The sequence below is a fragment of the Manacus candei genome, unplaced genomic scaffold, assembly GCF_025592945.1.
Source record: "Manacus candei isolate 608988 ecotype Guabito, Panama unplaced genomic scaffold, ASM2559294v1 h1tg000072l, whole genome shotgun sequence".
Taxonomy (NCBI): Eukaryota; Metazoa; Chordata; class Aves; order Passeriformes; family Pipridae; genus Manacus; species Manacus candei.
In genome coordinates this window covers 2,381,807-2,453,895 of record NW_026138120.1, presented here as the reverse complement: position 1 = coordinate 2,453,895, position 72,089 = coordinate 2,381,807, and the positions used below count along the sequence as shown (strand labels likewise).

General features: G+C 37.3%; 3 protein-coding genes across 4 annotated transcripts; 1 reads left to right on the top strand and 2 right to left on the bottom strand.

Moving 5' to 3' along the window:
- Nucleotides 1-23,324: 23,324 nt before the first annotated feature.
- EFHB (EF-hand domain family member B) lies at nucleotides 23,325-40,013 on the bottom strand. 2 transcript variants are annotated; one of them, XM_051808378.1, is made up of 13 exons: nucleotides 39,270-40,013; nucleotides 38,980-39,042; nucleotides 37,949-38,092; nucleotides 36,470-36,650; nucleotides 35,759-35,869; nucleotides 33,858-33,984; nucleotides 33,407-33,490; nucleotides 31,795-31,862; nucleotides 30,276-30,430; nucleotides 29,255-29,462; nucleotides 28,669-28,863; nucleotides 27,974-28,155; nucleotides 23,325-25,173 (listed from the first exon to the last, which is right to left on the bottom strand). In XM_051808378.1, the coding sequence occupies exons 1-13, from the start codon at nucleotides 39,447-39,449 to the stop codon at nucleotides 25,027-25,029; spliced, it is 1,845 nt and encodes a 614-aa protein (XP_051664338.1). In that variant the 5' UTR covers nucleotides 39,450-40,013; the 3' UTR covers nucleotides 23,325-25,026. The 2 variants fall into 2 exon arrangements, with proteins under 2 accessions (XP_051664338.1, XP_051664337.1); XM_051808377.1 differs by having other exon boundaries at nucleotides 23,326-25,173; nucleotides 28,669-28,875.
- A 6,356-nt stretch (nucleotides 40,014-46,369) lies between these two features.
- Nucleotides 46,370-62,389, top strand: RAB5A (RAB5A, member RAS oncogene family). The gene is made up of 6 exons (XM_051808432.1): nucleotides 46,370-46,501; nucleotides 52,302-52,554; nucleotides 55,836-55,987; nucleotides 56,965-57,087; nucleotides 58,962-59,055; nucleotides 61,511-62,389. The coding sequence occupies exons 2-6, from the start codon at nucleotides 52,392-52,394 to the stop codon at nucleotides 61,624-61,626; spliced, it is 648 nt and encodes a 215-aa protein (XP_051664392.1). The 5' UTR covers nucleotides 46,370-46,501; nucleotides 52,302-52,391; the 3' UTR covers nucleotides 61,627-62,389.
- A 571-nt stretch (nucleotides 62,390-62,960) lies between these two features.
- PP2D1 (protein phosphatase 2C like domain containing 1) lies at nucleotides 62,961-68,527 on the bottom strand (the record flags this gene model as incomplete). Its single annotated transcript, XM_051808446.1, is given in 5 exon segments — nucleotides 62,961-63,463; nucleotides 64,079-64,489; nucleotides 64,492-64,583; nucleotides 67,822-68,416; nucleotides 68,419-68,527. Coding segments are annotated over 5 exon segments (1,434 nt in total), but the record flags the coding sequence as incomplete, so codon positions are not given.
- Nucleotides 68,528-72,089: the final 3,562 nt, after the last annotated feature.

Here is a 72,089-nt window from a genome sequence, read left to right as displayed (position 1 = left end):
GACCATTCTCAGCCACTAGAAAAGCATGGTTTAAGCTAGGAACATATGTAATTCCAACACAGAAGGAGTTTAGTTTGAGAATATGAAATTTCACCAATCCTTTCCTTTACAAGTTCCAGAGCCTTTACCCCCAGGAGGACATTACTGAGTTAATATTGTGCAAAAGTGATAGATTTAAAGGTTACCTCTCTTTTTACGGATATGTGAAGCACACACATAATGTCACACAAAATCCTGAGCAAATGGATGTTTAAAGCCATTATAATGAAAGAAAATAAAAATAAATGTCAGCCAACAGAAAATATCTATTTTGCCTTTTAGGTGCACTTGATGCTTTGCTTCATCCTCTGCATGAATTCTGAACAAGCCATCAAAAGGCAAGGATTATTTTCTTTAATCACCAGATCTTTCCTGTTGGCAGCTGTTCCAATCTACAGGATTTCAGAGAATTTCTTTTATGTAGGCATGGATTTTCTGAGTAATGTGATAGATCTGGCCCTTTCCCTCACCTCTATTCATTGGTGCTGCTTGGTGCTTTGCGTGGATGCTTCTGTGTCACAGTCAAACTACAGCAATCCCCTCACCTGCCTCATTTCATCGAAAATCAAAAGTCATGCACCTTTCATAGAATGACTAACACTCTCCACTTGGGGATAACTGAGGGAAACAGAGCCTTATCTTTTAGTTAAATCCATCCTGGACATTAGAAGTGATAACTTAACCGATTGCCACAGAGCTCTCATATTTATCCTTACAACATGTTTGACCTCTGCTATTTGTTTAAGACCTGAGCTGCAAGAACTCCTAAAAGTATTGAATCTGCCTCAGTGTCATTTAGGTATGAATCACCTCCTCCGTGTCCCCCCAACTCCTTATGCCCTCTGGAAAAAAAAAAAAAGAAAACAAAATAAAATTGCAAAAGAAAATAAAAGCTTTGTACGAAATGTTAAGGTTATTTAGAGAGTGTTTTTGGAAAGGCAGCTGATGTTCTGGGGATTTTTCTCAATGAAACATCTAATACTTCACTGACCATGAGAAGACATGGTCCTGTTCACCAGTTTCTATGAAAGTTTCTAATTCAGTTTACTACCACATTTCTGATGTTGTAAAACATAATTTAAGTTTACAGTTAACTTTAGTTCAGGAAAAAGGAGAACAGTGGTTTGATGAAATTGGGCACTTTACAAGGAACAGAAGAAGAAAATATAATTAATCTTGTTACAGCAGTTGAAAAAGGCAGAGATTTGCCTTTAAGTGAGGAATTTTTTTGTTCTGGAGTTTAATTTTGGAAAAGCGACATAGGTCAATTTTCTAGGAAGCTTCATATTAAGCCTGTCATCTGCTGCATCCTGCCTGCCAATTGTTCCTCCTGCCTTCCAGAACAGTTCCTCTCAAGCAACAGTTCCCATTTGGTCCATTGGTTGTTACTGTCACCTGTCATTTTGTCACAGCAGTAGCTGGCACTGGTATGGGCTATATTTTCTCTTACTGCAGGACTGGGTCAGAAGGGGTGTGGAAAGAGAGACAGTGACTGGTGCTGCATCTGCTCTTGCTACCATTTGATAGCCACAGCAGCTTTATAGGTGACAGACCCAGCAAATGAAGCACAGTCTTCCTCAAGGCAATGAAAGGCCTTGGGTTGTCTTCTTCAGCCATGTCAAGATTACCACTGCCTGTAGAAGACAAGCATTCAAGTGGTTTCAAGCTGCTTTGAACACTGGTGTCAGCAATTTTTTTCCACAGAATATGGTTTATAAAAATATTTCTGGAGATGCTAATTTTAACAGTAATCATAAATGACCAAAGATGTATTAAATCAACTATAATTAATACCAGTATTTTCTATATCAGCTTTACTGGGAAAAGATCTTGGAAGAAGCTTGCCTTTGTTTTCTGTAAAAATTAACTTTCTAATTTTTAAAGTTTGTCATCTTCACTTTATAACAAAATAAGTATTTTCAGTCCAGGTTAAATCATGCCTTGTGATGTTCACATTTTTTGCAAGTTGTCTATACTTTAAGCTGACTCTTGTGGCTCACTTGTATAGCCTGGCTCCACATCTCAGAAAAAAATAATTAAACTTCATTGATCCCCATGAAAGTTTAAAACATTGAAGATATTTATGGACATTATATACTGAATAAATTTGGATATGTAACATACTTACTATCCAAAAGTAACTCTTACTTCTCTGAAGTACAAAGTAAAACAGTCTTGTTCACCCTTTCTTGTTTTCAGAAAATAATTCCTATCTCCTTCACACCACTCTCCACAGGAAGATTGTCATATATAGTCATTTCCCTCACATAACGCATCCACATTAAAAAAAAAAAAAAAAAAAAAAAAAAGAGAGAAAGTACCAGAGTACAAATTCCACCATGTTCAGGGAAAAGATAAATACTATAACTTATTTTTTCTTACTCCAAGGACCTTTCCAGACAGTACCTACCCCAAAGACATTCTGAATTTTTTCCTGAGGACCATTTCTACAGCTCCTGTTTGACCATACATTTTGTGTTCTGTGGCTTCTCTGTGCTATTTTTCATCAAAACAAAGTCCACACAGGTCTGTTTCTGGCCAGGATTTCAGTCCCCTATGTTTGACAATATATTTAGAACAAAGGAAATGAAACCACTAAAAACATGTTTAATGTCTTCTGACAAGTCACAACACCATCCTTGGAGAGGTTTTATCCAGTCCACTCAGAATTGAGAAAGCTGCTCTTAAATGCAGCAGCTCCTATAGAGTTTAAAGAGATTTCTTTAAGGCAGTCCCATTTAGGATACTACCAATCTTTTCCACATGGCTTTTGATGGATTATCATTATTTGGTAGTCTGCAAGTAATAACCACTGAAAAACCAATTTTAAGACAAGATTGAGAATCTGGAACAAAATTTAAACACAAAAAAAACCTCAAAAAACAGAGTGGAAGGACTGACAGGTAATTTGTAATGGATATTTTCTCTCCAAGAATGAATCAACAGTTTCAGTAAGCACACAGCTTTTCTTTTTTCACAAAGGTATTTTTTGCTCATTCTCTGAAATGGAAAAGTGTTGTATCTACTATTGCTTCAATATATCTGGAAGTTTTTGCACCTTCTTGAATAAATGAAACTATATCAATTGGATCTCCAATTTCCCAGCAAAAAACATGAATTTTTATTGCTGTTTGATAAAAGTCACAAGAAAACTCCATGAAGGTAGTCTCTGACCATCTTCCACAGACTGACAAGCTCCAGAGACTGATAGTCCTGCTGAATCTGCAAGGACTGCCCCCAGAAAAAGAAAAAAAAAAAGCCACAAGGATACCTGTGTGCCTGCTGGAGCCAAGGACTCTGGAATCTGGCAGCCTTTGGGCATCGAGCTGGAGTCGACCCAGCAAGGGTACTATAAGACAAGGTGTGAGTGAGCTACATGAGCAGGCTTTATGCGAACAGTTAACTACTAATTACCATCTGAGAAACAAAGGCATTCTAAATAATGCTAGTGTTCTGTGACTTGCATGCATGCACACACACAGTGGAAAAAGAAATTCACATTGCATACAATTAGTAAGACATTGATACCTTTAAATTTGATCAGATATTTGCCACCGATGCTGTTACAAACACATTTATAGATGTATTTACCCAAAGTAAATACAGTTTAGCATATGTATTTAGTCTCCAAAACCACTCTCTTTATGGTTATTGCTAACACACTGCATCCTAAAACCTCACTGTTTTCAAGTCCATTTCACTGTACATTTCAAAAGCACACAGCGCTAGCTTTTGTCATTTTCTCCCTGCCTCCTTTAAGCCAGCCAAGTTGCTTCCACAACAAAATACCCACTAAAATTTAAAAAAAAAAAAAAAAAGGAAAAAGTCCTAATTGAATTCTCTGAGTTTGAAAAATATCCACGTAACTGGATGCTTCCACATCTACTGTTACTTTTATATGCATTGACATAATTCTAATTTGTTTCCTACCTGCTGTCAGCACATACATTACTTTAATAAAATTCACATTACATTCAAGCTCCATGTCCTACGTAAATGTAAGTGAAGACTGACTCACTCAGTACCTCCAATCTAACTCAATGGAAAGTACAACAGGCAACCTGCTTTCCATAGCACTGTGCTGATTGGCATTAGCTGTGCTAACATTACTGTCTGATTGCATCCCATATCAGTCTCAATCATCTCCTCTAGTGTTGGTGTCCAGGCAACCAGCCCAGCTACAGAGGTTATTTTGTCTATTTTGTTTAAGTGTTGATGAGACTTTAGCTTTTCTTTCCACTTTCTAGAATTTCTCCAACCTTAAAAGACTTTTATTTAAAAGACAAATACAACCAATATTAATTTTTGTAGCAGTTCTTAGTAGAATTTATCTGTGAACACTCAGAAAAGTTTTAATAATAGTGATTGAAAGGTTTCCACAGCCCTGACAAGATCTCAGTTTGATATACATTAACATGCATCTACCCTTACTCCTGAATAGTAGAAATATGAATATTATAGATGCAACAAACTGGTAAATATGGTTGTGGTAGCTTGTGTTACTGTCTGCAGCTGTTCTTCCCATACTTGGCTCCTTGCAGTTACTGTCCTCATAGCAGGAGTTTAAAAAAACAGAAATCAAACAAACAAAACACACCACCAAAAAAAAAAAAACAAACAGAAGCAGCACCCAGAGTACAGCTGTCACAGTTGACAGCATATTGCTTTAGCTGCAGACCCGTGGTCAACATCCATTTACACCAAAGTGCAACTTCGGAGTCACAGGTTCCTCTTCTTTCACTGGGGAGGGCATGGGAATTGCTCAAGGAACACACTTAAATACTACAGCTGCTTATTTTACCAGATATTTACAAGAGCTCTAAGTAGAGAAATAGTGCTTTGAATCTACTCCCTGCTAGAGGTGGTCAAAGAGGTTTTTGGCACCGTTTTGCTCCCTGGAAGTTGTTCTGTAAGTTGTTGCCTATTTAGAGTTGGATGTTTTGTTCTTTTAGGTTTGTTTTACAGGAAACGTTGTCAGTGAAACAATTATTTTCTATTATAAAATTTAAAATCTATTTTGACTTTAATGCAGCATCAAAATACTATGAAAGAATCTGGGTTGGGTTTTGTGGGTTGTTTTTGGTCCTATATTGGCTTAAGCAATTTAAACAGAAAAATTAAAAAGCCAAACTCTTACAAGAACACAAATAACTCCATTAACACTTAACAAGCTACTTGTATAAACCTTAGTTAGGATGGAGAAGAGTATGCTGAACTCATTTTGTATGTCTCCTCATTATAAAGTGCAATTACAAACAAATGTGCATTCCTTTCATTTAGAAGGGGCTGTTCAAGGAAGCAAAACCTCATGGCCAGTCTTCACGAACGAAGATTTGGGAAAGGTCATTACCCTTCGAGCCTGCGCAGTGGATTTTTTAGGTGAGACACAGTGTGCGCTGAACTGAGCCCACCCTTTAATCCTGAGGTTCACCTGCCGGGGCCGAGTGAGCTCGGACAGTGGCAGTGAGGTCCTCAGGACGTAGGTTTGTTTAGAGTGACCTTCTCTTAGATGGATGGCCTTACAGGGCTGACGAGCTCCATCTGCCCAGAGGTGTTCCCTGACCGGGAATCGAACCTGGCCGCAGCGGTGAGAGCGCCGCATCCTAACCACTAGACCACCAGGGGTCCTCAAGAAAGCAAAACCTATCACATGAAGAAATATATTGGCAGCACACTGAACCCAAAAAAAGAAACTAGAATTGCTGATTATTGCTGGTACACTCAAAGAGAAGAGGTAATTATAAGGACAGTAATTTTGTTTCCTTTTCTTACTCAAATCATTCAATACAAGTAAGAGATTGTGTAGTGCTATCACAGATCTAATTTTGCATGCAGAACTCCATATGAACAGGTCAATGGTGTATTAAAAACCCAAACATCATTCTTCTGCCTTAGAAAAGGGCATCACTAACAAATGTGAATTGCTTGCACACACGTTAGTTTCAGCTGCATTTTTTTTGTACAAAATTTGTGTCAGGTTGCTGAAAGCCCTGCCACGGATTACATTTGTTTTTGCTTGTAAAAGTTATTTCTCAGTAACAGATAACACTACACAAATGAGAGAAAAACTAATAAAATCTAGAGACAGACCATCACAGTGTCACTCTAATATTTTGTGATTTCTAGTGCCTGTATTCTCTTGGATGAGCAGTAGACTTGGTAGTGTTAATTTTCCAGTGGGACCTGATGATCTTAGAGGTCTTTTCCAGCCTAAATGATTTCATGCCTACTTCCGTCCCGAGGATGCTGCACAAAGCAAAAGACTTTTCAGAAATAACGTTAAAATTATATACCTGCTGACCTTCATCCTTACAGCACATTCACAATCCTCAAAGCACCGGTGGACAGGTACCAGTCCCCATCACTGACAAGAAGGCACTGCTGGCAGACCGTGGCCATCACTTACTTCCTGCAATACGCTGCAAGCTCTTCAAGGAAGCTCCCTCTTTCAACAATTTGTGTGCCATATAAATAAACAAAACATACTTTTGGAGCAGATAACCTTTCTAATATTTGTTTAAAGCATTTAAATTTGTCCGTAGAAGTGTCTAAGCAAAGCAGATTTTATAAAAAAAAATGCAAAATGCTACTCAAAATCCCTTTAACACTGCAGCACATTATTTGTTTCCCTTTCCTTTCCCCAAGAGTTAAGATTTAAACAGGTTTCGGCTAACATATTCTCATACTTCAAATTATGTACCATGGTGCATGAATCATAATTTAGTGGCTTAAATGTTGATCAAAGTAATATTCTATTGATTTTTAAACTTGTCAGGGGAGACAAGTCATGATTATTAGTTTCTCCTCATTTCCTCAATGGTAGTAGATTGAAGTTGCTCATTTCTTTGTTAGCAGCTTCAAAACACAGAAGCAATTTTGTAACTTGCATTGGATCACACTTTTACTCCACCAATTTTTACACAAAGAAAGGAAAATGGAGAAGATAAACACTTTCAGTTCCTTGAAGTATTGGTGACCAATTACCTGACTTTCTGAAAGCCCTACACAAAACTCAAAATTTTATTCAAGGTATATAATTCTCAGATAGCAGTATGATGCAGTATGGAACATGAATGCTTTTTCAGTATTTTTATAGTAGTGTTTTAATAGCTGCTGCAACAGTGCTGGTAAAGTTTCTAGGACCATTTCTACCTTTGAAACATCAGGCAGATTCTCTTTTTTGCATATGGATTTTAAAACACTGACCTTTATTTTTAGGATTTATATTTTCAGTATTCCTCTTTTACTACAGAAAGACAAACAGTTCAGCAACTTGGACTCTGAGCTGTAGTTCAGAAGACCCCAGAATGAACTCCCCAGGTTATCATCCGTTATTCAATGTGACCTTACACGGGTCCCTAGGGGAATGAAGGTCTAGGAAGATTTAGGAGACAGCACTTTTGACTCCAGACTACAAGGACAGGATAAATACCTCAAGGAATGTTAAAAGTTCAGTCAGTATTTTAGTGACCATTGAAATATCCAAGACATAGCTAATGAAAAAAAGCACACCTCACAGTTCTGTTTAAGCAGTGCATTAATCAACAACACTGCTTCCCATATGTATAACCTCTTCTATTTTAGAGGAGCGATCCTTTTGCTACCTTTTTATTCAGTAAACTTTGGTTAGTTTTATCAGAGCTAATTTTCTAAGAGACATAAGTACATGTAAGTGCTAGGGAAAAATAATGTACTCACAATGTTCTCTTCACAGCATCTTCATGCAGGAAATGTTTTTGAAACATAAGAGTCAGCTCCTACGCATTGAATTGAGTACAAAGACACAGTCCAGAGTTTCAGAGCCATTGTGCATAACTACCATCTGCAGAACCTGAAGGGAAGATACAGAGAACATTCCTTGATGGGCAAGGTGCAGCAGCCTTGCCCTTAGAGCAGATTGCTTTGCATGAAGTAATGCCTGCCTGTCTTTCCTGTGCACCTATGTGCAATGAAAGGGGAGTAACACTTTCATTCTATTCTCTTCTGCCTCATGGCACACAAAGGAAGAACTGTCAAATCACAAGTTTTATTGTAGCAGTATGACACCACATCCTCTGAAGCATTAGAAAAAACCACTGAAATAAAACATAGTAATAGCAAAAAAAATCCTAAACAAAACACCAGAATTCAACAAAAAATTACAAAACAGGTTTTCTAATCTTTTTCTTCTGAGTGAAAAAAACTAATAACAAAATGTGTATCTACAGTAGTTCATTTAGGAAGCTTGTTATAAGAACATGTACAACATTTCAGACACAGTCTGAAATTGAGAACCAATTACATTCTTTCCTCCCCTCATCCTTTACGGGAAGGAGGCACAAAAAATAACTCCTCTATAGGTTTTTTATTTAGAGAAGTCAATATTAATAATATTTTTTTTCCTTTAGACTGAGAGATGGAAAAATATTCCATACATGTTCATTTAAAACATAAGGCAGTTAGTGGCATTAGCCAAAACATTTATCCTTGGTGAGAAATGTCGAGTGCTACAGGACAAAATTAAAATAATTAAGGAACATTGCAGCTGGATTTCTGCAACCTCATCTACAGAATGCTCTGCATTCACCTTATTCATGTGTTTACTGATTTCTCATCATTACCAGCTAAAAGAAGTCTGAGTGCCTTCTGTTCGTTGTATATTTATTCATAACAGATTCACTGTTTTCCTCATATGAATGTTTTCAGCAGTTTATAAAAAGCCAACGTGACCATTCAGTTCAAGAATTTTAGTCCATTTTCTTAAGCTGAATAACCAGTGCTCAAATCTCCTAAACATGTGGGGACCAGACACTGAGTTCATAGGTACTAAATAATGAGTTGTCATGCATTCTCCATCTCCAAGGATAGCACTGAAACTCATAAACAACCATTGTTCTGTACAGCTGAATTGCTTATCCACTGAGGACAGCAGTACTGTCTGATTTTGCACCAAATCAAGCCATAATCAGTATTTGCACCACATCTTATCATGCTTTTGGTTTCAGCGATATTTAAAGATTACCCTTGCTTTCATCTTTTTGACAACTTCCTTAAATCCTTTAGCTTAAGATGGTTTACAACCTGTTTATAACCAGCATCACTGCAGGCAGGACCAAATTCTGAAGTGCAGAGGATTTGTAACCGAGCAGTTCTCACACACCTGAGGTAGGTCTCTGATAGATTACCACCAGCACTGGTTTTGCATATCAGAAAGGACAAGGCCAAAACATTCTAATTTGTTATTTGGCTCTGTCTTCCACCAACCTACACCAGTCTTTCCTAAAGAGAAAATCCAGTGCAGGGGGAAGTTGAAACTAAACCTCATTACCTGTACTGCACTTCACTGGCAAGTTATTCCTACTTCCCAATACCACCTGGAAAGGTATCTTGCTTCACTTTGAACTGAAAACAGGTACCTTTCAGGTACATATAGTAGGAATATCTACATAGGTAATTAAAGCATACCGGAAATCAATATAACCTTTGAGATCTGTATATAATAACTGTTTTGGATGAGATGGTTGTTTTTTGCATGGTTCTGAATATCATATAGTAATTCACATCCATGAAAATATAAAGAGAAGACTCTAAGAAATCCAGATGGCAGCATTTTGTAGTACCACTGAGGGTGTGAGGTTGAAGAGAATAGGTGGTGGAGAGCTTCAGAAACACAGAGAGTAAACAAAGACATTTTCTGAGGAGAATGGACAGAAATAAGTTTAGGTAAATTCTGTTTTGGTATTTGTTAAGGCAACTTCATGGGTCCCAGTGGGAAATGAGTGCCATAGTTTGAAAAAGGCTTTCCCCCTGGAGCTGGAAAGTGGCGATTCTATGTGGGAATTTGAAAAATTTCATGACATACGTTATAAAAACATCATTAATTAGTTCTAGGAAATTTACTATCTATATAGCATATTATACCGACTCTTTCAACTATTTCTTTAAGGCCCTAAGAACTAGAAAGGCTTTTGTTTAAAAAAAATGTCAGAAGTAAAATTTTCATTTATCTCTCCAACTATGGTTTGAACAAAAGCAAACAAACCAGATAGATACGACAAGAATTAAAAACAATAAAAAGATCATCACATACCTCTTTTCATTCCCTCTCAACATGAAACATTGCAGCATTAGCTGGAATCCCACCACAAAAATCATCAGACCAAGGGAAATAAGAAGCCTAGCTCTGCCCTATCACAGAGATCAGAAGTTCTCCACCTCGTTGCCACAAACAATACAAGGAGATATAAGCAACAACACCTGAATAAAATCCCAGCCTAATTGAGGAGAAACAAGGAGGGTGTAGAGAGAGAGAATCTTTTTTTCCTGTTTTCATCTTCTCATCTGAGTGTTTACAGTTCATACAAGCAGCTGTGACTCTTCCCATGTAAAAGACTTTCAGGCTTACGGCAGACTATTCAAACCCTAAAACACCATCTCAGTGCAATTAAAGCACACATACCTGGCAGAAATAATAAAACAGATTGCAGGGGAATATGGGGGGTTAGTGAAGAGTCAGTAAGATCAACATAAAACAGAAGTGTGTGATAATTTCTATTAATCAGGCTGATAGTTTCACAAAAAACTAGGCCATGTTTAAAAGTGACAAACTGCCAAAATATGCTAAACAAAGAGTTTTACTTTCCTTTTAGAGTTCTCATACAGCAAAGCTGGCCCAATGCTGCCCGTTCTTGGTCTCCATTTCACTGAAGATGAATGAGGAAGAGATACAGCTAAAATACTGTGTGTCCATTTCACCATTGCCTACACTCTGGCACTCATAATTTCTGTATGAAAGGGAGGAATGAAACAGTTTCTCTACTTCTGTATCAATGCTTTTCTCTTTCCCATTTTACTAATACATTTCCTATACATGTAATCTCTCCTTGTATTCATTATACAGTCATAAGTAACATAAGTAGGGTGGTCAGACTTTGGAATGGGTTGCCCAGGGAGGACGTGGGTCACCATCCCTGGAGGTGTTTAAAAGGCATCTGGATCTGGCACTGGGTGATGTGGTTTAGTGGTTTAGGGTTTACAGTGGCAGTGCTGGGTTGATGGTTGGACTGCATGATCCTAAAGGTCTCTTCCAACCTTGGTGATTCTATGATTCTATTCCGTGGTTTGAACACGATTTTCACTATGGAAAACACTTTCATGGGAAAAAATACAGAGTTCTACTAAATTTTCTTTTGAGTCTTGATAAATTTTATGTATTTATGAGTGTAAAGATATGTTCATCTTGATATAATAGAAACAAAGATCAGAGTCCTATTATAAAAGATTATTCTGAAAATTACTGATTTCTGTACATTGTTAATTTTTGTTCCAAAATTCCACATTTATGATATTTGAGTAACTGGAACATGAACCCAGTATACCTTCATATATTTGAAGTACTAAAAATTCTTCATTTACTTTTAAGGGGTTTTTTCACCTCTTAGACATGTGGACCAATAAACCTATTTTTCTTCTGTCTTTAAAATAATAGGATAAGTACAGAAAATATAGCTTTGTTTCTCATTTAAAATTACAAAGATATATAAGAATAACACGTCTTTTCTTTAAGAATACAAAAATCATACTTACATGACTTACTGACAATTTTACCTTATCTAACAATTAAGTGAATGAGTAATTCAAGTATGAAAACATGTTATATTTGAATTAAAGCAGGTCATTCTGAAGAATGGTGAAAGTAAATAAGGACAGTACCATAAAAACAGAGGTGGCTAGAGACAGCATTAAGTATTGCACCTAGCCCATAAGTTTATTTAACTATGGATTTCCAAAAGAAAATTAGAAAAAGTTGTTTGGAAAATAACAGGCAAAGAAGCATCACAGCAGACACGTGTAAAACAAAATTAGTATTGAAGAAATTAAAAGAGAAATAGCTTCATAAGTTTTTCTCAGGAACAACATTTACATCTGCAAATTAATACTAATCTAAGTCCACTGCATCTGTGGATGCTGCTTGCTGTGTCTGCATAGTTAAAACCTAAAGGAAGTGACATGCAGAGATCTCAACAGCAGATGTTGCTTAAAAGCATTTCAATGGAGGTGAAACAAAAAACCAAAAAAATCCAGCAGTGTTCACTGGGTTTCTGAGGTTTTTCTTTATGTTTTTTCCTTTGGGGAAATTAACCACAAATCATTTTGAAAAATAATCATTTTTCCCCCCATTTTGGGGGCCTAGATGTCTGGCTTATTCACTTTTTATTGTCTGTCAAATCACATACAAAATAAACATTAGACAAAGTAGACCCATTCTTCACAAAGTAAAATCAACGAGGATCTCATATATTCTATAGTTTGACCATCCCCAAGATGGAGAATCATCAGTCACTCCAGCAGTCTCTACATAAGCATGAGCTCAACTACTTCATTACTTCATTATTTCAATAACCCATTTAAGCACAAAATTTCAACATATTTTATTCAATTTCATCATTGTGTTTTGTCCAAAAGCCACAGTAAGTAGTGAAAGAGAGGCTTTAGAATACTTTCAGAGGATGATATAAAGGACTCATGCAAGATAGACTCAACAAAAGAAGAAAAGTCTTAAGTAAGATGGTAAGTTTGTGGTTTCAGGAGAGAAGGCAAAGTGAAAGTACAAGAGCATTTGAGAGGGAAGACTTGTAAAGAGAAGCCTTCATCATGCAATTATAGTAGGAGCTTTGGGATAGATGTCGGGAATTAGGAGTTTACAGAAAAAGGGAAGAACTAAAATTCAGCATTAATATGGAGTTCTAAGATTACAGTCTGGGATGAAAGCTTTGGCAGCGAATACTCAACAGCCCAAATTAGTGAAAAGCATCATTTTGCTAGTTCCAAGAAAATAATTTCCACTTAACCTAATCAGTTATACTTAGGAAAACATCTGAAATAATTTTCAACAACCCTAAGAAAAGAGTGGGTAGATAAATAGCCCCTAACTAAATAACTTCACTTCCACATACAAGCCCACACATTGAACAAAGGACAAAACATGGCTCAAGTGACTTGCACAATGGTCTGACCATGAACCATTTGTTCACAGACTAATAGGCAGTGTCAGCTTGTCAGCAACTTCTGTGTCACTATCATCATTTTCTGCAGCACTGCCAGTGGCAAGAGCTCCTGCTAACATGGACACTTCTTTGCAAGGGCTGCAATGTTTTGCTATTGGATGGCACTGGAGAGGATATGCTTTTGCAAGCAAACCATGATTCTTATTCAACCCCAAGGGTAGATTCAAACTGAGTCAAAACACTCTTACAGTTGTATTTGCTCTTTCAGCTGAAATTTTAGAATTTTTACCAACCTTTAAGAAAATGTTAAGAAAATTAAAACATCAGGCAACCTGTCATCAGGACTAGGACTTGATTTTCCCCTATATTAATCAGAAAAAATAACATGCAAGTGGAGAATTGAGATGCTGACTCAATTTCTCTGTTATTAGACAAAAGTGTCATAACCAATTCACTTCCTTAAAAGGAGAAGTTAAATTCAGGATCCCTGTAACAATGTTAGAGTATGAATCACTGGAAGGCTATGGATAAAGTAATATAAAGACATACTGCTTACTTATAATGTCTCCTGCCTGTGAGCGGCCATATTTCTAGTTACTCTGTGAGGAACTTTAATGGCCTTTACTTTTTGAAAATGCTGATAGCCTATCCTTTGAAATACCAGACCACTTACAAGTAATTCAAGTGGTCCTGGAAAACAAAGAATTGAAAGCAGGTTAAATCTCCAGTACTTAAAAATAATTCTTTTTAAAGTCCTGTTAAACTCAAGTTGTTTTCCTCCCCCCATCTCTATGACCTTAAAGAAAGATGTCTTTTGTTTTAGGGTCTTGGTCTTTATTTGAAAAAGAAGTGTGTGAGATGAGGATTTCAGAGAAAAAAAATTGTATACTCTCAGGTGTTTCTTAATAGAGGGACAATTTCATTGATTTTTGGCCCAAATTTTTTGTTTCATTTTGCTTTCCTCAGAGAAAGACTGATAGGTTTTAATATAGTTCAATCTCAAGGGCTGGAAATGTGACATTCCTCAGCTCTGTTCCCCTGCTCTGCAACAGTTCCTGGGGTCAGGTATTTAGAGTGAATCTATTACTGGGTGAATTGGAGTATATTTTAAAATGAAGTAAGTTTAACATTGAGAGGATATGAGAATCAAGTAGAAAACACATTGCCAATATCTGAGCAACAGAGTGAATAATTCACTACAGAAAACACCATACTTAAGCATTACACAGCCAAATGCTTAATTTGAAACACGTTTGCTAGCAGGGACATTAGTAATAAAATATGAATAGCTATTTAAAACTTTTTAAAGTAATTTTTCCATCCTTTTAGAGCAAAAGTATTTTACATTATCCCTGTTTAACAAATAAGAACAACAACAAAAGGAAAAAAAAACAATTTTTTTATCTTTTGTTTAATCAAAACCTGTATATTAACAGTGAAGACAAAAATATTTCTCTAATGCATGCACTCACTGAAGAATTTTTTTGCATACTTATTAGGTTATTGTAAATTGTTATTGCAATACTACCATAAAATATGCAGTGGCTTTTGGGGAATATTGTTAGGATTTAAAATTTTCCTATTTCAGTTATTATTCACTATGGCTTCTACATATGTCAAATCAAAAACTTACAATTAAAGGGATAATAACTCTATATAACATATATTTTATAGATATTAAAGTATATATCTAATATATTTTATATAACTTACATTGTTGTTTGCATCAATGATAAAATGTGATGTTTCTTGAAGATCTTTGAGCTGTGAAAATGTCTGCTGTAGACAGCAGCTATGCTAACCCTAACAGACAAAAATATTCTGAGCATTTGTGTTGGTTTAATACTTATTGAACTTGACTGAAAATCTTCTACCTGCTTAAATCTGCATGTTGAAATCCAGTCATACAAATATTACAAAAAACATGATTAATGACACAGATGTATAGCAGGGGAGAAAGTATAAGGTATTTATTTACACATCACAATAGCCCAGAATGATTGAATTACATTTCTCTCAGAGAAGGTTAGATGGACCAGAGTGAACACGCAATATTAGACATCCCCAAATTAATGTCCCCCGCCTTAGAAAGAGAAAGAGGCATCGACAGAAGTGGAAAGCATCAGCTGACGTTTTGGCTTTGGAAAACACAGCGTTAAGCAATCCCATCCCTCGGATAGCAGGTACTGCTCCCTGCAGGAGCGGCACCCCTCGGCCGCGGCTCTGGAAATCCTAGAGCGGCCCCTGCCGTCGGCTTCTTGTCGCCCGCGCTGCCAGTGCACAATTGAATCTAAACTTCTAAATGTTATCTCACCGACAAGGGTTTCTTCCCTGTCTTTTGACTGCCACCTAGTAAATAAATAAATAGCTTTGAATCTCATGAGTCATTAAGAGCAAATGTTGAGCCAAAACCGTGGTAAAAAAGGTCTTCAGTTTTAAAAAAACAAATGTAGTAAATCAAACTCACAAATACATTAATTTTAAGCAAAAGTACTCTCTTCCACATGGTAATATAATGTACATAGACGTGAAAGATGCAAATGAAGCCTAGGCACTGGGGAAGGTAAATGAAGTGCTGAGTCTGGAAACATCACAGAAATATAGAATGGTTTGGGTTGGAAGGGATCTTGAAGATCATCTAGTTCCAACCCACCTGCAATGAGCATGGACATGGTCATGAACACCCTCCACTAGACCAGGTTGCTCAAAACCCCATCCGGTCTGACCTTGAACACTTCTGGGGATGGGGCATCCACCCCTTCTCTGGGCAACCTGTCCCAGTGCCTCACCACTTTCATAGTAAAGAATTTCTTTGTATTATCTAATCTAAACCTGCTCTCTTTCAGTTTAAAGCTATTACCGTTTGTACTTTGATTCCATGTGCTTGTAAAAAGTCCCTCTCCAGCTCTCTTGTAGGACCCCTTTAGGTACTGGAAGGCTGCTCTGAGATGTCCCTGGAGCCTTCTCTTCTCCAGGCTGAACAGACCCAAAAATTCACCTCGTACCTAACTTAAAGAGGTTCTAAATCTTTTCTTAATCTTTGAATAGTGAGAAAAATATTTGAGAAACTAAACTGCCACGTAAGTGTACATCCTTCCTTCTGTTTAAGGTGAAGAAACTTAAGGAAAACTGGTGCTTCGATAAGTTAAGTAGAAAGACTTTTGTGCTTAGTAACACCAACAATCCTATTTCAGAAATATATATCTCAATCATCATATTTATATTTAAAATGAAACATATTCTTAAATGCCGGATAAAACCATTTTACATGGTTTTATCATGACTCACAATTCCAGACTATCATTACTAACTTGGAATCCTGGAATTAAGGTTGTGAATGACATCTAGAAGTTCAAACAAATGGGTTGCTTGTCAGAAATGCAAAGCGGATTGCAGCTCTCAATTCTGACAGGAAAATGGATTTGAAGCAATACAAAACATCCTCCCACTTGCATGAGACACTAAAAAATATTTAGACAAGCATATTTTCTACATCACCCTACCAACAATCATTCAATAAAGTGTTAATTATTGATATTTCTACAGTTTCCAAGGAAATTAAAGAGAATAATAAAGTAGTGTATTTCTATTACATGATTAACAACTTAGGGAAGAACAGTGATTTATTATTATATTTCTGTAGTCATCCAAAATAAAGAATCAGCAGTATAAATTGTTTTAGATTAGAGTGAGTGTTATATATTATATTGTGAGTCCTGTCAGAGTTTCTTCAACATAACAAGAAAAAGAGTAGTGATGGAATAAGGAGAAAGTCATCAATTTATTGTTTTTACTTGGTTTTTTTTTAACTAATTAGGAAACTAACAGAAAGAATCTCCCTCTATGGAAAATTCTTATGTGGTTTAATAAGGGGTGGTAAAGAAAAACACATTCTGAAGGAATTTCTTTGCCTCTACTCATTTTGCTCCTTCACTCATTTACTTCATCTTTCTCTACAAAATAATAATTTACTCAACAGGAAATGTTTCCTCCCACACTTCTTGGGATAATAAAACACTGTCTGAATGTCTCCTGTACCTTCTGTGTTAGAAATGAACACTTTCTATTTAAAAAAGACTATGCAGAAATTCTGGACTTTTTCAGTTTAAGAGATGCTGAATAGCTAAAGTTACCGGTTAAACTTATTTCACTGTTATACATGCAATAACCCATCCATAGCCTCTAGAAACTTCTAAACTCTGCTGTTTCACTGCAGGAAGTTATAATTGAACTTACAGTCCTAAGAAGGTTAGCTAGGTATGAAACAATTATGATATACAGAATAATCACCCTGTATAAGAATCTTTCCATAAAAGGTGCTGCATATTTCACAGTCTGGGGAGCCAGGGACACACTGTACTGGCACACTGCTGTCGTACAACCCAATACACAACTTTCCTCTCAATGTTTCAAAACATCTTTTAATAGTGCAGAATAACTTCTGCTCTATAGACAAGTACAATACATTTTTCTCACAAACACTTTGCTAAATATCAAGAAAGGGTCAATGCCCTCTTAGTCATTTCTCTTTAGGGAATCCCAGCTTTCTTTCAGGTAGCCTCTTTGGCAGAAATGGATGGAGTTGACTGAAAAGTCTCTTTGGACTTTTATTCTTCCTATCAAAGAAAAACAAAGTCCTTTTGATGCAAGTTTTTCTTCTCTTCAAAAAGAAAAACTGTGTCTTTCCCTATATTACTCATTTCTAACTTCCCCACTTTCTCCTATTTTTCTTCTTTCTTCAGTAGAATAAAGAAAAAACAAGACACTGTTTCCCTAGCTCCTTTTTTTGTTTGTTTGTTTTGTTTTTGCACTTAAAAAGGAAATAAGCCACAGAAACTGTGTAACAGCATACAAAACATTAGTTTCTTTTTCTTTTATTCCAAAAAGAGTCCTCTTCCCCACCAACTCTGTTACTTGTTAACCAGAGGGAGAATTTGACATGACATTTGACATCTTTCAAGCCCCAGTATCAAAAGATCTTCAATTCATGCAAAGCTCTTTCCAGGATAGCACTCTTTCCCTAATTCTTCAGTGAAGATGCAATGGAAAGGGAAACAATCATCACTCATCTGAACCATGGCTACTTTTATGAACAAATGTTTGTTATGCAGAATTTTGTTCAATAGTCTCTCAGTTCTTTTTGTTCTCAAATAGTAAGACAAATAATCATGACACTGGAACATTGTTAGCACATCTCTGACCACCTGCAAACACTATTAGGCTGTGTGTGCCTACTATGTCAATCTTACTGGCCCTAAGTAAATTGTCTGAACAGAAAAGCTGACAAACACAATAAATGGTGGGAAATGATGCAAAAAATGAGTCAGTAACCAGCATTTTCTGTGACAGGCTACTGCTCAGGCTACCGCTATTGTTTCCAGCAATAAAAAATAGCAAAACAACAACAACAAAACCAACCCAACCAAACAATTTTTAAGAAACAACAGCTATTATTCAAGTGATAAATACTTGTCAGGATATCTAAGCTTTTGGTCTCAGTCTTATCCCTCTGTTACTACATTAGGTTTCACGTCAAAGGAACCTGAGAGGTGAACTGTGTACTCTCTTAAGCAAGGATGTATTAAATATTGATGATGATTTAATAAGGGTTTACTGGTGGTTTAACAAGGGTTACCTGGTTTACGTAACCACCCGTGTGATCAGATTAGAAGAGAAAACCAGGTCCAAGACAGACAATTATGTGCCTGCATGTACACAGAGAGCAGTTGCCTACTGTTTTCAGTAGATGGCTGCACAGCTACAAATGCATTTAACACTTGTCCAAAATAAAATGGTAATATGAGTCTTTGTTTCCCTGTCTGTAGAATAAGGACAAAAGCGGATTTGGAAGAAAAAAAAAAAAAGAAAACCAAAACCAGCTCTACAACCCCATGCATCATGTTACTATTTTAACTGTAATTTAACCCAGTTCACATGAGGTAATTGATCACTAGCTTGGTTTATTTTCGTCAGATTTTTTGGTACTGCTTTCCATTGTAAAGATGGTACAAATAAGGATTTAAATAGATTCTTATTGAGAGATCAGAAGTCTGGAATCCACTGACATTTGGCTTTCAGCAGGACTATACTTTGAGTGAATCATTGTACGAGGGATGTTTTGTTACCTATATAAATCCACTAAAATAAGAAGACCAATAAATACAGAGGTAGCATTAATCTACATTCCTGCTGTGACCAAACAACAGAACAACACTGGCAGATAGCATTAGCTTTGGCCCTAGGTCAAGAGATGTGGCATTTAAGAAAGCTAACAGACTGAATCTGATCTTTATTTTCACAGGTTAGCATGAGCTTGTGCACTAATCTTGACCTATTATAGATGTAAGGGGTAGCTAGAGCCCTTTGTTGAATTTATTCAAAGAAAGGATTACATCTCAGTATAATAAATATCTCTCACTATCACCTTAACAATTTACCTTGCTACATCTACCATGGTGGCTTCAAAACAGTGTTTATTAAAGCAAAACCAGTTTAATCTTAGGCTTCATCATCCATCCAACACCTCCAAAGTATTTTATGAAAGAAAATATGTAGACTGTCCAGCTGTATAAACTGAACCAAACAACCAAATTCTGTTCTCACAGGAACATGCAAACTGGAATCAAATCCATTTGACTCAGTGTATTTATAAAAGCAAAGCAGGTCATGGGGGACTAGGTTTGCATTAAGCATTGAACTATGTATTCCATGGTTGCTGCACTCAGCAGTGCCTTTCTGACTCAGTATAATATAATTGTATAGCTTTGAACACTTTTGAAACTACCCCTGACTCTACATTTGAAATACAGCAGTCCCTTCTAATAATTTCCCTATTGAGGGAAATAAACTGATAGTGCAGAGAAAGCTCCTGTCTGCCACTTTTAAATCCATGTTCACTGTATCTCAGAAAATGTGCTGCAGGATCAGAAAAACCTCAGGGAAATGTAACATGCCAAAAGAACACTTTGGAATAATTCCTGTGCAGGCAATATCTAAGCTATTTTTCTGTTCAGTGTATCGCTAAAGCTATTGAACTCCTTGCCAAACGATGTTGCAGAGGCTGGAGTATCATAAAGTTTCAAGGGCGCACTGGGCACGTTTCTCATGAGAAGAAATGTGTTTAAGATCACTGAATGTAAGAAAAATACATGCTTTTCAAAAAAATCCTTCTTTCTTTTCAACCACTTGAAGTTCAAGTAGTTGAAACACTGGAAGATTGCCCAGAAGAAACATCAAAACTTTTGCCCTGATAGGCTACTTCTCCATAAACATGTTTTTGACCACTGTCAGATGGCACACTGGACTAGATAGAACCTTTGGGTTGTCCTGTCCTCTTTACATTCTTATGTTATATTCATTGCTTACAAGCAAAGCCCTAAATTTTTTTATGCATTCAGCCTTGTCACTTCCTTGGGGAACACACTTTTAGTAAAGCAGTCATAGAGGATTTTGTATTCTGTCTTCATATAATCTGTTGAAAACTACCATTTGAAAACGCTTCTGCTTTTATTTCAGGCCTTTGTTCCACCCCAGATTCAAATAAATACTTGACAGTTTCTAGAATCTGCAAAAAATTTCAAGGTTTACAGAAAAGCTATTTCTAGAAGCATGTGTTCTTAAGATATTCTGTCTGCTTTTGAGCTGATTGTGAGGTAGAAACTTATCTAGTGAATATACACCACACACAGGATTATTATTTTTTTTAAGATGCAGACCATATGATCCCCTATTACTAGAGGAAGAGAGACTTCACAAAAGCCACATGAATAAAACCTCTCTGCGGTACTCTAGACCTCTTTTTTTTCAGATTAGGTCTTGATTTTGCCATTTTCATTTACATGTAGGCACTGGAATGAGTGAGCTTTGAAACACACAGAATACATCAAATATTTAGTCCTTAGGTATTACAGAATTTAACACATCATCTCCTAGGGTATAATCTCAGAACACAGTTGCACATACCTGTGCCCCCAGAAATATAAATTTCCACACTTGGAAGAAGGAACATGGACCCAGGAAGCACACATTCTCTACCTACTCCAGGCCTCAGAGAGGCTGCACACACCTGGCAGAAATCAACAAGTGCCTGTCTTGGCAAATCAGAGCACAGTGACAACTGTTTTAACTACTTTTCTCCTTGCAGATTAATCCTGGTCAAAGATGTCAAAATCTTTCCTACAGGTTTGCATAATCTATGTTGTCATCTTCAAAATTAATATAGTATTAAAGAGTAATAAAGAAATCTAGATCCAATTGGAACACTTAACCATTCAGCACTTAGTGTTTCTCTGGTATGCCTACACCTGTACCCATCTGCTAGAAAAGCACTCTGGACACAGAGTGAAGGCACCGAGGCTGAAGCCGGGCAGGCGGATGGTGCCCCGAGATAGACCGTCAAATGTAAATAACCAATGTCCAGTGAAATACATCCTAATGGCAAACATCAACTACTTAGGCTGTATAAGTCATTCCAAAAACAGCATACCAGCTCATACCTGTTTGCAAAACAAAGACTTAGGTTGCCTTCCTGGAAACTTTTCCACAGTACCTCCTTTTTTGCTTAAACATCTATTTGACATACTCTTCTCAGCATAAAAGGTTATTAGCATTCTATTTAGCATCCAAATGATTATATACAGTTGTTTAAAAACTAAACCAAGCAACCAACCAAAACTGGCCATTGACTTCTAGGAATGAGTTCCAGGAACAGGAAATTTACTTGATAAGGTAGATCACTGAAAACCAGTAATTCTTGATATTCAGGAGGAAAAAAAATGGCTGAATCTTTTTAAGACAAATATATTAAAGTAATCTAGCAGTAATATCAAGGCAATGGAAGACAGTAGGCTGAATCTTCCAGCACCTCGAACACAAATCATTGCACAGATGAATTTTTCCATCAGACAATAGTAATAATAACAGAATAATTGAGTCCAACATCAGCTTTACTTAGCCCAAGTTACTGACAAATAAGTCATATTAGCTGTAGGCTCATATTCACATTCTAATATATGACAATATATGCTAATATTCAAATTCTAAAGATTAAGAGCCAGAAATACAGAATGAATAAAAGGTAATTTTGCACATTTAAATCCTCAACCTTATCTTTTACAGGTGTTTTCAGGTATTGAAAGTCAGTTTCCTCATCATGACTTTTGGGGAGGTGCAAACACTGGTCTCTACCTCTGTAGATAGGAAGATCTCCCTGCTCTGTCCCTGGAAACCAATATCTCTGCTCTAAAACGAACTTTGTTCATTTGATAGAACCAAATAAAAATGAATCATTATTAAATACAGTATTCTTTGGAGTAATCATTGCAGTGAAACAGAGATTAGGGAGAAATAGTGCACAAGTATCTGAATGTGCTGTGTCTTTTATCCAGTGTCTATTTTTATAAAAATTCTATAAAGAAAATTTGACCCAAAATGTCTAGAACTCACTGATTTTTAACATTTACCTTTGTTATAATTTGCTGTGTACTAGTTTTGTCCACAATGTCTCAGTCAACACATTTACAATCGCTGTGATTTTTTAATATAACCGTTAACAGAAAAAATTCTCTCAAGCCCTAAATGTGTACATTTGCTCTTAGAACACATGGCTTTTGAGTCATAGCGAAGGTTGTTTTCCCAGTTCTTCCTGGAAAACTTTGCCTTGGATACAGCCCACAGGTTAATGCAAGGTAGTGTGCTGTTCTGTCATAATCAACTCCATACCTAGAATCACACTGCAATATATTTTCTGTCAATTGAAATATCTTGAAGGAACCATAAAAATCACAGGACACAAGCTGAAGCTCTAACTCCTATAAACATGTCATTGAATTCACATGTTGGGATGTCAAACATAAATGGAATACAAAAGTCTGCACGAAGGCTCTGTGTACGAAGTATTTAACTAAGGAAAACAAAAGGATTGGGAAACTCCAGAGAAGTAACTGTCTCTGTCACAGTGATTAAGTCTTTCAGGGGCCTCCTATGAATATTGTGATGAGAAAAAGCACCTAACAAGCAGAATTTATGGCTCTGCTCTGTAATTATTCCTTTAAAGCTTCAGAGAGGTAATGACTGAAAGTTAGTTAATTTCAAACCTCAACTCGAAAGGAAATCTTTAGTCTGTGGTTAGAAATACACTGGCAAAAAACTAAACCTTGATTTATCAGTCTTCTTTATTTATTTATTATTTAGAAGACTGCCCAAGAACAACGTTAATAGCATTTAATTGACACAGGAAAAGATTCCACTGAAAGTAGAGGAATGCAAGTGGGTATCTACACTAGATTCAAAAGACAGGTTACACAGAATTTCAAGCTGCTGAACAAACACAAAAAGTCTCATATATATACATATATATACATACACACAAACACACACGAATCCGGTAATTTTTTTTAAATTTATTTTTTCCCTGGAGTGAGCATAATTCTTTCATATAAAATTTTCTATTGAAGGAGAAAAATACATGTATTTTTTTAAAAGTAATTCTGTCTAATGCTTTTGGAAGTCTGCTGCAACAAAGGCAAAGAATTCTTCCCTCCCATATTATATGAGCAGAAGAGAAGTTTTAAAGAATTTCACTGGAGGTAGTAAAATCCTGACATAATAAATTCAATTGAAATTAGCTATACATTTATCTTTCTGTCATTTGTCCACTTGGGATAGTTACAGTCTGCTTCCTGCATGCTTCCAACTGCACACAGAGAGTTCCAGAAGGATGGGAAGGCAAGGCTACAGCAACACAGAAAAACATTCACAGAAGGAAAGAGACTGTCTTCATCAAGCAGCATTTCCACCACCTGCTCCCTGGTGATACCAGAAAGCAAATTCTATCTGTTTGATGTAAGACAGCTACTATTAATGCCACAATAATAAAGTAGAAAAGGGTCTAGCTTGCAGATTGCAGATTTCACGTAACAAGCTAGTAAATGACAAGCTCCTAGAACATGGCCAAAAAAAGAAGCTTAACAATCATGTGAGGAAAAGTTCACAATGAAATTTTAAGTACACTGGCAGTACATGTGCATTTCTAGTATTTAAGGTATCAGAACCTTTACTTTCATTGTAGAACTCAGTAACTTGGCTGGTAACGTTCTCCAAATCTTACTAAGGTATTTAAAGCATCAATAGGTGACAAAGTTATATCCTTCCTGAAATCCTATGTGATAAGATTACACTGGGTAAGAATCTTTCTTTTATATTACTTTGAAAGCCTAGAAATAACATTTCTCTGTTAATAATGAACAATTTCCATTTGTTTTATACCAAGTTCAGTACTGTAGGTGAAGAGTGAACATTCCAATTCACAGTTGCAGATTTTAGCACAAACACCTCTAAATATTCATTCTTTTTTCTTGTTTGTGAAAGCTGATTACTACTAATAGCCATAAGCTTGCATAGAGGATATGAGCCCTCTGCCACACAACTGGGCATTTATTTTTGCACTTCTTAACCCATTGGGTTTTATGGAGCCTCATTGATGACAACACTTTAGATCCTGCACTGTGGCTATGTAGTTTCCTTACTATTTTTCTGTAAAGCACTTTCTCACATGAATTTTTAAACATGTCAAATATTTTGCCACAACCAGATCTCTGTTGACAATAATTATGGAATATTAGAAGTAAGGCAAAATGTCATTCTATTACAGTAATCTTTAAGAGATCTTGAATATCTGAAACATTTATCTTTAGTACTTTCAAAACTGTCTTCTTCATAAGAGAAAAAATAAATTAAAAAATGCAAGTTGGAATATAACATAAATATTCAATTTACAAACATGCTGTATCCTCTTTTATTACTATGTATATCAGTTCCTATGAACATGATGCTCCATGTATACGTGATGAACCCACTATTCAGAAAGACAATACACAGAGAATTCCAGTCCAATAAACATACATTATTGAAAATATTTATTGTATTCAGCATCAGAATTATGTCAATTTAAATAAATGCAATGCCCAGAGACTGGAATCAGCAATGGGCTTTTGCATGTGATTCATGTTATTATGTGCAGTATATTCCACATACTTTCTTCACAATCACAAAGTTCTCTTATCTCATGTTTTGTACACACTTGCTTCCATATTTCTTCTAACTTTTCACCTGAAACGTCCATGCCAATGTTGTGGAGAATTTGTGCAATCTACAAAAATAATACAAAATACACAATTAACATGATTCTGGTCAGTATTTTGTTAAACTATATTGAGTCTGGCTTTTACATATATTAGTAATCCCTATTTGCCAAAGAATATTTTCCCACTCTTAAATAAAAACTACAGATCACATTCTGCATCCTTAACCAAAGAAGTTCCTATTTAAGTAAATCCAAATCTTATTGTGATGAAAACTACACAAAATTGTCTGTAATTAATAAAATAATGTTGGTACACTATTTCAACATTGGAAAAAATCGAACACAGAAGACTCGGGTAAAAATAAATGTTTTTTAAAAGCCCTAAGTCAAGTTCTGTTTATCCATTGGTTTTGCTGTTTGCAGTTATCAACACAAATCAGATTATATATCATCTGCATTTCACAGCAAGAATACTATACACAAGATCATCAGCTGGAATAGATAAGCAGGTGAAGTGATTAAAATAAAATGGTTCACATCAACTTTGGGCCTTGCTATAATTTTACACCAAAGTGTAAATTCATCAAAACAGGAGGTTTTCTTTATTTTCTCACTTGAATGCTTCCTGCTACATGCCTAATTACACTGACCTGTTGACTCATTAGAGGAAGGTTACTTTAGAAGAATATTGATATGACTTGTGCTTCTGTTACTATTAGCAAACGTTTGGTTTCAACTGTATCATAAATGTGTGTATGCATGTGTTATTTTTATGGATGCTTTGATAAAGTTGATCATCTTTCTCTAAAGCTGTCTTTTGTATAAATACAGGCCTGATCCCCAGTACAGCAAATCTTCAGCTTCATCTTTAGCCAGTAAATCTATGAGTTTATGCCAGCCGAAATTGCAGGAGGAAAACAGGGACTGAATTTTGTTTCTTTAAGCAGAGGTGCCGTTTCAGTTAAATCAATAATACTACCCATGAGTAAAACAAATCAGATTTGATCGAATGTCTTCAATGAGCTAATGACATTTAAAAGTTAAACTAAAAGCAATATTCCATCACAGGAACACTGCAGGGACAATAAAGGACTACATGCTCCCATAACTTGGTTTCACCTTATTAACAAACAGCTCTGTCCTGACTCACCAACTGCCATAAAATCATCACTGACCAAACCATGGACTGTCATGTGTGCAGAGCGGGTTAAACTGACCCTCACCTATTGTCAACATGATCATGCTGAATATAAATTACACACTATTACTCAATTACATAACTTCTATTGTCTTCAACAGACTGGATTCCAGTGAAAAAAACAGCAAGCCCAAGAAGTATTTTGTTCTTTTGTAACATGATGAGTCACCTCAGGAAACTGTTTTACAGCCAGAATTCACATTCATTTCTACAGGTCTATACAAAAACTGGTAGCATTACATTACTCTGGGCTTTCATCTAATAATAATATCATATGATCATAAAATAACTACATTAACTATGATATTTCGAAAACGTTAATTAAAAAATAGTAATGATAAAATGCCAAAACAGTCCATTTCATGAACATAGGGTGATTTAACAGACTCAGAGGTGGTTCTGCACTGAATTCTGTATAGTCAGTATAGTCTACAATGGAGTATGATATCTCAGGATGTGTTATAGCTTCAAAGAAGAGCTCTATCTAGTCCTTGAAAGATGTAGTTGGCTTCTCAATCAAGCATGAATTCTATTTACTGTTAGTTATATGCTGCATGCATGCATTTCCTCTTACAGAGTTAGACTATAAAATGGTTCATGTACACAACATTCTGACAAGGTATTTTATGGATATGTATAGAATGTGATATCACACCTTTCACATCCAGCCAGTAACTAGCAACATTCTGTTCTGTAAAATATATATTCAAATCCCAGATCCGCTTTCAAGCGTGACTGAATATTTAATATAATGAGTAGTAGAGAGGATCAGGTTGCCAAGGCTTCTTTTCTCATTTAGATTGGAATTTCACATTTCATTGCAATTGTCTCATAAATTGTACTTCAGCTAATGAAGTTCTCTCTTTATATTTTTTCACTCTAAATTGCATACAAATGTAAAAGCAAAAGAGTAAACAATATTGTAGAAGAAGAAGCAAATTTGTTTTAGTATTTATGTGAGAGAAATTCTAGTCTGTGAGAAAAACAGAGAGGTAGCAGCCTGCAGAGATATCAGAAAGAAAATTGCCTACAGTCTCATGTCCTATCTTCCTCTTCAGAAATATGAGACAGCACAGCATCGCTGTGTGACTCCCAATATCTTCTATCACTGTACAAGTCCTTTGCAGAACTGAGCCTCTGAATGTGACTCAGCAGAGCACCTAAAAGATATATACAAGTAGTTTCCCAAATTTGCCATTAGCAAAACCTGCCAAGTTTGTTCGAGGGGAGGCACTTTGGGTAAAATTTTACACTGAACACCTCTCTGTGATAGAAATTAGTTTTATGCACCTGTAAAAATTTTCTTCTGGGACTTTTAAGACATCTCATGGAATATAGAATAACTTTGGTTGGAAGAGATCTCTGGAGACCATCCATCCAGCAACATAATTAAAGCAGGGCAAACTTCGCCATTAAACCAGGTTGCTTGAGACCTTGCTCAGAAATTGAATATTCTGGATCTCAATAAAATTAATATCTACCATCTTTATGAATAATTTATAATGTGAAGAGTACATATATTTCAGATCATTAAATGGATGTAAAGAAAGATGGTAATCTCGCAACAATGAATTTTACAACCTGTGTATTTGATAACATGATTTTCCACTCCCACATGGCTAGAGGAACAATTATCTTGGAAGAATATGCTGAAGAAATTCACTATACCTCTGCCTTTGGTCTCTTTTTTAAAAGTTCTCTTTCATGCACTCCATTTTGACCGAAGACAGAAGGGAACATTAATGCAAAACTAGTGCCCTGGTCACCATAATTAGTTGTGTCACTGAGGCGACGAATTCGAGGAGCAGGAATATCTGAACGAATAGTTGGAATACCACACATTGGATAACCTGAGGAAATCAAACAACAGGCATCATGGAAAAGCCTGTATGTAAAGATAGTGCCAGGGAGGATAAAACATTTTGCGTGAAATAAGAAGAAATGTGATGCTTCATCTCACACAGGATCAATAACAAGTCATGTAATTTTCTTCCTTATATCCTTTTTTGCATTTTAAGAAATCTTGGCTTCAGCTACATCATGGAGCATGAAAACAGGGAATCTTGAAGTAACATTCTGTTACTTATCCAGTATTTCCTGCTGAAAGTATTTGAGGTGTTTCCAAGAAGATATGGTTCTCCTAGAATTACTAGCATAATTTCTCAAAGACATCTAAATTAACTTTCATGTTTTGAATGGAAGAACCATTCCAACTTCCAAGTCACAATCATAAACAAACTTAGTTTAGATAAATTAATTCACTATTGTACCTTAGTAGAACCTATAGCAACACTTTTAAACTTTGCTCCTGATTTTGTCTTAAGGAATGCCCAGAAATGAGTAGCACAGCCCAGTGTACTTACAGGACAGTGGGATACCACCTACTACAGCATTATACTGAGAAGATGTTGTTTGATAACTTGCAAATACACGGTCTGTTGGTTCTGTAGGCGTTTTTGGTGTCTTTTCTGAGCTTTCTGGTTCGTTTAACATGAGATCTTCCTGCTTTGGCTGTGGCTCATCTTTTCTCTGTGTGTCTTCAGGAACAAGACAGGCACCTAATTTTTTCCCTATAAACAGAAGTTATGGTACAGCCAGGATATACTATCACCACATTGTAGACTAAGAGGTAAAAAACATTGCTTGAAGAACTATAAAGTAGGTAACATAATTCATCTGCATTTCTGCTAATGATTCAAAGAGATGTTTTACTTTCTCCTAATCTATAGTATTAAGGAAACTTCCCAGTGACAATCTCAACATGCAACAAAGAACTTCAGGGTTCTGAAATGCATCTGTACCTGAGGTTCTGCTGATAGTGAGCAAGGTAAATGCACTCTCTAAATCCTACCCTTATAAAGGAGCACTTAGCTTACAACACAATGTCCCCTCAACAGCTGTTCCAAGAACAAGATCATCCCCACAAGTTCCAAGTATTAAGGCATCTACCTTTAGCAATTATTTTTTCTTCAAACTCTTTAATAGCTGTTTTGTCTTTCCAGTTCAGAAAGTTTACAAACTCCAGATAATTAACCAGACCATCTTTATCCAAATCACAGCAGTCAAATAAGGAATCCAGGAGCTCATCATCTAGATTCAGATTAAGCTGAAAACAGGACTTTCTTAGGTTGTCCTTGTCTATCATTCCATCACCACTCTATTATAAACAAAATAAAACAGTTGTTAAATTCTATGATTCTATAATTGCCATTATAAAATGACTCTGCCAAAAGAAACACATACATGTGTTCACAGAGATATCTACACACAAATAGCACCAGACACACCATTTCAAGAACAGTAACGTTGTTGAGTAGAGAAATAAACCCTAAGTAATTTAGAAATTAGAAATCGGAACATAAAAGTGTCAAAAAGTAATTTTCAACTTAAATAATATAGTGATTTGAGAGTAAAAGTGTGACAGGGTATTGTGACAAGGTAACAATCTAATCATAAATGTTGGGGAAAAGCCAAGATGCCTTTGAAAGTAAGACATCAATCATTCCAATCACTTTGTATACATTACAATTAATGTTACATATGAAATGTCAATCTTTTTTTTTTCTAGAGAGAAAAAAAAAAAGATCTGAAATTCTGATGCCTGGCAACTCAGTCAAAAAGTACAGCTTGGAAGAAAATATGAACATAATCCCTTCAAACTCCTTCCCCTTCAAGGAGAAATGCCAAATTTTGATGTGCAAAAATTGCTAAGATTACTCCTGCTCACACGTTCCTTGCTCGCTCTAACGTGGATTTTTCAAATGCTATTGTGAAATGCTCCAAATACTATTGTGTTTAATTCAACATCATATCACAGTAGATTAAACACACAATAACTATGAAGTTACCTTGTCTTTATATTCTTCACCTATATTTACCTTGCTATGCTTATGCTTCTTCATGGCTGTATCTCCATAGCACAGGAGCACTAATGTCACACATTACATTTATACTTTTTCAGAGCACTAACCTTATCATAATGTCTGAATGCTTTTAGCAACACATCAAAATTCTCATAGTTAGCTTTCTTCAAACTTTGCCGAACTGCAATCAAGATAGCTTTTTCTCTGTTCTTACCACGGAGGAACTCACATGGGACACGGTCATGAAGAAGATCATAAAGTCCTATAAAAATGAACAGTTCCTCAATTAGTTGTGCATATACAGAAAACAGACATAAAAAATAAAAAAAGCTTGCATTTTTAAGGAAAAGGAGAATTTAAGTTTCAAGAGGCTGATTTTCAGCACTGCTGAACATCTGATACAGCCATTTCATTACAAGATCAATGGTCTGTATAATGATTTCTCTACTCACACAATTAATATCAAAAATTTTGAAACATCATAATGTAGCTTCATGAATCTGTCCACTGCTTCCAAAAGCTTCTGACAGCAGTAGGAGTTACTCAATGTCCAGATAATTGAGAAATAAAAGAACATATATTATTAATCTACCACTTCCAGTCTGTCATGTTCCAGATACTTACGAGACCCAATGTAAGATTTCAGATAATTATATATCACTGGTTTCTAGAAAGAAAATGTACTATTTTTATGTTACTTTTCCCATTTTCTGTGTATCCCAACTTTATTAATATTTTTAAACACTCTGGCACAATCTTAATCCAAATCTCCAGGACACCGAAGTCACTCTCTAGAGTGCAAGAAGTTCATTCAGAGTCCAGTAACAAACATGAGTAGCTCATATAATCCCCTTCTAACAGTAATGTATGTACATCATTTTCCACTTGTTAATAGTAAATTCTTTTGTTCAGTTCCTTCTGCTCTTATAGGACAATTATACCTACACATTTAAAGTATTTAACTTTATTACACTACATAATAATAAATGTATAAAAGCTTATGCACTCTTTGAACAAGCTTTCTCTAGTCGTGACTAATTTAATAACTTTGAGCCACTTACATTTTTTGCTTCCTAATTATTGACTGTATTCCCTAGTTATTAAACACAATGTTAAAACATCAATCCCAACACTGACTATTGGAGTTGACAAGCTTTCAAAATTTTGTCATAATGAAAATTCATAGTTTTTTATTTTTACTCTGCTTTCCATCTCCCTGCAACCTTCAAAAACTTATTATTATTTATTGCTTGTTATTTTTACTCTTTTTCAAGAAGTGCTGAAAAAATCATTGAGAAGAAAGATGCATCATTGATTTGAGTAGTCATCTTAATTTGTCACAGTTTTCTGCTGTTTCCCATTTTGTTACCTTCAGATACAAAGGCTTTAAAAGAGTAAAAAAAACCCTCAAAATGATAATTCAAAAACTAAAGTTTATTTGTGACATTTATTTTTTCCCCACTAGCAGCTTCAATTCTCAAATTTTCCCTCCAAAGATTTACTATCCATAAATTTTTGTACCTTGCCTCTAAGATAGATAGGAAAACTATATATTACACAACCAACAGCACTTACTTCAGCATATCTCATCAGCAAGATAAGATTTTATTCTGCCTTTAAACTTACCATATTCATCTGGAGGGATTACCAATCCAAATGTATGACCTGGGGGAACATTCATAGTTTCTGCTATGCTGTCAATAAGGACATTTCTTTGTTAATTGTCACACAGTTAATAGCCAAAATAAAACCTCTGCTACTATTAAAAAAGTTATAATATGTTATATAATTAAGGATAACCCACAAAAATACACGTGATACATCTGAACTTTTTTATCAGTACTTTGTTTCGAAGTTACCATTCCAGAAAAGCATCCCTTTATAAAGCTAATTAGAACATTTGCTGTTTGTAATATAACACAGCCAAGTGTAAACATCAACCTTTTGGACATTTATGCTCATTAAAGGGAAAAATATTCTGTGCTATTTTTTTTTTTCCTAAGACACTGATAGAAACGTGCAAGAAAAGTCCTTATAACATAGACAAATAATAGGAATGTTTAGGATAAGATCGCAAACTGAAATGTCTCTGAATAAACTACTTTTGGCTAAAGTGAAAAAATTGAATCACATCTCTGCTTTTCCACATGCAATTTTATGTCTACCAAAACCAGCAACCGACTCAATATACATCTGGAAAACTTGGTCCACTATTATTTACCAGAAATTGAAGATGTTGTTGGTGACATTAAAGAACTGTTTGTTTATTTTTTAATTTGAAAAAGATGCAATGTTAATTTTATGTTTAATAATTAAATAATTAAAACTTAAACATTAATCAAAAATCTCCATCAAAATTGAAATGATAATCAGTGCACTGTTCTAAAGCACAAAACAAACAAACAAAAAACCCACACAGAGATGGAAGCACTGTAATCTAAAAACTATTATGTGTATTTTTCTTTTATCATTTTCATACCACACATAGGATGCGGATGGTGTAAAGTGCACTAAATAAGATTAGGTTAGCTTGTATCTGTCTTGTAATACTAGTGCTGGGTTTGAGCTTGCACTGCAACCCATCCCAGACTGATCATACTGCCTCATGTTGCTCAAGCTTCAGGTCTGTCTCACAGTAAGCTGGGACACAGTGAAGGGGAGACAAGAAACTGCCTCATATTTGGGTTCATTCCTTACACCTACTTATGAGCACAGTTCTCCAGACTAACTTAAGCCCGGGATCTTGAGTTTAAAATTAAAATTTGCTACTGAAGTCAATGATTGTGTTCAGACACAATTTCGTAGAAATCTAGAGCATAGAGACTTTGTATGCACTCAGGAGCCCTAGGTTTGTAGCATGCCTGTATCCTGACCACACTGTGCCTTAGGACTTCTATGGCACTCCATAAACATTCCTCTGCAAAATTATAAAGCTGTGCCAGATCGCCTGTGGTTTATGAAGCATTCTAATGATTCAACTAAGATTGACATGTGCTGCTGAATAATAACAAAATTTAGTTCCACGTCCTTTTCCAAGGCAGTAATAAAGTGAGATTATAGGTGATGTATCAAAGATTACCAGAAATAGTGTCAGAGTAAGCAAAATGGTCAAATCCCAGATATTTCAGTTCTTTCAAACCTTTCTAACTGCAAAAGATGGGACAGAGGGGAATGTCTTACAGTGTTTGTACTTTGTTTAGTATAGATTTGTTCTTGGAAGGTGTCTTTGCTTACTTACGGATCAAGGGCTTTTCCAAGCTGAGGCTGAAATTTTTCCTTGAAATCATCACTTCGTTTCAATACAAGGTTAGCTGCTCTCTTCCTACAAATTATGAAAATAACTCCTACACATATTTGTTTAAAAATATTCAAGAATTTTTCAATAATATTTTAAAATGTTATTATATGTTTAAAGGGAACAGCAACTCCTCTGTAAGACAAACACAAAGTCAGTAATCGAAAAATTTTCCTATTTAAAATCAAAGGACTTTACATAATGCTTGAGACATGTCAAGTGGTGTTATACTATGGTAGAAGTGATTTGGATCAACAGTTCTGAAATCACACCTTGCATTTTCTGTAGAGTTCAATACAGCTAATTATGGGATTGTGAGATGTACAATTTCTTCAAAAATGAAGACTTGCTCTTCTGAAAAATTCACACTAGTAGTTAACTCATTGCAACTTACGATTCCAGATCAAAGGCCCACTTTAAGGTCTTGGCTGTATTTCGCCCATCTTCAAAGCGAGGGGTTTCCATTCCATATACAAAAGACTTGTTGAAGTGTGAGTTATACTTCCTATTGACTGCTTCCCCTGCAGAAGTAGTAAGCATATCAACCTATATAAAATACCTCAGGAAGAAAAATACACCAAGTACCTTCACTCTTCAGATGAAACAATGAAGAAACAAAATCAAATAAATAACAAACAAGTTCAATTAAAGATAATTTATGTTTATTGCATAGTTAGGAATAATCTCATTGTCAAAAGTGAAGATAAAAGGCAAAATAAAAAGCAGAAACTACTTCAGTGGTAGAATAGTTGGGTATTCTTTTATGTCTGATTAAAGACAACCCCAACAGAATAAATGAAACCAGGTAGCCTAAGTGGGGAGGGTCATGCAAACAGATCACTTTATAATGTCTCTACCTAAGCAGAGATGTGTTCTATTTGATTTGCTGTTTGTTTTTTAAAAACATAGAAAGGCAAAAAGTGTTTTTGAGGTGCTGCACTTTCAGATATACTCTTGCTACATCTTTTTGTCACAGAAAAAACTGTCATTCTGTTTCTTCAAGGTCTTTTCAATCACTTTTTGAAAAGAATGGTGGTTAGAACTTTCAAAAATATAATTCACTGAATGCTTTCTAATAAGGGCTTAATCTGGCTGTATGGTAGCATAGAATTTTTATGTTATTGCTGGGGCACATAGTTGACTTTTTTTTCTGTCTTTCTGTTTCTGTCTTGGTCTCTCCATGATCTTGTGGATGGAAGTTACAAAGGAGACAGAGACAGGTAATGAATAATTCAACCAGAACACCTGAGAAAGGTAGGGGAGAAGGGAAATAAAATTACAAGTTTGGCCAATTTATACCAATACTACTTGTAGTAGAATTTCTCAGTAAGACAACGGTACTATAATTTCACCTCTACATAACTGTCTCCACATAAAATTTACATTATTACAACTGAAAGATCTGTATTGCAGTTTCTTACATGTTTGGCCTGCACCTACAAAACTCTGGCTACTAGCACAAGCAGCAACTTTATTATAATAGTAATCTTACAGACCAGCAATTTAAGTCTTTTGGCCTAAGTGGAAATGATGGAACTGGGAAAAATAGAAGTGGCTGCAAAAGTAATACATGTGCTGTGTTTTAGAGTCCTGTCTGTCTCTCTCTTCCTGTGCAGACCTGTGAAATAAAGGGTAACCGCCCCTGGACAGATCACATCACACAAGTACAGTCCCCAGAGGCTGAAGCAATGGAGCCACAGCCCACTGGAAGGGCAGAGACAGAGGCTGTGAGACGGACTCACAGGCAGGATCCTGCAGGCTGCATTCCAGAGAGCCACCCAGCAGCCTGAAATTTTTGGAATTAGCTTGATGGTGAGCTCCTCATTAGAAAGTCTGGCTGCTCTGAAATTCTATTTGGATCCTGACAAAAGAGACCAACTAAAGCTGAAAGTACTGGAATGTGTTGGGCTCACAGTCTGTGGCTTTAAGGACAAGACTGCCTTCAGTGGCATAGACAGTGTCAAACTCAGTAGGCAACCAGGACATCTATGAGTTTCTAGTTAATTGGAAATATTCTTCTTTTCAAAGAGCACCCAAAAGAAATCAGGCTTCCAAATCCTTCATTAAGCTCTTACACCCTTTAAAACGCCCACCATGAAGTGAAATACTGTTCTAGAAACAGATCATGCTCTCTGGGATGCATATTTTTTCACATGATTACTTTTAAAAACAACTTATATTGTATTAATACGGTGGTAAAATTAATAGTTTACATCTCAAAAAATAGCATACAGTATGTGTTGAACACGTGTAGAGGAATTTTTTATGGGGTTTCTTATTAGCCTCTGAACTTACCCACGTCATAAGCCTCATGTGACACAACATACAAATCATGTCCTTCTCTGGCTTCTTTATCCACTTCCTCAAAGGTTTTTGGTGGATTTACAAGCAGTCCAGCTGGTATATCTGGAAATGAATGTATGGTTGGGGGAGATAAGGGGGCGGGTGTTTTGTTTGGTTGGCTCTCAATTTTAAACAGTATCTTGTTAAAGAAGTTGCTAATACTGTGGAAGAATGATAGTTCTTACCACATTTCTAGGCAATCTATAGTCAGTCTATAGTTAATCTAACATGACATGGGACTAGGGAAAAAAAAAAAATCACAGAAATCAAAATGAACTTTTGCAAGAGAGCTTCATGGGCAACACATATGAAATTTCCTCCAGTCTATGGAAGAAAGATGGACAGGTCAAGGAAGTTTCTTTCATTAGACTATTAAAATTGTTGGGAAAAGGAAAGTAAGTTGACAGCTATCTAAATAGTTCTCCAGGGAAATCTATACACACGGATCAGGAACACAGCTAAAGGCCCCACCAGTTACCATATGTTCTTGGGTGCTTGTTTCTTCACTATAACTGAAAAATACAGTTTTAGGCCTCTCAGTAACTGTTACAACAATTTTTCTGTTAAAATGGAATTGTTGGAAGCATAGAGCATGTGCTAGATACTAAATTGCAGATTATCTTGTATTTACAAGAAATATATTTTAATGGTAAATTTTCCTACCTTTGATGGTTTTTTTTCCAAATGTAGTATTAATTATATCCAAGCCCTCGGGTAACATAGAAGATTGATCATGTGTTCTACCCAAACGTTCCTCACGACTACTATAGTAGATTGATTCTTTCATGTCTTGTACCTTTTCTTGAAAAACAGTTTTAGGAATTGGACTTATCAACGAAGCTACCTAAAGACATCACAAACAACACAAGAGGCAGGAAAACCAGCAAAATATCATCATTCACACATCAGTATGACTACCTACACACATATACAAGAACAAAAGCTTGCTCAGAAGTGTTTTAATGATCTTATATGGTTACACTGATATGATTTTAACCACCAAGTTGCAAACTGAAACTATAGCTTGAGAGAAGGCCACTAATAATCAGTGCTATGCTAAATCTCCAGCTAAATAAAATACTTATTATGAGACAGAACTTTTTTTTTTAATGCTAGTTTTCCACTTGTTAATTTATACATTTTCTGACTGCAACCCTTCTTTTCTTAGCACATATTAGAAACTACAGTCAAATTATAGTATGACCAAAACTTAAGTGATTTGCTTTTTCAGGTTGCCCATCAAAGTAACGAGGACTCTAGAGAAGGTTTATGATTAGACTCTCATTGAATGTTACATAAAGAACTACTGAAAAAAGTAGTAGCAAATACAATTGATCCAAACCCATGCTTCACAAACTCACTAGGGTTACAACTCTTCCTCCAGTTAATATTTGATTAATAATGTGAAGTCTTCAAAGACTAAACAAATCAATCCATTCATCATAAAACTTGTGGGGAGGGACAGCAAAACCTGGTTGTCTTTCATTTTGGATATGTCTAATAAATGTCCTACTCAACATCCTCTAATGTCAGGCCCTACTTCCTTCATGAAAGTGCATTTTTACTAACACAACTGTTATTTTTAGACATGTGATAAAATCACCAAGATCTCTTCAGTTGTTTGATTACAGATTACAAAAATAATTTCTGAAGAATACTCACAAAATAGTCTGACATGCCCAAACCACCACTTTTTAGCTAACAAAATCAGCTTCAACCCAAAGGTAAGAAAAAATACATAATAATTACACCAAAGTATAAGCATGTTCTCAGCAGTTTTCCTGATAAGAACTCAACTGCTTTTATCTCTGTAATCCATAAGAAGAAAGCAGCAAAATTTGTGGATAGAAGACTGTTCATTAACTTAAATCTTAAAATGAAATTAATAATTCAGTAGTCACTACAAAAATTAAGTCACTGATAAAAGTCACTGAACTTAAAGTGTTTTCCAATTTCAATCATGCTAAATAAAGCCTGATTTGACCTCAGAATTCAGGTAATTCACAACAGCTGTGACATACTGCACTATAAATCACTCAGTTATGTACTTTTATCCCTGACTATGAAGAAATAAGCTGCTGTTATTAAGAACACTCTTAAGGGGTTCATTCTCAAACAAAAGTAAGAGAGTCACATTCTTACACTGAATGAGGAATGTGACTTTATGCCATGTGTCAAGTGAGTTGCAATGTCGGGATCATCTGCTGTGCCGTAGAATATTACTTTAGCACCAGGAGCTGGATCTGTTGTATTTCGAAACTTTCGCACAGTAGTTGGAGTAATGGGCTATATACAAGGCAAAGCAAAAACAATTTTACACCAGGTATTCACAAAACATTAATGAAAAGAAAACGTACTGCAGACATTTCAGTCTCATTTCACAGAGGCAAGAACAAAATACGAGGATGCTTTAGGGCCATAACACATGCATATGCTCCGGCATATGCTGATATTGTGAGTCTAAGGTCAACATAACCCAGCTTAAATTTTATCAAACCAGCGTTGCTAAGTTTCAACTCTTCTCATCTTTGATTTGGGTAACTGCTATTTCACATGTTCTTTATGAAAAATGGATGTTACACTCATCAGTTTCAGAAACCTTGAACCAAATTCACAACAACTCCACCATGAATGAAACAATTTTGGAAATCATTTAAACCAGAGTCTGGGTTTTTTTAAAATTATCATTTAAAGGGAGAACTGTATTTATGGGATCCGTTTGTGTCTCAGTACCCTCTGACTCTTCAGGGGCATGGGGAAGGGGCAGTAGGAATCACAATTCTGAGGGGCATCCTTGTAAAGAAGAAAGACCTCCATCAGAAGACATATTAATTCCAATAATAATTACTACAATTGTGTTACCACAGGAAAAAACTGTCTAAATAATTCTATTCAGTCCTAACTAAGCATACATGGTGACTTTCATAAAACAGGTGAAGTGAAAAAGATCTGCCAGAAGCGTTTTGAATCCTGTCAGCTACTCTTTATGATCCCACGTGACAAAAACTAACACTGAAAACAAAAAAATAGTACTTTCTAAAGAGAAGAGATGTAGAAAAAAATCAACAAAGCTTCACTGATTTTTTTTTTCCCCAGGGCTTGTCTCAAAGCACATTCGCTAATGGGAAATCATTACAAAAGTTTCACAAGGAGCGTGTGCGAAACCAACTCACCCTGGGTAACACCTCGGTGAGGCAACTCGCGACCGTGCCAGCAGCAGGACGCAACTTCCCAGCCTAAACAATGCAATCAAAAAAAAAAGAAGGCATAACCAAGCTCAGTGTAATAATGCACACAACTAGTGTGGGCTGCGCGCACTTTTGGGGGGAGAGAGAGGGCTCGCACGGAGATGCGCCTGCCCGTTTCACACGCTGCCCCTCTGCCAGCCCCTTCTGGGCGAGACCCGGCAGAGGGGCGGGCGGCTCCGCGGCAGCAGTGGGACCCCTTCGGCGAAGGCACTCACGTCCGGCTGCTCGGGAGTCCCGTCGGGGTCCGTCCCCTCGGGGTCCGTCCCCTCGGGGCAGGGCGGTGGCTGCCCCTCCATGGCGGCCGCTCCCCCCGCCCGCTCGGCAACGGCGGCGGCAGCGACGGGAGCGCTCGTGCGAGGCGGGCGGCGCGGCAGCCCCTCACAGCGCCCCGCCATCGCCCTCGCACCCAGCGCCCACCGTCCTTCCCCTCACAGCGCCCCGCCATCGCCCTCGCACCCAGCGCCCACCGTCCTTCCCCTCACAGCGCCCCGCCATCGCCCTCGCACCCAGCGCCCACCGTCCTTCCCCTCACAGCGCCCCGCCATCGCCCTCGCACCCAGCGCCCACCGTCCTTCCCCTCACAGCGCCCCGCCATCGCCCTCAGAACCCACACCATCTCCCCGCATCTCCCACCCCTGGGAGAAAGTCAGGAAATCAATTGCACTCGGGTTATCTTGTAACTGTCATGAAGAAAAAAAAAAAAAGGCGCAACCACAGAGGTAGCACATTTTTTAGACCAGTCCTTGAAAATATACCGGGTTTCAGACAGGTAGGTTGAGTCTTCTTAGGGTTGAAATGAGGTCTTACATGGTCAAAAGTCTGATCAAACTTTAAATCTTTATTACTGTAATAAAAACTACAGCCCCTTTCACAAATGTTGTATGCTGAGACTGTTCCTCTAGAGGAAACTGCAACTCCCATCCACACAGCACAGAGGTGGGTGACAGCATTACCCCTATGAGTGCTCTTAATGTTTGTCTTAAATGAGTTAACACCTCGTATACCTAAACCACTGTATTTGCCTTTCAGAAGCAGATGCCGGTTATTTCAGAAAAGCAGCATGGGTAAGACTGAACAAGTCCCACTGCTGTTTAACAGACCTTCAGCTCTCACAAAGACTTTTATTTTCAGATGACATTTAGCAAACTCTCCCCTTCCTCCCAGCAAAACATCAAAATTTAATCACATCCTGTTCCATTCTCTATAGTCCTACGACGCCAAAACCAATTTTAGATAAACATACAGACCATAATCGTAATTAATCAACAAACATTACCAGCTGTTACCATTTTAATCTCTGCTCTAACATTTGTTTGATAAGGATTTTAAATGAAGGACGCTAAATTAAAACTGAATTCTCAGGACCCTTACCTATAAATGGAAGATGAGAGACTCAGGAAGCAATTCCTCCCTGATGACCGGCTCCCCAAGCACTAGGGGTGCCTGACAACCTGCTCCGGCTGTCGCAGTCATTGCAGTACACATCAGTGCTATGATCAGCTAACTTCCAGCACGTGTGAACCTAGCTTAGTCTTCTCCAGCAAGAAGCATCACGTTAGCATCAGCTGTGATCTAGCTGTGGCCATGTTAGTGCCCTTTTTCAAAAGCAGATGTGTTTTTCTGCTGTAGATATGGCTGTACAACGCTCCTAATACAGAACATCTGCGACCACTTGGGAACTAAAGAGGCTCTTTTAAATCTTAATGTGTTCAGTTCATTTCCTATTGCAATCACATTTGTTGTTACTTAAAGTTTAGAGTGCTCCTGCAAAATAGTTGTTAGTTTAATAAATAAAATGATTGGTTATGCCTTGCCTTGTGATCTGTTCATCCGTAAGGTGCAATTTTTCATCTAGTAAAGGCTAAATAGTGATTTGAACAAAATTGGATGTATTAGAAATCTGGGAGGAATTTGATCTTATTGAGAGAAGTACCTGGGTAAGGATAAAGCTGTCAGAAGAAGAGGGAACTATTTATACAGAGGAAGAGCAAAATACAGGAATGCACAAAGCAGACAGTAATAATAGGGTACTTCAATTTTTATCCTTGTGTTTGTTGTATTTCTAGATGGCTCTCTATCTGTGCTCAAGATATTACCATTTTTTGTACATTCTGTACCTTGCTGATTTATTTTTACATTGTTTTTTCCCCAGTAGGTGGCCACACTTGCTAATTGAAAGAGTCCACTCAGACCTGATGGAGCAGGCTGTGTCAAAGGAAGAAAAATAGGACCTGGCCATGTAAAAAGAATGCCTGTTGCCAAAACAAGTAGAGCAGAAGTCCTCATCCTTCTCTTTTTGCCTCTCTATGGTTGTTTTCTCTTCAGCAGAAATAAAGATCCCTTTAAATCAATTTGAAACCTACTAACAACATACATTCTTTCCTATAATTCTTCTCATTTTAGGAATCAATGTCATAGTCATTCCTTCTTATACTGAAAGTTATTTCATCCACAGGAAGAATATGCATAGTGTGGAAAGGATCTGTAAATTTTAAAGATAAGCTCATGAATTAACAAAAACCAGTTGAACTCAATTTTAGGAAAAAAAAAGATCAAAACTCTTTTTAATTCAACATGAATTTGTCATCTCCTATGTTAAAAAAGTAGGATCTCCAGAGAAATCTGTTTGGAAAAAGTTGAATAAAATCTTCCATTATACAGGAGCATTTTTTTCCTCAACAGTACTTGACATATCACGATTTGCTGACATCCAATTCCCACAGTCTAGTACCTTCTTCTGTCTTGTTTAGGCTAAAACTGAGGAATGGAAACTGCCTAAACCCCTGCATTTTGCTTTCTTTATGAAGCGCAAACACCCCATGTTCTGCAACACAGTTCTCACTCTGACTATGGTGCTGGCACAGACGGCAGTCAAAGCACTGACTTTGTAAATTCCTTAAGGTCTCTGAAGGTCAGGGAAGTCCATGTAAAACAGTGCAAATTTTGTGAAACACCTAAAGGACATCAGCTATGCCGATGCATTTTGCTGTTGTTATTGCCTGGTTACTTTCATGGTTTTTATTCAACTCATTTACAGATAGTAAACTACTCCTTTCTATGTGCTGCACACATTTCATAAGCTATGATATGATGAAACCAATGTAGGTACAGAAAAAATGTACACAAGCAGAGATAGAAGACAAAAAAAAGATATTATAGCAGATGGACACATGAAAAAAAAATTTGGAAGTTCAAACACACTAGAGAGATGCTGCACGTCGTCTAAAGTCAACTTCCATTATAATTACACACCTAGCACTGGATTGAAACACAAAAAGGCTGAGCAAAGAACTCTGTAAAGTAATGCTAAAATGGGTGGAAATCCATCTGGTGAAATCATGACCCACTTACACAAATGTGTTAATATCATTGAGCACAGTTTCACTTTTGGTATTTGCCATATGACCCACGATGAAATAAAATATGAACACATGATCACTGGTAGGGCTATCTGTGTGATTTCAGCATTTTCCTTAAACATCTGGTTTTCCAGGCTACTGCAGAAGAAGGTCATCTTCACCACTAGCATTCACAGAGACCTGTCAAGCCCAAAATACACTAGTGGGAACTCGGTCATTTGATTACTGCCACATGTTCTCTTGCCTCTATTTCACACCTTCACAATGCATCTTTGCTGTTTGCTGACCCTCTCTGTCAGCGTCAACCAGCTGTGAACAATTTGGGAGCTTCACAAAGCAAGAGAGACACACTGTGTCATGACTGTTGTGGTCAGGGAGTTAGTCAGCCAGTAGGAACCTCCTGCAGGTAACACAGGCTTCCTAACAGCACACCAGTATTGTAGCTCTGCTGTTGTGTGATCCCAGTTTCAGAGTGCATCCATCCCATAATCCAAAACACGGACTGCCTACATAGTTAACAGACAAAAAGCATATGAGATTTCCATTCATGCTAGCAGTTTCAGAAAAATGGCCTACTGCAGCACTTCTGAAGTCTGCTCAAAGCATTTTGAAAAATTCTCTAATCTCTCCTGCAAAAGTAATGTTATCCCTTTTGCTTCCTTTTTGTTAGTGCAATTATATTACATGAACAGAATTCCTGCATCAAAAATTTGACTCAGCCTTGAACTTCAGGTACATCTGACAATCTGAAAGATTATTCCAATTCTAGAAAGCATTTATCTACTTATATTAGAAGCATAGAATATGATCCCTATATATGGCATATTTTGGTTCTTGTTTCCTGAACATTATGGGCATTATGTTCTGTATTTTCTCTCATTCTTGTTGTGTAAACTGAATGTGTAGTTTCATGTTGCACCTAACTAAAGCTTACTGCCAAACAGGAGGGTCTTGGCCCACTGTCTTCTCTGAACTCGTACTCCTTTACTCTCACGTGCACCAGATCTAGGGAGCCTGCAGCCACAGCAGAGATAGTTCAATCTGCTGTGTTCAGACTACAAAATGATGTCCTTTGGTGAATAATTTTTGCATAACATCATTGGTTGATCCAACTCACTCTGCAGCTATACAATATCACAACTTACTCTAGAGGTTTAAGTTTGCAGCTGGAAACAGAAATGGACTTGGATCATACCTTCCATCAGCAGTTCTTCATTTGAGAAGATTATGTGAAACATTAGATGTCATGACAAAAGCATTTAATCTCTGAATTGAATTTAGTTCAAGTTATTCTGTTAATGACTTGATATTTTAATTTTTGATATTTTAATTTTTTTCATCTGAAACTGTTCATGTATGTACTGTGTCTGGCTGGGATGGAGTTAATTTTCTTCACAGCAGCCTGAATGGTGCTTTGCATTTGTGACTAAACTCGTGTGGATAGCACAGCAATACTTCAGCTACTGCTGAGCAGTGCTTGCACAGCGTCAGGACTTTCTCTTTTTCCCCCAGAAGGTATGTTGGAGAGGGGCAAGAAACTTGGGAGTGGAATACAGTCAGGACAGCCGACCCAAATTAATGAAAGGGATATTCCATATCACACAGGATCATGCTCAGCAATAGAAATTAGAGGTAGAAGAAGATGTCTTCCAAGTTGGAAGCTGCTGCTTCGAGACAGGTTGGACCTTGGTCTGTTTATGGGAGGTAGTCAGTGATTTCCTTTGAATTGCCTTTTCCCTCCCTCTTTCCTTCATCTATTAAACTATCATTATCTTGACCCACAAGTTGTCTTGCTTTTGTTCCTCCTCTTCTGTCCTCTGTCCTACTGCAGGGAAGTGAGTGAGCGAGCAAGCAGCTGCCAGGTTGGCTGGATGCTGGCTGGTGCCTGAATGTATGCTCATAATGTATACAGTAAAAAACATCTGTTTATCAGGATTCTGATGTTTTGCTCACCAAATTCTGCAGTCCGGTTGAACAGAACGAAGCCAGTCAGAGGGTTATGACAAGTAGGCAGTACATCAGGGCAGGATTACCTGATTTAATGGACAGCTCTTACATTCAGCAAACTCACAGCTCAGAAGACTGGCACACTTTCAAACATGTTTCTCTGGAAGTAGGCTGGCATTCTACATCACTGGTGAACACAAGGACACTTTTACTTTTTTGAAGTCACATATTTGCTTTACAAAAACATTTATGTAACTGATTAACTTCAACTAAGTAAAGCAAAATGGAGAAATTATTACTGTGAGACCAAACTGGTACCGAGGGAAAAGTATATGGAAAAGAAGAACTGTCGAAGATGAAAAGAAAAAGAAAAATCTGTTGTTACTCCAGTAAAACATACTTCAGTATGTTAAAGTATCGCTATGTCCATATTAGGGAAGATAAAAAAAAAACACAAAAAAATGGAAAACACAAAAGCAGACAGATATGAGATTTGTTGTTTTCCCTCTCATTCTACAAGGCCATTTGCTATAATATTTTACAAGCAGAAAAATATTTCTAAAGCAGCACTAAAGAATGGGGATTATTAAAAAAAAAAAAAGCTGTTATATGATTGATTTAACCTTTCTCCTCTGTAATCAGCATATTTCTAAGGTACCAACAATAACAGGAGGAGATAAAGCTGCACTGCAAGAAAACTGACTGGACAACTAACAATAAAGTCATATTTTATGAATGAACAGCATCATGGAGCCTCACTTCTAGCACAACACTGACCACAGGCCTTCCATAACATAATTTTTGTTTCATTTAAACACATGTGGTTGAGTCAAAACTTATTTTGAGAATACAGCAACATCAACTCTCGATTCAGTATCTCCTGTGATGGAGTATCTAAACAAGCTTCATTAAATTGTACCAGTTACTAAATAACATTATTGATAAACTTATTAAACATCTTAGCAGGTATTTTTTTTTTATTTCCTTCCAACCTTGTAAAATCTGCTATACTGTGGAAACACTTTGTCTTGACTGTTGTTTCCTATACAATCCACTCATAGTTTGTGACCAACTGATCCTTCTCTCTCACAAGGTCATTCTTCACACTATGAAGCAATCAAGACATTGTTTATATCCATCTATGAAGCAAGACTTTTCTGTGTTAGCAACCTGTCCTCTCAAGTTTTTAGAACTCTGTCAAAAATGAGTCAGCTTCTAAGGCTTTATCAGTGGCTGTTCAATGTTTTAGAAAGTCAGGTAAATTCCCGACTGCAATTCAGATTTGCCTGTGTAGTTCCTCATTTGAACTGATTTCGAATAGCTTTGGAAATAATAGCTTTGGGAAATGGTTCTTCTAGAGAATTAAACCAGGACTTTTCTCTCTTGTCATACCCAGCACCCATCCCTGGAAGTTCAGCAGCACTGCCCCCGCAGTCTCTATAGGATTGGCATGGAATCATAGAATGGCCTGGGTTGGAAGGGACCTTGAAGATCATCCTGTTCCAATCCCCCTGCCATGGACAGGGACACTTTCCACTAAACCAGATTGCTCAGAGCCCCATCCAACCTGGCCTTGAACAGTTCCAGGGATGGGGGTATCCACTTCTCTGGGCAACCTGTTCCAGTGCCTCACCACCCTCACAGGAAATGGAAGACGATGGGAAGATGCTCGGGTCGCTCGCAGAGACTCTTCCTCTGGGTGCTGGGGTAAGTAGGAGACACGGTACACCCTGACAAGGAGCGCAGGCTCCGATGTCTGGGGCGCGGCCGGGCAGGGGCGGTGCGGGAAAGGCGGGGGATCGGGAACAAAAGGAGGCGGGGAAAGGTGGGGAAGAAAGGGGAGCCACGTGACGGCGCGGGCGGACCGGAAGGGCGGGGCGCCTGGGGGCTGTGGCGTGGCGGCGGCGGCGGAAGTGCGTGTGCGCGGGTGCGAGCGCGAGCGTGTTTGGGTCGGGGCGGCGGCGGCGGAAGTGGCGGCGGGGCCGGGACAGCTCGGCTGGGACAGCTCGGCCGCGCCCCCGCCCCTCGCCCCCAGACGGGAGCCGCCTCCCCTCTCCCCCTCCTTCGCACACCCTGCCCGCAGCGCCCGCCAACCCCCACGGACATCGCTGCGCCGCCGCCCCGGCCCCCGCCCCGGCCAGGTGAGGAGGCGGCGGCGCGGGGGGGCTCCGGCGGCGGGAGAGGGGCGGGGGGCGCCTGTTGTGCGGGACTCCTCCCTGGGCCCTGCGGGGACGCCGTGCCGCGGTGCAGGCGGCCGAGGGGGCGGCCCGGCGTGCGGGGAGGAGAGGCGGGTCGCTCCCTTCCCGGCTCAAAATGGCGCCCCCGGTTTTCCCACTTCCCCTTATTCCTGTGCCTGGAAGGCAGCCGCGGGGGAGGGGAGGTGGCGGCGGGGGCTATAGAGGTTGGGCCCGCGGGAGCGGGTATCCTGCCTGGCCTGCGAGCGCTCCTGCGGGGAGGTATCGCTGTCCGGGGCTGGCGGTGAGGGTTGTTGCCCTCGAGTTGCTTGTGAGATACGAAAGGGGAGGTTGGGTGATATGCCCCGCGCTTTCCCTTTTGCTTGCGGCTGGAGGAGGGACGGTGAATTAGGTGGGAAGTAGAAATACTCCCGACAACGCATCGGTGTCGGGGGAATCACGACAGGCCTGGTATACTAGTATGTTCTACAGCACGCCCAGTTGGAACTAGATGTAAAGCCAGAGTATGGTGGAGAAACAAACCCATGCCTTTTTATCTTTTAGAGGAGAACTAAATGGCTTAAGAGCTATCAAAATGTTCCAAACAACAGGGCCATAAAAGGCTGTTCTCTCAGCATTTTTGGTGACTTGTTTTTTCTACCTTACGCCTCTTTCAGAGCTTTGGGATGAAAAAGAGAGGCTGAACAGCTAGTTAAGCAGCTGAAATTAATCAGCTTCTTCCATGTAATGTTCAGGCCAAGTAAAAAGCATGGCATTTACGTCTTCTTTTCTGGTTTCATAGTGACTTGTCAGCGTTACAGTCAGGCTAGATTGCATGTATGTATTGTTCTTCCATAAGAAATATCAGGAAAAGGTAGATGTTGGCTGAAGTGAGGTGGCTTGAGAGAATGGTATTGTAGTCATCATTGTTACTTACATTTCCTGTATGATAAACCAGTTTACCTGAAAGCAGGTGGTACCATTCATCATTCAGATGAGCTTATGAGCTTCCTATTACCTTTAATGGGAAGGCTATGACTTTTTGCAGCGATTGTGTTGATTCACTTGTTTAACTTACTGTCTCATTATGTTTCAGTATAAACTGGCTTGTGTGTGACACTTGTTTTGCTAGTTGTCCATGTTACTGTCTTGAACCCTGCAGTAAGGTGCCACCCTAGTTCTGCTGGACCTGGAAAGGAAAAACAGAAGACTTGGTTAGTAGGAGTGACTAATAATCAGGTTTTTTAGTTACTGCTTTTTAAAAATATTCAAGGTAGTCTAGTATAAAGAAATTAAAGTAGACAGATAATGGTTGCAACCTCAGCATTGTATGATCTCTGTTAAAGAAGTGTGAAAAAGTTTTATTAGAAATTGATACAACAGCAAGTGTGTTCATGGTAAGAAACACTGTCATTTACTATGAAATATAAATGTGGTGAAATGTTCCAGTTTTAAATTTAACGTGAATTTTTCTGTTGTGGCCTTTGTATTTGATAATGCAATTAATCATATTAGTTGTAGGAACAGTGCTTGGTCTCTTAATCTCTTCAGTAGACTGGGTTTTGTCAGCAGTGTCACTTTGATACTTTTGTACTAGTTGTGTTGTAGTTGAAAATAGGCACTGATCTGAAAGCTTACATGACTGAATTATGCCATCAAATTGTGAATTTGTAGGTATTGGCTAGGGCTGTTGGTATTTTGCACACAGATTCAAATATAAGATTTGTATGTGATTTTTGTTTGTAGGACTCTTTTCTTTCACGAATAAAACTCAGACTCTCTTGCAGCATACAAATTTCTCTTCCAGAGCGATGAGAATACCCAACATCTGGTAAATGAGTTGGTAGGATTAGCAGGGGTACTTTGCTAATAATATAGTCCAAGCTCTGTGTTCTGGCATTTCAACATGGAGCTGCTGTGTCTTGGGGATATTCGGGAGGAGTGAAAGTTCCTATTTACCAGAGGGACCTGTGTATTTGTAGTGCCCAGGACTGCAAAATGAGCCTTTTAATATCTGATGGAGTTCTTATGTTAAACGCTGTAAAAGTAAGAAAATCTCCCTCATTTCTATTCATGTGAAGCCATCAATCTCAGAAATTTTTACAGTATTTTCTTCAGCAGATTTTGATAATTGTTGTTGCATAACTCCCATATATATTAGTTTTGGTTCCAGTCAAACAGTTATGAACTTCCTTTTGTGTAGGTAAATGAAAATCTCTTACCGAGGTTTTCTTTCGTCACATTTCAAATGTATTGATTACAAAGTGTGCATAACATGCAAAATTTTGGGCAGGCAGGGACGGAAGGCATGATAGTGGGTCTTTGCCAGGAAATTTTCATCAGAATTAAGGGTAAAAAATAGGTATGGCAGACAAGCCCTTGAGTAAGTGTTTAGAATTGTCTTGAAAGTGACCTGTCAAAAAATACTTGAATTTTCAATGTATCTGTAGGGTACTGACTGTAGTATTCACCTCTGGTTCTCAAGCCTTGTATTTTACTGATAAATTAAGGAACAGGAGAATGAATATGACTTGAGGCTTGGAGTTTGCATGGGGTTGGTAGCATTGAAATCTACTTCTAAATCCTTGTGAGGCACTATGCTGAGCTCACAGATGTGAAAAGAACAGGCAAAAAATATTCTATGATGGCAGTGTCAAACTATAGTACTGCTTCCCTTCAGAATAAGGAAATACTTCCCTTGCATTTTGTGTATGTATGCTGCCATGTTGTGATCTCTAAATAAAGTGTTTCAACATCACCTGAAACTTCAAAAGATGATGGTTTCAATATACACTTATAGAAGGTATTAGTGACTTTTTTAATATATCAGAATCATCTGGATGTGCTCCATCAGGTTTTCAGTCTGGCATTTATTTTATCCTTAGCTGTTAAAAAGCGGGTGGCATGACTGTAGTAGGTTTTATTATTAATTTATTAGAAATATTGATGTGACTATCAAAGGAATGAGGTTTGCAGTGTGTTTCTTAGATTTTGCTACCAGACTTGCAGCTGGTTATTTTTGTACATGGTATCTGAATGTCTAGAATGATTTTTGGGGGAGGGATGCTGTAAGGGTGTAAACTTTGAAGTTCTCTGGTAGCTACAGCTTCTGTAGCTTGGGCATCTATAAAAATCGAAGTAGATATTTGTCTTGACAACTTGTTTCAGCTTTGTGTTCTGAAGGAGTTTAGCAAGGGGTAGTAATTACTGTTTCGTAAGTGATATAAATCTGAATGACTAGAAGCTCTAAATGTCAGTTGAAACAGGTAAATATTATGTGAGTTAAATCAGTCTTGCCCATTCTTCTGTCATACCTCGTTGTGCTCTCAGTGTGGGGAACAGCAAGCAAAAAAGCAGTCACAGCAAGTAACCAGTGTGGTGGGTTGGTTTCCTCACTGTGTGTCATCCAGAAGTCACTTGCTCCCAAGAGTACTAAGTTGCACGGTCCTTGGATGCCATCCTTATGTCTTTATGAATGCTGCGGAGTCTAGAAAAACATGGGATGTATTAAAATTAAAGGGTTTTAAATTATTTCATAGTTGTCCAAACACACTGGAATGCTACATCAAACAGATTTTTTTCATTTTAAACCAGAAATAACTTGTCTTCATTCATTTTCCAAAGGAAAAGATAAACAAATGGCTAACAGTATTCTGAACTACCTATATTGTGGCTATGCCTTACTTTCTCTAATGTAGTATAATTAGAGAGAGATTAACTGTTGTCACTGATCAATTATTTTATCCAAATTGCTCCACAACTTCTAATCCATATTTAAGCAATATGGAGGTGGCAGAGTTTTGCTGGAGAACCAACACACCAGCAGTGCATGAATTGTTGTTTTATGGTGTAAGGATGAAAGGCCTGGTATTTTTAAAATAATTGGATCCATTCCTGTATTCTGAAATATTTCACCAAAATTAATTTAATGAGTAAGAATCTGAGTATGGAATTAATACCGTACTTAATGGTGGTGAGATATGCAAAGGCTTTTTTGCTTCATAGAAACATTCTTTTGCTATGGTACACTTTCACATGTTTGTAAGAACATACATCTAAAATATGATACTTACTAGACTATGTTGTACAACTAAAATTTAAAAAATATATATCTTTTGATTTAAGGATGATGTAATAGTCAAATAGGACACAAACTCAGGACAGAATACAGAACTGTAATATTCTACCTGGAACAAGCTAAATTATTTTGAGAGATATGGGAAAAGAAACAACATCAGCAAATAGGAGTGTCTTTAGGATGTTGAAAATGGTTTTTTAATACCTGTGTTCAAGTTGTGTTTACACTGAGAAATAGAATACCTGTTTTTCAACTGGAACGTAATTCAGTAAGTAATGCTTAGATTTCTGTTTTGATTTATTCCATGAAAATTAGTTTTGTGAGGAAGTATCTTATTGGAGGATGGAGTTCTGCTAGAGTGCTGAAGCACTTTACAGGAAATAAGGTTCTTCAGCACTTGGGTTGAGTTTACAAAAGGAGAGAGAGTTCGGAAGGAGAACGAAGGCTTAGTATCTGAGCTCGGCGTATGGCAAACTGGAATGCTCAAGTATCTGATCTTGTGTGCTAAGGGGTTTGAAATAGGAAGATGGCTAAAGACTTCTGCTTGGTTTAAAATGTAGTTGCTTTACCACTAGGAATAAAGAATAAGAAGTCATTTGAAAGTGTTATGTTTGCTTACCTTTTTCAACTAAGTATTGAAGCCATTTCCTGCGTTAGGAGAATGCACTCTAACTTGCTTGCATCCTGGATACTAGAGAAGCTGTATCCCCACAAAGTGTGCACGATTCAAGTAAATAATCAACTGGAGTAGGACGAAGTTATAGGCTAGTTTTGGCATGGCTTTTGTTTCGTGTCTGCTGTTAAGTGTGTAAAAGCATAAATATTAGGCATAGAAGTGATACCAGCAGAGTCTAAAGGCTTCTCTGTCCATATGAATAAATACTGGGGGTGAGGTCCTTTTAAGGAGTTGAAAAGGAGACAGAGTAAGGAATACACTGTTTATAGTTGTTCTTAACAAAGATCTTTGTTGTGAATATTGATCTATTAGGATGTGTTAATACTGGAAATAGAAATCTAACATCATAATTCTCTGGTGGCTTCTGGAATTCTTACTGGTCAAGAAAAATCTGGTTTTCTTCATAGGGAAGGCTTTACTGTTGCTTCTCAGTACAGTTGTTAATTAGAGTATGTATCAGTGGTTTGTATGTGAAGATCTTCTGTGCTTTTATTTAAGGAAATTGCATTTGATAAAAGTGAGTTGACGACTCACACTTGGAAAGAACTTACTGTGGTGGTCTAGTTTTCCCAATTTGCTCAGTTTTTTAGCATCATTTATTGGTGCTGGCTTTGGAATATTGGTTAGCAATGGCATAATTATGGAAAAATTGTTACTTCTTGCCATTTGATATTTTACCAATAATTTGAAAGTCTGAATATGTTGTATTATACTTCAATCTTGATATCTTAAGAAATAAGAGACCGAAGTCTTGCAAGAAGAAGCATAATTGAATTTCAATGTCCTAATTTAAAGCTTTAATGGGAAGACTAGGTATTGAAGAAGATAACTGGTTCATTTGTCATAAATTCTGGCTATAGTTGATAACTTAGCAGTGATGGTGGCTATACTCTGGACTTTTCACTTTGGTAAATATTAGATCAAGTTATATGTAGTACATGTTTCATTAGTGAATGAGATCTTTCTTACTTGGTTTGTAAATCTAATACCACCCACTGTCTTTTCACAAATAGGTTGTTACTGGCAGAAGAACCACTGAGGTCTGAATCCTGGAACTTACTTTCAAAAGCTGTTGAAATAAAGGACTTCTTTCTAATTTGGACATGGCTAATCGAGGAGCAACAAGACCCAATGGGCCAAATGCTGGAAATAAAATTTGCCAGTTCAAACTAGTACTTTTAGGAGAGTCTGCAGTTGGCAAATCAAGTTTGGTACTTCGATTTGTAAAAGGACAGTTTCATGAGTTTCAAGAAAGTACAATTGGAGGTGAGAAAATTATCCTGTTGATTTGTTTTGAGCTGAGCTTGTGTACTGTCCTTGCCCTTGTCAACCTTTAATGTAATGGCACTTCTACATTGGGTAATTGACAGCAAGGATTATATCTGAGCCCTGTGTCTGTAATTGAGAATTATAACTTTCTAAGCTAAACATAGTTGGCACTAGGCTGTAGCAAATGTGCATGTCAAGTGGAGGAAGTAAATGTGTTCTTGAACTGTGTAGTTTTGAAACCCAGACTCCATGTTACATTTTGTTTGTGAGTGGATGTGTAGCTGTTTTAACTGTGGTGTATGCTTAATGCATGAAATGACTGCTTAAGAGTTAAGAACTTAGTTCCTATGAAAAAAAAAAGTGCTGCAAACACAAGCTTGTGTTTTGTCATTTGTGCATCCTGGCTTTGCATTTGATTTGGGTGAACTTGCTGCATTTCTGGATATACCTTTCTTTGTTAGTAATCGCAGAATTTCATGTGCTGTTTTTACATTTTGTGACTTCAAACAAAACAGGTGCTGGTTACTAGAATTAAAAAAATCTGTTAAACTGAACAGATTTTTTGCCACTCTTCCCCTTGACAGATTTCTTATGTTATATTGTATTTTGAAGTTGTTTGTGCTTTGAGCTGTATTCCTCCTTGGATAAATTTAAACTTATCCTAAAACTACCAAACAGCATACAGACTTAAAAGAAATTGGATTTTATGGATTGATAAATATTCTCCAGTAGTTGCTGCTTGCATGAGTCAGTCTGTTACACTGTAATATTTGTGTGAAGCCCTTTCAGTGGTCTGTATGTGTCTTCACACACCAACAGTTGTTGAAAAGTAAAAAGCTTACAAAGCTTACAAAAATAAATATGAGCTGAGTTTCATTGCATTCTTCTTTTGCCCTATTTCTAGCTGTTACATGTATTTATTTTTTGTATCTGTCAGCATACGTGGAGAACCACATATTTTCTCCTTTAGCAATCTTACTAATGCACACTTGGCTTTGCGCATTTTATCATGACTTTAGAGTAGGTGTTAGTGTGAAAGGTTTCTGTATTCTCTCATACAACTGTGCAGTAACATGGAGAGCATTCTCAAAGATCTGTAGTGAATTAACTTTCCAATATCAAGGAGATTTTTTGTTTTTAAAAAAAACAGTTATATTTCAATGAAATTCAGTGTTCCATTTCAGTGATCTCCAATTCATTTAACCTCCTTTCATTTTTTTTTCTTATTTTAGTGTTTGTGTTTGGGATAACCCAAATGTGTTACACTGTTTAAAATCAATACAGAAGTTAAACAAGACCCTAAGTTCAAGTTCAGATATGTAGTGTTTAGTGTGATCTGTATTAACTTGGGTTTCTTCTGTATAAAATAGAAAAAACCAAAATGCCATATAATACAGTTGAGAGATATTAAATGCAGCAATGTTGGGATTTAGAAAAAGTTTTCTACAGAGAAAGCTGTCTAACTGTGTAGCTTGTAGTTGCCTAAGGCATAATTTTCTTTGTACACAGAAGGGCCTTTTAACAAAGAGAGGCTTATGTGCATTGTGAATCTGAATAAAAACATCTGAAAGGGAGTGAAGTTAAAGGCAGACATGTTGGATGGTGGTGGTGTGTTTTTGCCACTTCAGACTAGTGTAGCAATGCCTGTTAGTTGCTTAAGACAAAAGTATGGCTGTTAAGGATGATAGGCTTTCAGATAATTAACACAGTTGATTAACTGTCAATTTACTATGGCCTTGCAAGATAGAAGAAAGATACCTGTTTTGCAAAAACTAGCAGGTGTTTTAAGGTGGTTAAAGTGTTTCTTTTGACAAAAATGAGAATATCATAGAATAAACACTTTGTTTTAATTCTCTTCCCAAGTAAATACCTTCATTTATGGAGTTTAAGTACATTTTTCTGTTAAGAGAATAATGTCTGTAAGAACTTCAAAATCACTTGCTTGACATCGTGTCTCTGCCTTGGACAGATATATTGAGCTACTTCTGAGGAGGAAGCACTTAGTTTAGTGCAGGATATATGGAGGTTTTTTCACTCCGTTTGGATATTTAGCATTTAGAGAGTTTTATGAGGATTTAACATTGGAACATCAAAGCCTTTACCTTCTCCAGCCTGCCTGCTCATCTGTGATGGATGCTAATACCCTTGAAGCAGGAGCACTTGACCACTTAAGGAGTCGGATTCTTGTCATGGTTTAACCCCAGCCAGCAACTAAGTTGCAGCTGCTCGCTCACAGCTGAAATAGGGACACTTCTGGTATGCTAGTTACAATGTCCTTTACGAAGCAAGATTGACTTGCTTTTGGCTTCTGTAATAAGTTGAAGGTTGCAGCAGTTTTGGAATGATTCATCGGCTATGATGCCTTGGAGTATGTAGGACAGGATAACATCCCAGGTATGTAGGCAGGTCAGTGTCTCTTCAGACCTTTGATTTAGATTGGCCACAATCTGTCAGTATGCCCAGTGGTGAGAGTCCCCACTTCAGCCAAGTAGTGGGCTTTCCTTAGTTTTGTAATACTAGTTTCTATATTGTGTGGGTACTTGGCCTCCGTACTTTTAATATGTACCTTAATCTTAATCGAAGAACTTTGCTAGGAGTAACTGTTTAAAGACCTAGAATAAGTTACTTACTGTTTTCTATAACCAAATGAACAGTATTTATGGTAATGCATTTGGCTGTAGTGGCAATGGATGCAAACTGCCCTGAAACTGCAGGCTGTCGAAATTATGCTGAAATTAACTCATGAGATCACTTGCAAAGTCATGCTGCTTTAAGAACAAGAACTTTTGAGAAGTGCTTCTTCTTTTTTCCATGCCCATTAGCTAAGGTGAAGTTGTCAGGAGCTGAAAATCAAAGCTTTAAGATACTATTCAAGTGATGTAAATGTGTAGAACTGAAAATATCTGAACTGTGGGATTAGCATGATGGGATACTGTTACTGCTACTCTGTCATACAGTGTGTTGAAGCAGGATGAAATGTATCTAGAAGGTTTAAAAGAAAGCTTATGGTTACTCAGATTCATTATTGCAAAAAAAGGAATCCTTTCCAATTCTTCCTTTCTTGTGTCTTTAACTTGAGGAGAGTCTGATTGTTTAAATGACTGTTCTGTGTTGATCAGTTATGGTCTGTCAGCTAATGCTTGCATTAAACTGCTATATTACAACAGTAGGCTGGAATTGTTTAAGGAAATCATATTTGCATCTCTGTGAGCATAATTTTGTGTTAATATAGAGATATAAATAGACTTCTGGTTTCAGCACCTCTGTCTTTTTTGTAGCTGCTTTTCTAACCCAGACTGTATGTCTGGATGATACAACGGTAAAATTTGAAATTTGGGATACAGCTGGGCAAGAGCGGTACCACAGTTTAGCACCCATGTACTACAGAGGAGCACAAGCAGCTATAGTGGTGTACGACATTACAAATGAGGTAAGTACTGTACTAGGGAGGCACAAGGGGCATTTGGAAGTTAGTCTTATATTGACTGTTCCTTAGTTTTTCTCGCCGACTTGTGTGAATCAATTCATGATTTCATAGAATCATAGAATGGTTTGAGTTGAAAGGAACTTTTAAAGGTCATCTAGTCCAACATCCCTGCCATGTGCAGGGACATATTCTGCTAGAGCAGGTTACTCATTTCATACTGGACTATGTAATGTTAATTTGTGTCTGTAAACTTTTCTTGTCAAAAGACCATTTATAGGAGGTTTTCTTCTTTTGTATAAAAAAAGAGAAAGTAAATTCTACTGTAAAAATGTTTCAAACCCACCTTTAAATCAGTTCACCAAGTGTGAGCTGTTACTCTCACCACATTGCTGGTGCCAGTTTTATTTCTGATAGTGAAAGACATTTTAATATTGTATTATTGCAGATTGCAAGTAAGGATTGGAAAGGTGGCACAAGCCATTAAGACCAAAACCTAAGGTTATTTGATTTCTTTTTATTTGAATTTAGATAAACTTCACTTGTTTTTAATAAAATGAGACTTAAAAACCAAAACTCTCGAAAACCCCAGAAATCGTGTTCCATAATGAATAGTGCTCACTAATTAGTAAGTAATTTTGAGACCCTTACAATATAGCTGTTCATACACTTGATTATTCTAGAGAAATTGAAATTCCCATTTTTATCTTCTAACTGCTTCTCTTTCCTTACTCCATCTACATAAAGATCTTCCTATCTTTACTTGCTTTTTCAGCATTATCTCAACTAAGCGCAGTTGAGAACTAAGGTAGGGATGTTTTGTTTTAAAAGCTCAGTTGGCGAGTTGGAGTGTGCCTTTGGACTAAGGTAGAGGCCTTGCATTTGGCCTTTTGTGCTTGAAGTGTAGATAACAGAGATGGGGATAATAGGTGAGTACAAAAGGATGATAAAACTCAGTTGCATCATTTTGCAATCATTAACAGGAGTCCTTTGCCAGAGCGAAAAATTGGGTCAAAGAACTTCAGCGACAAGCAAGTCCTAACATTGTAATAGCTTTAGCAGGAAACAAAGCTGATCTAGCTAACAAAAGAGCTGTGGATTTCCAGGTATGTACATAACTTCTTTTCGTAGAAATATCATTTTATTTGAATACATAGTAAATAAATCTAGGAGGAGCTTACATGCATAGCCTAGCTAGTTGTTGTGGAGGTCATGCTGTTAAATATAAACATCAGCTGAGACTAATTAAATTATACATGCTACTGTAAAACCTATTTCTGTACAAGTGATATGTAGCAATAGACTTTTTTGAATAATTAAGTTTGACTTGGACGAATAACTAATTTATTTGAGTATCTTTAAGGCTAATTAATTATCTGTTCTTTCATGTGACCTCTGTCTTCTACTGGAAATTATCAGTAACTAGAGTTTCAATGGATGAGATAGCAGTAACTCAGTGCAAACTGTTCTGTCTGACTTGTCAGCCAGAGAATTTTGATTATCATGTGATACAAAGCTGATTGATTTGCCCAGCTTCCTTAGGCTCTACTGTTGAAGTAGTATTCAAATTTTAATTGTGCTTTTCATGGTATTCTTTTCGGTTTAGTGATAATATTGATGTTCTCACTGCTGTATTCTATCTTCTAGAAAGTTTAGCCAGGTCATCAGAAAATAGCTTCCAAAATGAATAAAAAATTTACTACTGGTAGCTCTAGTCCATTCATGATTGACTGAATTTGAATTAAGATAGTATTTATTCGTTGTTACTTCTGTTATGGTTTTTAATCTGTATTTGATGTTAGTGTGTGAGATATTGCTGTGTATAGTAGTGAATCCTTTTGCAACTATAGAGTCAAATTATGAAGGTTAGCAGCGGTTCAGGTGTTTTTCTACCAGAATTCAACAACTCGGTGTTCTAGTTTTATACTTCCATGTCAGTTGTAACATAAAGCTGTGTGACAGAAGATCTTTGTGTTTTGTGAAAAGTTGTGGTATTTAACAAAAGCATCATACATCATGAAGTATGAGGTCTTGCAGTCAAACATGTAATCAAATTTAACTACCAAAGTAGACCTACCTTTACATTTTTTGAACAATTAGAATCTTAATATTTTTTGAATGTTAAGGCTTTTGCTAATGTGGATTTTTGGGCTTCTGGCAGGCTTGACAGTCCTTTCTCATTGCAAATCACATATTAGATTTCTAAGTATTTGTTAATGTGTTATTTCAGGTATAGTTACATCTTAGCAGATGTCACTTAATTACAGAATGCTGTAGGTTATTCTTTCCATCATAGGCCTCTTGTAGTTTGGCTTCTTTGTAGATTTCTTATTGAATGCAAAGGCAGTTACATAATCATAAGAAGACAGGGATTCTCAGCTGAATTGAGTAGTAGGAAGTGGCAAAAATAGTAAAGTTCTTATGAGCAGTGTATCAGATGAAAATTCATACTGAAAGGGGAGATAACATGGCAAAATACTTCATACTGCTTATTTGTTATAATTGTGAATTTGTGTCAGGATAATGAAATTGTTCTGATCCATCTGCTCCAGTGCTTGAAAGATTCGAGATAGTTGCAAACTGCCTTCTTTCCAGGGTAATAATAGACTTGCTGACATTTGATGGCACTTTCTGGAGCTCAGTCGTTTTTGCTATCATGGCTAGTGTTTTGGATTGGGGTTGTCCCTTTCATAAATATTTTAATTTATTACTTAGTTTTACCTGATATGTTTCTATATGGATATTTTTAAGATTAGTAAGAAATTTTAAGATTGCATTTCTAATTGTTTAGCTGCTTGATGGAATTATAACTTCTCCGTAGCTAATGAGTAACATTGTCACATGAGTGTTTTAACAAACTGTCTTTCTTTCAAAATGGTATAGAAATTGTTCCTTAGTAGCAATAAAAGTACAATGTGTAGTAATTATGTGATTTTTAATTTTTTTTAATGAAGTAATGTTTTTTTATTTTAACTCGCAGGAAGCACAGGCTTATGCAGATGACAACAGCTTATTGTTCATGGAGACGTCTGCCAAAACATCTATGAACGTAAATGAAATATTCATGGCAATCGGTGAGTTTATGAACAAACTAAGAACTTAAAAAGAATTTTTTTCATGAGATGCAGACCATTGCAATCTTCCTAACCCAAGGTCTTCGTTTGTAACCTGAATTATTTCTGGCACTGAAGTTTCTTTAGGACCTTTTATTTGTTTAATTTTGTTTAGGTAGCTGTCTGAAATCCGAAAGTTGTGCCAAAGATGGCGATGTGTGCTTAAATTCACTGTCCAAGTAGTATGTAAAGGATGCTGCATATGAAAAGTAAATTTACTAATAATTTTTAGAATTAACATAATCTTAAGGATTTCTGTAAAGTTGCCAATGTGTAATAGTAAGTATAAATTATTAAGAAATTTTGTGTATTCCATTGATATAACCAAAATTGTATTTAATTGTTGATGAACTTTTGAAAGGGGAGGAAAAAGAATACATTTTAGGCCGGTCACAAACCTGTTAAATAATAACCTTAATCACAGTAGGAGCTCTGCTGCTCAGTAATAGTAATTTATAGCATCAAATAATCTCATTACACTGTTTTGTATGTTGCACCACGGTGACCTCTCCAACCCGCTTTTTGTGGAAAAAAATCATTGCTGTTAAAATGAAATGTTTCTAAAGAGCTCTTACCCTCTGCTTTTCAAGTCAGGAAAGCAGAAGATAATTTGTGGTGTGCTTCAAACTTCCAGTAGATGCGAATTAAATTATTACTATAGCAACACTTTATAACAAGTACTTCCTTCATATTAACTATAAATACTTGGGGAGGGGGGACGGACACAAACACATAACTGTATGAGAGGAAAGTATATTCTTCTCATAATTGTTCAAGATAGGCCTGCATTTAATGATACAGAAATGCTCAATTGCACCATTCTGGTGAAATTTCAGAATTAACGTTTAATGATGCAGTTTGCATCCTGTTTAAAAAAAAAAACTGAATCACCAAATATGTTGTGTTTTTTTTTTTTAATTTGGTATATCAACAACAATTCTTACCTCTCCATATTTTAATGAAGTATACAAAGTGAATTTGAGGAAAACAATGGCTAACTAATAACTGGGTATTTTGTCTGCAATGTTGGTTGGCCATGTGAGTATTCTTTTGCATCAGTGGGGTGAAATTCAGCTTTGTCAGTGCATCAGAACAAGATCTATGCAACAGTGGACTCTGGAAGGAAATCTTGGAGGCTATGAGTATTGCATGGAATTTGGAATAGCCTGCACAACTTGGTGCAGTTCTCAGGACCATGTGTAAATACAGTCTTCAAAACTGGGAGAAAATGGAGAAATGAGAACGCTGACAGAACTGTGGGATGCAAGTTACAGCTGCTTGTAAATTTATTGCTTTAGAGTTTGTTCAAAACTTTCAGTTAAAAAAAATGTTAATTGAGTTCTAGATACAGTTAGAGAATTCAAAATGATAGTGCTCTGAAGGCATTTTTCTACTGGTGCTTTGTCCTTCTGTGCTGTCTCAGCAGCTTAGTACCATGTGAATTCTTGGTTTTTATCACAGAATTGTAGAACAGCCCAAGTCGGAAGGGACCTCAGAAGATCCCTCTAGTCCACCCTTTTGTGGGAAAGGGAGTCTAGATTACTTAGCACCCTGAGATTATCTAGCACCACAGCACACTGTTGATGTTTGCTCTGCTGTTTTTTTCTGGCTGCATTTTGTTCCTTTCAGAAAAAGCTGTTCTTTAAAAGGCTGACCAAACTAATTACTTTGGAGTGAAAGCACATGCAACCAAACTGTAGAACAGGAGTGGTTGCTGGGTCCCAGTTCATGTGCAAGACAGGCCCATGGAAATCCTTTTATGGACTTTTATAGTTAAAATAAGCAGTTTTCTGATGGAAGAAATCTAGGAGAAGCTACTGCTCAGAAAGGTAACAGTTGTCACCCTTATTTTTCGTGTCAGGACTGAGAGGGTACCTTGGAGCTACAAAGGCAACAAAGAAATTATCAGTCAATTGATTCATAGGAGCTGGAGAGAAGAGACAGCTTGAAAAAAATAAGAGAGGCTTGATCTGGTGCTGGCGCCATTTTATATGTTGTATGCAAATCCTTACTCTGGCTGGATATCTGGGAACTAGTTTGACCCATTTCTGTCTGTGTTTGGTGCCTTTTCAGTGTTTCTGTATCTTTTCTCACTAACATCCTGATCTTAAAGCCTGTTCCATGTGGGTGGATTCCCACAAGAGCTGTCATTTGCTGGCATAGCACACCTGTGCAGATATGCATTAGTAACTTGAGCAGTAAAATGTTTGATGCTTGGAAATCATAGATAAGGGAGTTAATCATTGAGAAGTTAAGACACTTAACTTCTTTCATTACCAATGCAGTGAATCAAATCCAATTATATGGTGAGTATACTGATATGCTTATAGAGTAATAATGTGTTGACTTTGTGTACTCAGGTGATTTAATCTTAGTGAAATCTCAGTTTAACTCTTATATCCTGTTCATCTTACAGCAAAAAAATTGCCCAAGAATGAACCACAGAACGCAGGAGCCAGCTCTGCCAGAGGAAGAGGAGTAGACCTTACTGAACCCACACAACCACCCAAGAGTCAATGTTGTAGTAACTAAAAGATCAATTGCTTTAAACTGTTCTGAATATTCTTCTGCTTCCTAACTGTTAATAACCATGGAATTGGAGTGCTTAACCTGGTCCAGTACAGCTTCCCAACAGCGAAGAGACTTATGATAATAGTCAAGTTCATGATACAGAGTTTTCTTTTGATGTAAAATTTTAACATGCATGTATCCACCACTGGCTATAATGTTTCAGCAGTAGAGGAGAGATGGAAGGGACATAAACTTCCTTCAGTTGAAAGGTTTAAAAAATCAGTTGTTATTAGGAGTGTAGAAGAACTGCTCTCTGTGGACCTAATTGGCCAGTTCCTGTAGCCTCAATACTGATCACTGTTATAATAAATAGAATTGGGTCTTTTCATAATTCTCAATTGTGCTTTAAAGCCTTTTTAGAAACAGGGTCTAAAAATTACTTAAACTTCTCTGAAGTATTGATGCAACCAGTTGTTTCTGCAGGTATCCACTATTTAGTTATACATTCCATAGTTTAATAATTTAATTACAAATAATACTTGCATTAACAATTTTAAGAATCCTTTGCTTGCCAGACAGTGGAGTTTTAGTTGGTACACTGTATGTAAATGATATCAACCCACTTAGTTATCTTAATGAATTAGTGATGAATCAAGTTTAACTTAATTTCTAATGTTTTCAGAGGGTACAGACCAGTAAATTCAATTCTATGACTTAGGATATGTTTGGTTTTTTTCCTCTACAAACTGTAAGAGCTCTTCAAGTAAAACCACAACAAACTCGGTGTCTGTGACTTTTCTTGTTTCTGATCATTGCTGGCCATTACAGTTTGTTTTTCCCCTAAGGAAAAAAATAGTGCACTAACGATTATGTACATCCAACTTGATTTTAAATTTGGATATTAATGTACTGTAAATAGGTACTCTGCATTGTAGTCTACATTTGTTTAATACTTTCTGTAATATTTAAGAGTTGCTTAAAGGTATACAGAATGTACAGTTACTTAAAGCTAACTTTTTTCCTCTCTAATCAAAGGGGGTTCTGAGTTCTTCCTTTATGGCTAGAACAGTAATAAATGATGCTCCTGTATCTGTAACATAAGTACTGCTGTCTGTCAGTAATGAACTTTGCAACTTTGTTTTCCAAAGTACATTTTATTTTGATCAGTCCAGTATATTGCACTAATTCTTTTAGTTATTTTCATTATATGAAATCTACAAAGTGTGTCAGAAGAGATGAATTAGTCTATTTAAATGTTGAACTGATAGAAACTTACTTGTGCAGATTTAAAATTTGCAGTAATCTGGGTTTAGCAAGGAAAATGACAGTTCACCAGTGTTTAGTTTTATATTGAGGTGCTCAGGTTTGAATAAAGTGGTTTAAAAAAATTTTGATTACTGTTTCTTATTGAGAGTTTCAGATGGTTTTATTGCATTTGTACAGTTCAATGCGCTTGCAACAAACATGGGTAGTGCCCTTCCCAAATCTTCGTTCGCGAAGCCCAGCCATGACAGTTCCAGACAAGATGTCTGATTTACTGGATGGGTCAGCATTTAAGATGATTACAAGTAAATTCATGACACAGCTAAATATAAGCCTGTCTTATATATACTCTGGCACTTCAGCTATTTTTAAATGTTGGGGTAATTGGGTATCTTATCACATCCATATAGAAATACAATCAAAACAGTAATATTATCTCTTGAACCTGAAGCTAATGCAGTTTTTGCCAGTTTTTCCCTAACGTAGCTTGTTGCATTGTTGTAGTGTCTCAGAGATGTCTGTGCCTCTTCCTGCAGCTGATGATTTGCAATTGGATGGGTGCATTTTTGTGTCTTTTTCAAACTGGTGGTGGTTTAGAACCCACTAGTTATACAGACTTCAGCAGGTCTTGACCAGCATCACTTGCAGTTTCTCACAAAATACATTTTTTCTGCCAGCTGTGGGCTTGAGTCACAATGAGCTGGCACGTTTTTCTATCTTTTGAGGTCTGTTTCATGACTTTAGACCCTCTTGCCACTACATTCTGTTGCAGATGTTAATGGCTGCGAGTTGGACCTGTTGCACAGAAGGCAACAGTTTCTTCTTGCTCTGAAGTCTGTCACTGTGGATGAAAACTCATACATGAAATTTTCTGTCCTCAAACTGAGTTCTTCAGAACTACCTTGTATGCTAGAATTGGAGTGGTTTCTCTCTGTTCTTTGAATTTATTTAATTGTTACTGAAAAGAGACAGCTCTGAATTAGCTTGTGTTTTGTGGTTTTTGTTTGGTTGGTTTTTGTGGGGTTTTTTTGTGGGTTTTTTGGGTTGTTTTTTTTTTTTGTTTAGGGTTTTTTGGGTTTTTTTTTTTGTTTTTCTTTTTGCTTTTTTGGGGTTTTATTGTTGGTTGGTTTGGTTTGGGGTTTTTTTTGTTGTCAGTTTCCTTAGGAACTCCATCTTTGTGTGTAGTTCCTCCTAGAACATTTTCATTTATTTTGTTTCAGATTGCCTTTTGAGTCACTGTGGAAAATATCTTTATTGGAATACAATATCTGTATTCCATCTTGCAGATTATTAATAGCATTTGAGTCATTTAGGTTGTCTTCAGTGAGGGACATTGAATACTGACACACGGAAAAGTCCTGTTTCGTTGAACACCATTCGTGCATTCTCAGATAAGGAGTGGATGTTGTTAGAGGTGGTGCCAGTACTTCATTGTAATACAAAACCTCCCAAAACCCTTTAGAAGCCAAAATAAGAAACTGATAGGTACAGATATGAGTTACAGATATAACAGATGTTCTTTATGTTGCATCTCTGTGATGTCCAGGAACCCTTGTAGTTCTCAGGTATCCCTCTACTAATCCATCTGGTGTATTAGTGCTGGTGTTTCCATCGTTCTGAAGTGTTTTCTCTCATGAGTGCTGTGCTCTTTTGAGAGGCAGTGACTCCTTCCATTTTTACATAAGATTGCATATACATCATCTAAAACTGAAATACTTTTAATATAGCATACTGTTGGGTTTTCTTAAGATACTGCTATTACACTAACAGTCTTTTTAAGGACTGGGAAAAAAACTGAGATCATAGTTGAGTAATCTACTGCCACAGGCAACAATATGTCCATCAGTGAATTTGGTTCTGTTTTACAGCAAAGTTTTCTGTGATTTCTTTTATATTCCATTATTAGAAGACTGTTTCAGAATCTTATTCTCCTGACTGCAGGTTAAGCTGAATAAAACATCACTTAAGACTCCTCATAAGAGTTTAAGTGCAGTCTGATAGAAAAGTTGCACCTTGATTGGTTTTTGAGCAAGAGTGCTTATTTTTTTCAAATATTTTCACTCCTATGAGAGTGTGTGCTTTCAAAATATTATGGCTGAATGAACTCATCAGGAAGCTCCAGGTTCAGACTGTTTCTAGCAGCATATAATTTTTAGTACTGAAAAATAATTTGGATGTGGTGTAGGATTTAGTTTACTAACATGATGCCTTACATCTCTTCCTTGGTTAAAATACCCAAGGGAGCAAGAGTTCTAACAGTCATCAGAGGAAGTTGAGGTCTGACTTCTTTCCTTTAGCAGGCATAGGTATTTTAACTTTCCCTCAACACTCCTGAAATCTGAGAATTTAAAGTATTAGAAATTCCAACACTGCAGGGGGCAGGTCTTGTCAGACTTGAATGAAGAGCATGAAGGAAAGAGCTCCAACCCAAAGTGCTGTATTATTTGAGATCCTCTGTGGCTGCCCTGGGAGACCATTTTTTATGTCAGAGGAGGTTATTGGTCTGCTCTCGTGTATTGGCTTAAGGGCAAAAGTGATGTCTTACAGAAAGAACTTGAGTGAGATAAGTGGTACCTTTCTCGACATGAAGCTGGCTGCAGTGCGTTCATTTATGTTGTACTTTTAATATCTACCTCGACTAGGGGCACAGACCTCTGAAAAGTGTGTAGAAGTAGGCATTGCTTATACAATAGTAGTGTTTCTTGAGCAGTATTGGCAGTCTAGCGTAGGAGACAGCTAAGTGTAGTCTGTGTGAAGGCAGATTTCTCTTGATTCAGAATATCAAAATGCAGGGCACACCTTTGATTAATTATGCGATGTAGATACCTTAAGTTGTGCTCCATGAATGTTTCCTTGTGCTTGCTCCCCTCTCCTTCCTCTGATTTCTGTGGAGAGCTAGAAAAATGTGTAAAATATCCTTTGAACCTTTGGAATAAGACCACCAGCTGTAAGCCTAACAAAGAGCCTAATATAACCTATGTGGAACAATTTGACTGCAAAGAGTAAAATCTAGTTGCTTTTGGATGCAAGTCTTGTCAGCAAACCAGAGACAGCAAAAGAATCAACAAAACCGAACTGGCCTATCAGTGTGGGACTAAATGAAGACAGAGCTGGCCAATGTCACCCTCTCCCGCTCTGTGTATCTGACCATCCTCTTCAGTTGCTTACCTGGAGCTGAAGGAACATGTCTCTACTTATGTAAGAACACACTCTTGGGGGGGAAATGAAGGTCGATGTTGTGCAAGTCTTTTTCTGTGGTATGATAGCTTTGGTGGAAAATTAAGTGTATTAAATTAATGTGGTTCAAAAATGTGGATTTTAATCATAAAAGGTTTAAAGTATCTCTGATCAACTTCAAACCTTAATTCATTATCAGATCTTGAGTTTATAGTATCTGTAATTGCAGCCAGAAATGAAATTTTCAGGTAGGGATGGATGGAAGAAGGTAGCAAAACCAAGAAGAAATTTGGTAGAGAATTCACCCAACCCAAGTTGTTATCTTCATCAATCTCTTTGGAATATAAAGTGGTTTTCTTTCACAACAAGGTGGAAACAAATGCATCTGAAAAGAACCTTGCAATCTTAATGTGAGTTAATTCTGTATTCTGCTACAGGGCTGTGACTGCATCTCCTGAAAGTAACAGAGCTAGGGCTAAACTACCAGTTTTGATACCTGTAACAGTGAAGTTCATATAGTTGCAAAAAGCTTGTTGGAAGTACAGTGCAGCTATAGTAACAAGCATTGGGAGAATAGTGGGAGGGGGGATATACCACATACAACACACTAGTTGCATGTTCAAGGAGCAACAGTGTTTCTCAGACTGCCAGAGGAATGCAATTACTGTTAAGCAGAAGTATTTTTTTTATATATGGAATTAGTTTTTCCAGATATGGAATATGATAATTTTTTTTTTGCCTCCTAAAAACAGTGAAGCCTCTCAAATGGTTCTCCCTTTTCTTATTGATCTTTGACCTTCTTGATTAATTTCAGTCAACTTTCATATGCAGAAACAGTTGCTGTATCTGCTCACTCCTTACTAATGCCAGGCAGAGTGATAGAAAAGAAGTATAGAGCTGGGCAAGTGCTTCAAGCAGAGACTGGAAGACACTACAGAATGTAACTGTAGACACAAATCCATTTGAAACTATTCACCCACCTGCTTTTTTACATAATTCTGTGTGTGCACTCCTTTGTGGGAAAGCAAGCATCTTGCCTGTGATCTTACAGCTGTCTTATGACCACAACAGGATATAATTGGTAATAAAAATCACCAGGTGGGAAAGATACAGTAACCAGAGTTGCTAGTCTGCAAGAGCTTTGTCTAGTGTTCGCTGCAGCAGGAGTGGGTAGAGAAGCATTAAGGATGTATCAGTGTTTCTGATTGTAATTAATAACTGGTTTCCTATACTAAAGAAAGGCAAAGCAATGTCCTACTTTATAAGAAAACATGTCTGAATAGATCTTCCACAACAACAGTAAAAGCCAACCAATGCCTATTTCAGAAACTAGTAATTCAGATGATTCCCTCAAAATGTGTTTTCAGTTTGCTTGTAGCAAAATGTGGTGGCACTTAGTCCAATGAAACAAATGAATAAAAAGAATATCTTAAGCATGTTTCATTGATATTAGGAATTTATCAGATCTAAAATCAGAAGATTTGTGATTGACTGCCATAAAGTGATGACAACCTAAACCCCTTGATATAAAAGAAACCACTCTGTATTTTCTTACAGAAGTCACTTGTGGAATGCTTCCTAACTTTTACATTAGTAAATTGATTTTGCTGCCTTAATTCAAATATTGTGCTTAGGCAACTTATCTAATAAGCTGAATACTATTGTCTGATAGCAGTATCAGTTGCAAGGGAGTTTATCACATCTGCTTTACATTGTCAAGCTAAAGGAATTGCTGCTTTTTATCTCCAGACACTGACTGCCAAGAAACATCTAGGTTAGCTAATACTTTCTTTTGTTGCATGAAGGGAAAAAAATTCTGGTGTGTTATGTACATACCTATAAATAGCAAAGTCCAGTGGTCCAGCAACACCTTTGGCCCTTCTGCCTAATGGACTATGTGTGTTATTTTCACAATGTTTTCTTTCTTCTACCTCAGTGCCATCTGTCTCTTTGCTGGGAATGCTTTCCACCAAACAGGTAACCACTGAACAGCCACTCCAGTGAGCTTTGGAAACCTCATTTCTTCCCAGTTGTAAAAATCTCTGTATTCTCCTAAAGGACTTGGCATACACTTTGTAAGGACTGATCATCATCTTGGTCTCCTCATTGCTTGGCTTGTCAGAGAATATCTTCTCTTTTTCCTTGTAATCTGCCTTAATTACTGTGGAAAAAAAAAAATCTACAATTTGCACTTTGTCCTTCTTATTTTTGTAGGAGGAACCTATTTGAGAAAGCTGATCAATAAATAAAAGTGGAAGCTCTGCTGCAACTGTTTCTGCAGCTGTCACACTGTGACAGCCATCAAGAATTTCCAGAAAACATGTATCTGACCTATTTCCATAGTTGTCTGGTGCAATAAACCTATCTTTGTGTCTCCTTGCCACGTGGGATTTTTATCTTTGCAAATTGGTAAAGCTTTTATTAAAGAATTATTAACTTTCTTAAAAGGACCAGGATTGTTGATATTAGCAAGATCACAATATTAAGTGGGAGTGGAATTCAAATGAATAATCTTCTGCTTATCTGTGTCAGAAAATTTAGGAATCTGGAATTTAGGTACTGCAAGGACCTAATCAGCACAAGGGTCTAATCAGCACAAGCCTGTCTGCCCATTTTCCAGCCGAAGCTCGTACATTCTTCCTATCCCTATGCACCTCTGTTTTTTAAATTTAAGCTCCTTGCTCCAATCTCCCTCATCAGCTCAGTCTCCTTCACCTCACTCTACATCTTTGATGCTGTCTCACTATTCCTCTGTCTGGCACCTGGTGCTGCAACCCCAGGAGTCAGAGCTATAAGAGTAACTCCTAGTGAGGTGCTTCCTGATAGAGGCCAACTGGTGCAGAGGGGACTGCCCAAATTCAGCACCTGCACACTGGCATGTCTCTACTTGGCATGGGCAAACTGATGCTGCTTTTTAAATATTTTAACTTGTTCTGATTTGGGTAAATTGATAAGAGTGACAAAAGATGCACTGCTGATGCCATTTCAGCCAAATTGCCAATCTGTAGTTTAAAACCTGATGATCTTGGACATTCTCTAGAAAGTAATCAAGATTCTGGTTTAATACAAGCAGAACAACATATTTTCCAAATCATATTCTCAGAAACAGCTGAACTATATTATCTAGGATTTTTTTCAAATTATTCTGCTTCAGGCTTGGAAAATTCTAATATGAGCTGCTTCTTGCATTATATGCTCTCACTCTAAAACAGCATGTGACATACATGTACAGACACCATAACAACACAAAGTCCTGACACCATGTGAGCAGCTCAGCTTGCCAGCCTATATATCATCTATCTACTAAGTATGAAAATATAGTGTTTACATTCAAGTTAAGTTTATTTTTTTTAGGATTAAGTATTTGTGCGTATATATGAGAAATATCAGACAAAAATCCATAGGTTTTTGTATTCTTTCATCTGAGATTTTTGTTTCAGTTAATCTTTGTTAAGTTAATATTTGCCAGGGCAAATAACAGTAGTTAAGCAGCAGAAATTTGTCACAGCCATGTTACAAGAGCAGCCTTTCGTAATTTCATCCTACTTTAACCTCATCCATTTACCAGGGTTCTCTCTTAGCACTTCATACAGCCACACCTGAATAACTATTTTGCAGCTATTGTCTCTTCCAGGATTTCAGCTAGGAAGTACATTTTCCTCTGTCTCACTAATTCTGTTCAGTGCCTGGGTATTGTAAGCATTTCTGCAGTTTGTGTTTCAACATGTGCACTCTTTCCTGTGATGACATTTGTTTGATAAAATTTCATGGTAGTCAAAGCCCCAACCTCCTCCAACGCCTCCTCCAACATCTTAAAGAATCAAGTGCCTCTGATCAGCGGAGGTAGATCAATTATAACATTTTAAAAGGAAAATCTCTTCCATAGAGGGTGAACAGTATTAGCAGAGCCACTTAAAAGCCCCTCATGACTGCAGTATACTTTATCATTGCAGAGGTGGCTTGCTGGTGGCTATGGCTCTCAGTCTGCTGTAGGACAACTTTATGGAAAAGTCCGTCTCTCAACAAGAGGTGAGCATCAGCCTCCTTTAAAAGTGCTGCACCGTTTCAGCAGGACAAGATAAGGAGGGACATGGTTAAAACAGCAGCAGAAGATAGGCTTGTGCAGAACTCTTTTTCCTTTATTCTGCATAGTTTGAATTTGAGACTGGGAGGCAGCAAAAGCCTTTTCACTGCTGTCATTATGATGATCCATTCAGGCCTGAGAAAAATTGGGACTAATATATATAGAAAGTTTGGTAAGCTGGTTTTTTGTCTTTTAAATGTGATTCCATTTTACATTTAGTGTATATAAAACCCCCTTGGATTAGAGAGAGCAAAATGATAGTTTGACCTTAGTAAACTTAATTCTTAACACTCCCACACATTTTATAGATGTTTGTATCTCCGTAAATGGTGTAAGTGCTAGCAAATCACAAATTTCAAAGCCTCAAAACAGTCTCAGTTAATTACAATGTGTAAATAACCAGGATAATATACATAATAATTCATGTAACAAGATATGCTACAAGTCTTCAGTTGTAATAAATCTGCTTATAATTATTAAAAGGGCAACCTCGATACTTTTTTATACTATGCATAAATTGCTTATGTTAATAGCTGAAAACCTTGTAAAAGTAGAATAAAAAATGAAACATTTCCTTTGTTGATCTCTTATGAAGTAAAAAGATTAGTCTGTGTTTCCTTCTCTCCTTGCATTTCCCCCATTAGGAACAGATACAGACTCAGAGGTTTTTTGCTGTCAGGTTAAAGGATAACAGTGAGTTATTGAAAGCACAATACACGAAGCTAAAGCATTCTAGCCTCAGAGAGTGAAAGATAAAATTCAGCTTTCTAGCTCACTGCAGTTTCCCTGTGCCTATTTAGGGAGCCAAAATCCAACACAGTTTAATGTTCTGAGGTGAAAATAGAAGCAGATAAAAAGAAATTAGATGTAGAAGAATGGGGAGCAAACCACAGTTTGAGACTGTACATATTTTCAAGGGCAAAAAATTGTATGTACTCTTTGTGTCGTAACAAAGAGTCTCTTGGTCAGTGCTTAATCCTGCTACTCGGAAAGGAAGGCTGCTCCACCTCTGTCATACGTTGGCCTGTCTATAACAGGGGCAGAATGGAAGCAGAGCACGAGGCTTACACGGCAGAGGATACCGTTGTCCCAGTAAATCTCATATTTCTGGAAAACCTTTCTAACTACGACACTTGGAGCTGCTTGCTGTTAATATGGTAAGGCAAGATTATTTTCTGCTTCTGCAGTTTGGCACTACGATCTCATTTTTTAATTAGTGAAGATGGAATATGTCTCTGAGCTTTGAGGATCCAGGATCTGATTTGTATCCAAACAGGAGAGTCCCATATGCAGTTATCTCTCTCTAACACATCATTCCTATCTCTACCCAGAGAGTGCTTCTTTCTCACTTACCTTTGGCACCATCAGAACTTAACTTGCCCAATCTCTAGTTGTGAACTCCTTCCTCTGTGAGTTTTGTGGGTTTTGTTATTTGCTACATATTTGTGGTCTTAGAAAATGGTGCCTGTTACTGATGCTGAAACCAGCACTAGAAAGATGCCTGCCTGCCAGCCTGCCTGTGGGTGACAGGAAGAGGCAGAGAAGGGCTGTGTGATATAAATGAAGGTCACAGTCTCCCGAGTTTCTAATCACGGTATTATCAACTCGTACGTATAAACAGGCCTCGCTCCTGCAAATCCCTGCTGAATGAGCATCAGCTTCTTTGCCTGTCTTTTCCTTCTTCCCTGCTTTACTTCTTGCTCATGCCTCAGCCAGTGCTTCCTTTTCAGTCCTGTTTTCCCCATGTGCCTGTGATGCCAGGATATGGGTTCGTAGCCTCCAGCTGTTCAGCCCAATTCCTCTCCTCTTACTGACCTCCCTTCCCTCTGCCCTGTCACACAATTTGGCAGTGGCACCTCCCCGGAAAACTGCTTGCAAAAGCATCACACCCACTTACAGAAACCATGATGGGGACTCCTAGCATTGCCAGGACTGTCTCTCTGTGAGCTGCAGCATGCCT

Coding starts and splice junctions, on each gene's coding strand:
- RAB5A (XM_051808432.1), top strand. CDS start 52,392: ATGGCTAATCGAGGAGCAACAAGACCCAATGGGCCAAATGCTGGAAAT. Junction 52,555..55,835: donor TCAAGAAAGTACAATTGGAG/GTGAGAAAATTA, acceptor TCTTTTTTGTAG/CTGCTTTTCTAACCCAGACT. Junction 57,088..58,961: donor AAAGAGCTGTGGATTTCCAG/GTATGTACATAA, acceptor TTTAACTCGCAG/GAAGCACAGGCTTATGCAGA.
- EFHB (XM_051808377.1), bottom strand. CDS start 39,449: ATGGCGGGGCGCTGTGAGGGGCTGCCGCGCCGCCCGCCTCGCACGAGC. Junction 39,043..39,269: donor GGACTCCCGAGCAGCCGGAC/GTGAGTGCCTTC, acceptor TGCATTGTTTAG/GCTGGGAAGTTGCGTCCTGC. Junction 30,431..31,794: donor AATCCCTCCAGATGAATATG/GTAAGTTTAAAG, acceptor TCATTTTTATAG/GACTTTATGATCTTCTTCAT.